Source organism: Anopheles coustani, chromosome 3 (genome assembly GCF_943734705.1).
Source record: "Anopheles coustani chromosome 3, idAnoCousDA_361_x.2, whole genome shotgun sequence".
NCBI classification, from domain to species: Eukaryota; Metazoa; Arthropoda; class Insecta; order Diptera; family Culicidae; genus Anopheles; species Anopheles coustani.
In genome coordinates, this window is record NC_071288.1 from 83530629 (window position 1) to 83601501 (window position 70873).

The 70873-nt window shown below is 40.8% G+C and overlaps 8 protein-coding genes across 16 annotated transcripts in view; 4 read left to right on the forward strand and 4 right to left on the reverse strand.

Moving 5' to 3' along the window:
* Window positions 1–16929: 16929 nt before the first annotated feature.
* LOC131272345 (calpain-7-like) lies at window positions 16930–19627 on the reverse strand. The gene is made up of 4 exons (XM_058274053.1): window positions 19223–19627; window positions 18529–19157; window positions 17575–18462; window positions 16930–17506 (listed from the first exon to the last, which is right to left on the reverse strand). The coding sequence occupies exons 1-4, from the start codon at window positions 19503–19505 to the stop codon at window positions 17132–17134; spliced, it is 2175 nt and encodes a 724-aa protein (XP_058130036.1). The 5' UTR covers window positions 19506–19627; the 3' UTR covers window positions 16930–17131.
* A 1200-nt stretch (window positions 19628–20827) lies between these two features.
* On the forward strand, window positions 20828–22019 carry LOC131271688 (DNA replication complex GINS protein PSF1-like). Its single transcript, XM_058273194.1, has 3 exons — window positions 20828–21001; window positions 21068–21132; window positions 21195–22019. The coding sequence occupies exons 1-3, from the start codon at window positions 20930–20932 to the stop codon at window positions 21640–21642; spliced, it is 585 nt and encodes a 194-aa protein (XP_058129177.1). The 5' UTR covers window positions 20828–20929; the 3' UTR covers window positions 21643–22019.
* Window positions 21620–22747, reverse strand: LOC131271687 (peroxisome biogenesis factor 2). The gene is made up of 3 exons (XM_058273193.1): window positions 22665–22747; window positions 22530–22607; window positions 21620–22461 (listed from the first exon to the last, which is right to left on the reverse strand). The coding sequence occupies exons 1-3, from the start codon at window positions 22695–22697 to the stop codon at window positions 21745–21747; spliced, it is 828 nt and encodes a 275-aa protein (XP_058129176.1). The 5' UTR covers window positions 22698–22747; the 3' UTR covers window positions 21620–21744.
* A 932-nt stretch (window positions 22748–23679) lies between these two features.
* On the forward strand, window positions 23680–24483 carry LOC131272748 (protein transport protein Sec61 subunit gamma). The gene is made up of 2 exons (XM_058274599.1): window positions 23680–23810; window positions 23890–24483. Exon 2 carries the CDS (start codon window positions 23897–23899, stop codon window positions 24101–24103), a length of 207 nt encoding a protein of 68 aa, XP_058130582.1. The 5' UTR covers window positions 23680–23810; window positions 23890–23896; the 3' UTR covers window positions 24104–24483.
* Window positions 24484–25382: 899 nt separating this feature from the next.
* Window positions 25383–29420, forward strand: LOC131267895 (relaxin receptor 1-like). Its single transcript, XM_058270780.1, has 3 exons — window positions 25383–25399; window positions 26763–27862; window positions 27953–29420. Exons 1-3 carry the CDS (start codon window positions 25383–25385, stop codon window positions 27991–27993), a joined length of 1158 nt encoding a protein of 385 aa, XP_058126763.1. The 3' UTR covers window positions 27994–29420.
* Window positions 29421–36946: 7526 nt separating this feature from the next.
* Window positions 36947–50124, reverse strand: LOC131267911 (uncharacterized). The gene is made up of 8 exons (XM_058270781.1): window positions 49779–50124; window positions 47999–48155; window positions 44415–44625; window positions 40062–40212; window positions 39687–39962; window positions 38751–39455; window positions 37617–37732; window positions 36947–36979 (listed from the first exon to the last, which is right to left on the reverse strand). The coding sequence occupies exons 1-8, from the start codon at window positions 50122–50124 to the stop codon at window positions 36947–36949; spliced, it is 1995 nt and encodes a 664-aa protein (XP_058126764.1).
* Window positions 50125–51102: 978 nt separating this feature from the next.
* Window positions 51103–52395, forward strand: LOC131267927 (mucin-5AC-like). Its single transcript, XM_058270782.1, has one exon. The coding sequence runs from the start codon at window positions 51103–51105 to the stop codon at window positions 52393–52395; it is 1293 nt and encodes a 430-aa protein (XP_058126765.1).
* Window positions 52396–61678: 9283 nt separating this feature from the next.
* The window catches only part of LOC131272321 (uncharacterized), a 21043-nt gene continuing 11848 nt past the window's right edge, over window positions 61679–70873 (reverse strand). For all 9 annotated transcript variants that reach the window (XM_058274010.1, XM_058274018.1, XM_058274011.1 and 6 more), the window contains exons 3-8: window positions 65811–66253; window positions 65127–65736; window positions 64940–65050; window positions 62983–63234; window positions 62535–62637; window positions 61679–62460 (exon numbers count right to left, since the gene is read on the reverse strand). In XM_058274010.1, the coding sequence (XP_058129993.1) occupies window positions 62141–62460; window positions 62535–62637; window positions 62983–63234; window positions 64940–65050; window positions 65127–65736; window positions 65811–66253 (1839 nt within the window). In that variant the 3' untranslated portion in view covers window positions 61679–62140. The remainder of the gene's footprint in view (window positions 62461–62534; window positions 62638–62982; window positions 63235–64939; window positions 65051–65126; window positions 65737–65810; window positions 66254–70873) is intronic.

A 70873-nucleotide genomic window follows, 5' to 3' on the forward strand; every position in this document is an offset into this window, starting at 1 on the left:
AAGGTGTTTGGGGAGGACGCGGCACGGTCGACATGGCCGTGGACATCGATGTTGGCAAAACGCTGATTTTATCGATGGTTTGATAATCGCACTGTCGTACACAGATTGTGGCCCGCACAAACCACTTACGCCGACGACCAACCCGGGGTGCACAAATCACGATGCGTGTTGTACAACATTAGTCCCACCGATTGTGTTCCATTTCCGGCGCCAGAAAACCACTCGTAACCCATTACACACCGTTTGGGAGGGGGATTAGTGGTGGCCGAGCGGGCTGGGACAATTAGCACCGGGCATGGCGTACTGTTCAAATGTTTTTTCAGACCTTGCCGGTGCTTCCCGGTGCAATAAAGGTGATGCCCTGGGGTGCCCCGAAAGCCAATTCGGGAGTCACCAACTGGAGCCGCTTTACAATTATGTGCAAATTTAACAGATTTTAAATTGATATCCACTCACTCGCACGGTATGAAGGGGGATGGGATGTGTCAACAGACGGGTCACTATCGCCATGATAGAATCGATTTTTGAACTTTGCCCCACACTTCACAAAGCACCAGGCGCCTCCATTCCCGACGCAAATCTTTTACACCGCACCAGGCGCCTCCATCTGAAGCCACAACCCGGAGGCCGCGGTGGTTGTTCCCGCGTGACTATAATTTATTTTATTTAGCGTTGAATTTAAATTAGACTCGTTAACACACTTGGTGTGTGAATCGCGTTACGCACATCGCTTCGTTCATCTTTTTCACCCTCATCTGCGCGTCATCCGGCGTACGCCTGTCCCGTTTTGGTTCGGCGACCACGTGCATTATGTTTCGGCGTCGCATTCTGCCACAACGCACTGCACACAATTGAACCATCACGATGGTGCCACACCGAACCACACCCCAAAAGTCCTACATCGGATGGGATAAATAATGCGTAATCGATAAATGGGATCGAACTGGGCGATAGTTTAATGAGTGAACAAAAGTAGTGCTTCGCCTTATACAGGCGTGCGCACGCGCTTCCGCTTCAACGCTCGATCGCGTTCCGAACAATCAGGATTATGCAAAGAACGCATAATTGATAAATTGGTCAATTTAATTCAATTCATATCTTAGATCAATTAATTCACAACACATTGGACTCGCACTGGTGTAGTGATTATGCCCGCAAAAGGCTCTGCATGTTTTGTTTCGACGTTTCAATTGAGCTTAAAATCCACAAGAAGCGGTAATGATCTTTATCAAACATTTAGATTTATTTTTCTACAATAGCATGTACTAGTAAAATTTGAATAAATGGATTTTGAAACATGGCAACGAAATTGTAGAGAGCGAACGAAATTAGAAGCCCTTCTTAATTTAATTTTACTAAAATAAATATGTAACATAGCAAAGTTGAATCCTCAATTTTATGAAAATTTGATAGTTAATTTAAACTAACTGCGATTGCGATACAATTCAATGAATATTTATAATTTTCAGGGGAGTGCAGTTTTTTTTGGTAAATTTTTCTATATTTATTACTCACTTCATAATGTAAGTAAAAGATTTTTTTAGGTACTTAATATTAAATAAATTGGAATATTTTAATAAACACATTATTAACGTAGAGCAATCATTGAAGCAACACGATAGCATCTGCAATCTTTCTCAAGTTCTTCCTGGTTTTGACCGTAAACTTTCGTACCACTCTGACCTCCAATGGCAAACATCACGTGTGCGCATAAAGCACCCAAATATGCTACCGGTGTGCTCCATTTCTCTTCGTCCGCTTTACCTTCCGGAGCCTCGGGGATGGGGATCAGAAATAAAAAATCATGAAGCATCATCATTCATCCTGCGAAAAACAGTGAGCGAAAAAGGAACACATCCCGGTGTACATATTAAAACCCTCCCCGAGCATATGACAAGGTGCGAGCATACACGTCCCAACGCTCAGGCAAACGGGTCGAACTATTTTTCATTTGCATCTGGCCAAACGGAGGGAAGGAATGAAAAAGAAACAAAAGTCGAAGAGAAGGTAGAGTGAGCGGACAGCAACAAAAAAAGAATAAAACTGCCAACCCAAGATAACTTGTCGCCGGGCGAGGCGTTTCGATGTCACGGGCCGCCACTTGGGCCACGGACTTTCGGCATCCTCTAGTACATTGAAATACACACACACACACTAACATACACACCAAGGTACCTCCACCGGAAAGGGGCCCACTATTAAGTGAGGAAATATATGAAAGCCTCATTTTTCTGTCGTAAATTCTCCCCCAGATATTAAATATAATGTATCATTTTAATAGTTTTCTTCCGTCCCCAGGGACGTGGTGGAGGTGCTCCCGGCACGTGCAGCTCCTCTAGAAGGTCCACCGGTGCCACTCGTTTCCCTCTTGCACCACCTTACCATGGTAATTCCACGCACCGCTCCCTCCGTTTCCCATGATTTACGTTACTATTTTTATTCTCACTTAACTATGGCACCTTCCCTTCCCAAGACAAATGCTGGGAAACGTTCCCGCGTTAACTTCACGCCCGGAACGGCATCGGGACCGGTGGGAATGCGGTAAGAATGCAATGCCCAACGCAAAGCGAGTGGAGGAAAAATTCTAGTAAATTGTTTCCTCATTCAGGAACTTCATTTTACCGCACCGTGCCGGAGATGATGAAGCCACCCGGCGGACGTTTATGGATCGCAGGCAAGCTTATTGTGACGGAGTGCAACGATCCATTACAAGATCTTCCATCTCTCCTTCTCCTGGTCATCCGCTTTACACATGACTCTCACTTTCTCTCCCTCACTGTCTTCTTCTCTCTCTTTATTTTGGTACCCTGTCCACGTATCCGAATCCAAATCCACCAGACGAATAAAGGGTGTCCCAGAAAGTATAGGCACGATTTCTAAATTACGTTTCTGGAAAACGGATGACGCCAAACAGTTGATTCTTCGGGTGTTTGATTGTTTGCATTCAAACCTACTGGATAATGCATCGAAACTATGTTTTTTAACCGTTTCTGTTAAAATGCGAGGCATTTCCGTCAAAAAGCGCAAAAGCGTTCTGCACAAATGGTGTTCGACTCCTTACATTTCGCTAAGGAAATTGGCGAAATCGGTAGGTGTGAGTATCGGAGCCGTACGAACCGCCATCCAAAAGTTTCGGGAGGAGTCCAGCTTTGAGGATACGCTTAAAAGTGGTCAAAAACCTGGTCCTATCGACCAACAGTTGAACCGGGAAAGAGCAAAAGCATTCAAGCAAAAATAGGAAAGTTCCATTCGCGATGTGGCTCAAAAAATGGGTACGTTAAAAAGTAACGTCCAATGAGATAAGGCAAGATTGAATTTAAAATCGTACAAAATTCAAAAGAAATCGAAACGGACTGCAAATTAGGCTGCATGCATTAAACATCGGGCCCGGAAGCTGTACGACAAGCTGCTGTGTGGTCAACCCCCATGCATCAGTTCGACGAAAAGTCGACCAAGACCAGACCAATAGAGATATTTTGGGCGCTAACGAAGGCACACTTGAGAAAACATGTTAAAGCTACGGAAAACATCAACAGTTTTCAAAAAAAGTGTAAAACCGTTCAAAAGTGTCGAAAACCGTTCACGACAAGTATGTGCTGAGCCATATCGGAGGCGACAGATCAAAAGTGCGGTCATTAGAATACGATTAAATTTTTAAAAATTTTATCTTTCGCAAATAGTCCAGAACAGAACCCAAACACAATTTATGAAACTAAAATTCAGTTTCTGGAACAGGTTTTATTTTTTACATAATTTTGAAATCGTGCTTATACTTTCTGGGACACCCTTTAATTCCACATGCGGCCATCAAAAACACGCGCACGAAGCGTCCGTAGAGAAACGCAATTTTCCAACCCACTGCTAGCAGCTAAGATTTTCATATTTACACACCCATATTGTCGATGTGATGTCGTAAAAATGATGAGTTGTAAAAATGTTAACCTCGTCTGCAAAGTCCCAATTACGTCCAGTACCTTGTTCCAGCCGGAGTTGAGCAGATTTTATTCGCTTGCATAAAAACTGCATCGCCACCAAACACAAATACACACGCACACACACAAACACAATCGTGCACTCGTTGATTGTGCATCCGTGCGCGCTGTAAAATGGACGATCAAAAACGTCTGTCCGATTATTCGTGCTGTCTGTCAAACAATCAGTCGCTTCGCATCAGGCTTCAGCTCGAAACAAACAACGTTGACACGTGTACGTGAGCTGGCTTGTGCCTGTGCCTGTGCCTGTGTGTACAGAAAGAAAAGCGCGTAACATACATACTATAAAATATGTGGCCACCAACAGTGCAGCCGGGCATGACTTGAAACCTCGGTTGAATTTGTTCAATTCGCCTCTCAAACAAGTGAAAGGTTATGTTTTTGCTCGCTTCTGTGTTCTTATCTTGTTGGCGGTTTGTTTTTTTTTTATTTTCTTCGTCGCTTCTCCAGTCATGAACAAAGAAACTCGCACTCGTTTGCCCACTTGCCGCCATATCGCCGTTTACGACGGTTTCACATGGCATCGTTAGTTAGGGTGAAGAAATCGCGTCACCTCGCCTCGTACTTTTGCTGGAATTGATATTTCATTTTTCACGGTTCCATTAAATTTGTTTCTACTGCGATGCGAGATAAATGTTACTATCTTTTTTTTTGTCCATTTTTGGGCTTTAACTCTTTTGCTGAATATAACATTTGTTTCTTTTTCGTATTTTACTCTTTTCAGCTGTGTTACTGCTTAGATTGTCCAGTGAACACCTCCACCGGTTGTAGAACTATCAACACCGGTTCAACATATAACTATGTTGAAAATAAACTTTTTGAGAAAAAGTAAAAAATATGGGTACGTAAAATACCTGGAGAATACTTGAACAAAATAAAATTATCGTAAACTTAGTAAATTTCATTTAAAATGTCATATGGTCATTTGTCGAGACATTTTTTGCTTAGTTTTGTACATTTTGTCCGTTGCCTGTCTAGACAGGCAAACGTGCTTTGTTCGACGTTTAGTTTTAAGATGCGTAATGCTACTTGAATCGTATCTCAACATCGAACTGTCCCCCAAAAAACTCTTATACGTTGATGTCATAGGCGCTTAAAGAAGTTTACTTTTGCCAAACTCCACTACTAGCAATGTGCAGCTCATTTTTCACAACAGCGCAGCAATGGAGCACAACATGCGACGTTTTTCATCAACCTTTTCTATCTTTTGTCCACCGCTCGTTAGAAGCAAAACTACTTTTTCTGTCCGCTTTCTTCGACTTGTGACTTTTGCGAATATTTGTTTACGGGAACGGAACGGACATAACAAACGTAAAGAAGAAACAGCATTCTCATCAAAAAGCGACAGCGATGCTGTTCGCGGTGCTTGTGATTCAGATCTGCAAAATACAAGCACATTTCAGGGAAATTAAAAGCAGCACCACAGAACAACGCACTGCTTTTGCTCAGCTCACAACTTCCACACTACGCTAGTGACGCTGAGGGAAAAATAATGTTTGCTTTTTATGTGTTTTATACTGCTTTCGGTAGAGTTGTTAACCAAAGTGTTGAACATGAGGTTTAGGATTCTGCAGTTGTCTTAAAGATGCACACGTCCTTAAAGAGTAGAAAGAGAAAAAATAATATTTTATTTTGACAAAAAGTTCTATGTTATTTTATGTTCTTGAATAATGTTCTGCGCTGTGAATTTACGTGGATAACTTAATTTATGGAATTAGAAACAAGAAGCTGATTTATTGAGCAAATAAAAAAGTAAATCATCAAGGTCCTAACAATAAGTTACAAAGTTAACTAGTAAAGTATAAGTTCAAATTTGAAGAATTATAAGCTAGCTAATATCATAGCAATGTATTAATTAGTCGAGAAAAGAAAAAGAGCGGGAAACTCTACCGTAAGCTGTTGATTATCTCGATTTATCATTTTTTCATCATCGACCAAACCTACTATGGTAAGCGAACTTCAATGAGTAATATCCACTAATTAAATAAAAGATAAAGAAACCTTAGAAAACCATATTTATAGAACTTATATTTAATTTATAGTAAAAACAAGTCAAAAAAGTCCAAATTTTAATTCTAAAGTGCACCTTTACTGATATATAATAAATAGACGCCATCAGTAGCGTGCTGTTAAGTGCATTTACTGAGAAAACGTTTTCTGGTTCCACTTCCTTTCTGATGCTTAACTTTCCCCTCGATTTTCGTTGCACCTAAAACCACACCAATTTTCACGACACTTGCTGCAAACACTTTTCACAGTAGCAATTCCACAAAATCCTCTATTTGGTGCATCACACGAATGCATCGGCACATCGAACTGTGATAAATGAGCATCCTTACCCACGCACGGTTCCTGATCCGTGTCACGTACGTCTGTGTGTGTAAGCGCTGCCATCTTGCAAGGGAATGTAGTCCCTGCGGAGTGAGAGGTCGCGACAGGCGACCGCAGCTGAACTAGCGAACAAGCGGAGATGTTGTTTGGTGGGCGAGATTCGTAAATAAGATGCCACCCGAAAAGTTTCGACAGCTGCCGTCTGGTGGCGCGAAACGTTGAGGCGTTTTACTGCATCCTGTGTCTTATGACACCCCACCCACCCCCCTGCCTCCGTTGCTTTGCCGATCCCGATTTCGCTCATCCGCTCGGCATTAAAGTTTAATTAATTAAGTTTACCAAAGTCAATTTACGATTATCGTGCCTCACGTGTGTCGCAGCGCAACGTGTCTAAACACACGGCGAAGACGAAGCCAAACCACGAAAAAGGCATCGCCTGCGAGGATGCGGCGTTGAAACGGAAACCGTCTGCGATGGCACTTCATAGTTTATGCATTTCGAATCGCAGAAGCCGAAGAAGACGAAACTCACTATAGTGGATGGTCCTGTGGGCTTTACGTAGATACACTAGAGGACATCCCAGCTTCCTACGGAGGAGAGCATCATGTAATGAGGCAAACAAAGTATTTAAACAAATTTTAAAAGGAACTACAGTAAATCCTTAAGTTAAGTGATGTGCCCACTCGGGGTTGAAGATGCTTCGACTAATTGTGAAGCTTCAGGTGAGAGATTCAATACCTTGAAATCATATTAATTAGGACATCGAAAATAGCGGGCTAAGTCAATCAAAGCCTCGCTGTTAACGTTGGGGAGGGAAAATCGATCAAACAATTACCAGCTCCAACATACCCGTTGGTCTCACTGGTTACACGCACACCCACATGAGATGCCCAATTTGCGGACATTCAACACTGGTTGATGCGTGGATAATTCCCTTCGGGGACTTGTCGCTTCACCACACCAACTCGGGTTGGGCCGAATCGAAGGGATTAGTTCATTAGGCTGGGTAGGACGATGGTTCCAAGTACGTGCTCGAACTTTCTAATACATTTTACCTGAGCCGTTTCAGTTCATTTTGCAAATTACGCTCCTGCTTGCGTGCGGGGCGGAATGGCAAAGTCCTTGCAGGTTGTTTTGAAAGTTACTTATGCTGTTTTTTTTACCTTCTAGTAGTTTATTGCACATTTGTTTCGTAACAACTAGCTGCGGGCTACAATTGTCAAACACTTAATTTTAATTAAATTTACAAGATTAGAGATACAGAGATTTACTAAAAATGTTAAGTTAAGTTTAGTTTTTGTTAGATGGACACGTTTGGATTTTCTTTCATTTATCTTCAGTAAATTATGAGTTAAAGGGCATATTAACATATTCCATCGAAATAGAAAGACCCCACGAGACTTTTAGCTAATCATGCTACGTATTCTACGAGCTTGTTTATTCCTCCTTCTATAAAGCCTACGAACAGTGGTTTAGCGAGCGGACATTTTATATAACCTTTCGATAGACCTTTCATTAAATATTTTATACTTTCTGAGGTCAGACATATTGTAAGGAAGATTTAAAAATTATGATTTTATGCGACATGTAATTCAATGAGCATAGAAGAAATTTTTGATAGGCAAAAAGGATTTCTTTACATCTTTTATTATTTATTTTTCTTCATTAAGTAACCACTATTTGCTCTGTACAGTTTGTCCATTTTATAAATACATTTCGGAAATCAATATAAGTCCTGCTATTTAGATGGGCCAATCAAAAATTGAAACTTGTGAAAGTTTGCGCTTTCTCCAAACATCGATAAATTTCCATTCTTAAAACTACGGATGTTTCAGTGTTCTAAAAGCGTTAAAAACCAAAATTTTGCATGTATTTGATTTTTTTTATGTTTTACCACCCATTTGGTTCATCACTGTGTTCGACGTGCTCATTGAGTGAGAAGCAAACTAATATTCTATGGCCACATTTTACGCCACAAAATGAGGGCGAGCGGTAAACGCGTATGTGTCGATTTTCGCCATGTGCGTGTATGTTTATAGAATTCTAATTTAGTAGAACTGCACATCGAAAGATGGGGAAACATAATGGAGCAGGAAAAAGTTTGACCGGCTCTTTTTACCTTTCCTTTTTGAATTTTCATCTCAATTTGCCCATTACATCAACTCGTTCATGGAAAACTCGTCTGGTACGCTTCCATTCGGCAGTTGGCTAATTTTCGACCGAACATCGGATAAAAGGTTCCGATGTTTTTAAGTCCTGTGTTTGTGCGCTGGCCGGACAGGACGGGTCGGACGCCAGAGTGGTTGCTACTGCTACGAAAACCATTAATACGGAAGGGAAAAACTCACATGCACTTGGACGGAGCGAGAATGCTGAGCAGATGGCCGGGATCTATCTGCACTTGAATGCTTTTAGTCCCGATGAGCACCGAAAAGTTGATCGAAGCTAATGTAAACCGTTAACCATCTACACCCAGCTCCAGTAACTATTGGATGGTGGCAGCTTAGGTGGATGAGCAACTTTGTATGGAAGCTGACTTTCCTCCCTCAAATACAGCTTTGCTTTCGATTAGAGGGTGAATACTCGTAGGTAATATTTTTGTTCTTGCACTTTTTTTTTCTTTGAATTTCGTGCAGGTGAAGTAGGATGGTTTTTAGATTAAAAAACTTTTCTATCAATAGCTTCAAGCATATCGTATTCTGTGAACTTTTTCTGTGGCTTAGCATTTTTTACTAACATTTTGCGAACATTGTATGTTTTCCTACTGACTCATTTGACTACAAATATGCTATTAAGGTAAAATGTTGTATTTCAATCTCTTTCAAGCCTAGTAATCTTCTTTGCTCAATTAACGTTGTGTCTTCTTAAAGTATGCAAAGTCATCTGACAACCGGCGAGAGTTCTCGATAGTCTTTCGCCCAAATCGATTGACATCTGCGACAATGGGAATGACAAACATACGCGCATAACAAAAGCCAAAGTCGCTTTCGTTTGAATGTTAATTATTAAGAAGTTCAGTTCAACTGCAATACTATGGCTTCAAGACTGAGTTAAGACCTTTGTGTGTTAAACTTCCTCTCGTTTAAGTCAAATAGCAAATATCGTCGGTAGCTTTAGAAGACACTTAAACTTATAAAAAGGTACATTTTTATGAATTGTCTAATTAAACTGTGGATGCATAATAATTACTGAAAAGCACTAAATCTCAGGTTTTATTCTATTCGTAGGTATGACCAAATGAATGATTTGAATAAGAAATACGGCAAAAGTTGAAGTATACCAAGCTAATATTAATATTTTTTTAATAAATGCTATGAAGCAACTACACAAGAAAGTAAACAAGTTTACGAGAAAATTGAAAAAAATTATAATTCTAAACAGTGTTATTAGACTTTATAAACTTATTAATCTAGAAAACTTTTTTTTATTATTTCATCCATTATTTCAACAGTGCAAGTCCGAACTTGGCAAACCTTTCAAATCGTAGATCGAATTCCATCGCTTTATTCGCTGTGTGTCAGGGCCGATATTCACTCGAAACACCACTTGCAGCTATAAATACATTCAACAATCACGAAATTGTTTTCATCGATACTATTCGAATGCAATTGAACTGTCGGAATATGAAAAAAAGTCGCCCAAAACCTACCCGGGAAAGGGACTCTAGACAAAAAGCAAAAATATTAACGGAAAACACTCCACGAAAGAGATACGGAAATGTGTGCTCACGATAACAACGAAAAACCAAGCCGGTTTTCCCCGCTTTAACAAATAACGACGCGAAAATGGATATTAAAAACGCCCTCACACATACGCGCATTCAGCACCATCAATAAAAAATAATTTGGTAACTATCGGATTCTTTTTTTTAATTATCAAAATTGCCACGTTCCAACTTCCGCCATGATATGTGGACTTTGCGCCGATCTCGCCGCGGTGAAGTCGAAATTTCAATGCAGACAAATTTCGGCCAACGATCCTTATTGCGACACCGAGCTGGATATTGAATGCCACCGCACACATTGCATATTACGTTACTCGATAGTTTTCCAATTTTATGTTTACCTTTCCTTTCGGTTTTTTTTTTTTTTGGTTTGTTTTTGTTTAAACTCATATTGAATGAGAAAAAGCCCATCTGATTGCACGTAATGTTCCGTGCGGTGGCAAACAGAATGTCCTTTATTCGGACACTCCCATCTCAGTGACACGACACGTCAATGGTTTATTGAATTCATATAACGTACGAACAAAGTTGCGCGGGACATTTTCCATCGGGGTCGGGATTGGAGTCAGTCGGAAAAATGCACTCGGAAAGCAGCAGCAACGAGCGCTGAAACGCCGGAAAGTGAAGTGGAAGTAACAAAAAACCGTATCGGAAATAATAAACGACGCACACTGCAGAGATTCGCGGTTGGTAGCATAATTGATATACATGGAAATTATGGAAATGGAAAAAAGGGGAAATAAAGGCGAGCTGCTTTTCTGTGATGGATATTTTTTAAACTTGTCTGATTTTCCTGGCATGTTTTCTTCTTTTCTTACCGGTTTTTCACTTCCTTCCTTTACACACACACACAAAGTGCAATTACGCTTTCCTTGCATCATCAAACAACGTAGTCAATATGTTTTCCATCGCGAATGGGGATTTAATAGATGCAATTCACAATAGGAAAAACCGGCACCACAACGTTCAGAGGGCGCAACGTGCATCAATGCTGTTTTGGTTTTACGAGCAATTAAGTGCATTCTCCACAGCCCGCGAGAGGGCAGCAAAGGTGAGGTTCAAAATGAAAAAGGCAGGAAGAAGATTCGGAGGCAGGCAGCAACCGACCGGCTACAAAAAGGGCACACCGACACGGGGGTGGATCGTTTACGGGGTGTAATCGATATCGGAATGGAATGAAGGACATGTGTGGGTGAAATGTGTTTGTTTTTTAATCATGCGTGAAACTTTAAGCGGCTTAAAATAAGTTGTTTTTCGGTAACTGCTTACAGGGACGGACTGGATAAAATCGCTGTTTGCTCATTATTGGTCATTACACGATGTATTTTAGCATATGCGGCATATTAACGATTCCATATACCAACATCGCTTATGTGATATATTATCTAGGTAAAGTTTAAATTAATTTATCTTAGAATAACACAAATGTTTCTTCTTTGTTGCTCTTAAACTTAAAAAAATCATTCAAACGCCATGGTCATTCGCCGATTTTCATAATAAAAGTACTAATGTTTACTAACTAATGATTGTTAAACAAGATAAAGCTTATTTTACCACTCTTCTAAGTCATGTTCAGTTCCCATTAGTAATGTTCATGTCATATTAGGTACTAGGATTGTTTTAAAATTCCGTTTTTCGCTGTTTTGTTTCAACTGTTGTTGTTTGTTGCCAACTGGTCGATAGTTGGCGTTGGACTAAAACAACGGTTTATAAAGAACCATTACGAATGACACTCATCTCTTTGATTGTTTATTCGCTTACTCTCATCGATAGAAAGAACCGCGATGCTGTGGGACAAATCCACTAAAATGTGTAACGCCAGACAAGTGTCGTGTTTTGTGCATAAACCCATCGGACAACAATTGAAGATGTTTTTCAGGCACGAATAAATACGAATACACCCACCTCAATGAAGCTATCGTAATACCGGTAACTCAACACAAGGCAATTAAAAACCCTTCAATCGGCGCTAACTCGGCATTGAAGATGGTACAATTATTTACTACAATTTATCACCCCCCGGCGGTGTGGGGGGAAGTGGGGAGTACCGGGTGGCCGGCCGGAAACGGAAACATCTTCAAACAATCGTACCGGACCACCCGGTGTGAAGCCGTCCGACGGTTCGTGACAAGCCACCCGGGGGGTTCTGGCGCAACGTCGGGGAAAGCGGTTGTTGCAGTGCGCTGAAAGCGCCCTGTCGACTATTGCCCACCAGGGAAATAGATGTCGAAAATGGAAGATGAAATGTTTTCAATCCCGAAGCTACCGATAAAATTGCAAGGAAAGTACAAGGAAAATGCGATAAACGTGGAGAAGGAGTTAAAAAAAAAAACACATTGCAACGACGACCAAGATTTGCTAGGGATACACACACGCACATCGATGGACAAATGTCTTATATGATTGTGACACGAACTTTACAAAAAACAACAACCAAAGTCCGTAGAAAAGAAAGGACGAACGAATGAGCACAAGTTATAAATCATTGCTCAAAGGCCACTTGTCCCTTTGTGCATATATGTGTGTACATAGAATATGTGTTACTGTTTTTGTATACCACTAGCTGGCATGTCTCATTGTTGCTATACTTGCCGGCTAGTAGACGATTGTTTTGCGTCGATTTTCATCAGTAGTGATTTTTCCTGACTATCCTAATGTCTTAGATCACGCTCCACGTTCTCGATGTTTAATTAAAGCTGTCTAGGTTATTTACGCATTACCGTGCGTACACACGGGCTTGCGACAACTCTGCGACCGGGGTTTCTGCGACCGATTTGTGCTCACCGGAAGTGGCAACGCAATCAAAAATAGCCCAAGTCGGCCATCTTGCATGTCAAAAGTGTCGCAGAAACTCCGGCCGGCATCGGGTCGCGGCGTTGGACGATCTGGCCAACGTTTTCGTCGCAACTTTCTGCGACATTACAAAAAGACCGTTATTCGTATGTAAAAATGGTCATTGTCGTGGTTTGTTCGAAGAGGAGGAGTTTTCATATAGGTAATAAATATACTGGCGTACTAATTCATGTTTCTATTGCGTTTTTTAATTTACCTATTGTGTTAAAATGAAAGAATGTAAATAATAATTATCATGTAAATGCATATAGCATATTTTTATTTATCTAGAAAGTCAACAATATTAATTGAATGAAATTGAATTAAAAAACGGATTCAACACATGAATTAATACGTCAGTATATTTATTTACTATAGCTTTCTTTGCTCCTTCTCGTCGAACAAACCGGCGTTACTTGTTTTTACATTAATGCTGTTGACTTTCTAGAATAATAAAAATATGCTATATGCATTTATATGCTCGTAGAACCCAATGCTAGAAACGATGACGTATTAGCCTTAATTGGCAACAGCTTCATGTCTTAGGAACAATACAATATCAACGATCACTTAAAAAAATATTACCTTCTGTAGGAATATTTCTTTAAAAGCGTGATTTATAAAAAGCCTATTTTATGGTTATGTTTATTTTTAGGCATAAAAGCATAGAAGTTTGTATAGAACCATCCGGAGCAGTAGGAAAAGAACCAGAATAAATTGTCATAAGCAGCAGTAGATAGGGATTTCGAGCTTTTTTTTTTGTTAAAATAGTTTGTTCGCATTTTGGGTCTTTTTACCAATTTAGAGAACAAAATCATACAATATTTCATTAAAGTGAAAACATTCTCATTGCTCAACGTAAAATCTTACATATGTAATAATAAAAATTACCTACTCAGCGTTATCTAAGTGCTTTTTAGTTTTTTTTTTTCTATTTTGTCCCGAGGAAGAATATTGTTGCTCCGAGAAAAGGAAGAGAAAGCATCAAAATAACAACCGAACGACGAGAATAAGTATTTATCGCAAAATTTGTACACGTACCGTCAGAAGTTACAATAAATTTCCATCAACCAGCGCTGAAATGTGCCAATTTTTTTCATTTTACTTATTTATTTCCAATGCGGTCCTTGTTCGAAGGCGCATGGCAGATGCAGCGGGGTAATTCAGCAAATGGCTCCCGGGGCTACAAATAACGTCTATTCCATTCAGGAGATGCTATAAATTATTGGATGTCGGTAGTAGCGAGGGATACAAACATCCGATGCATTGAAGGAACGGAAAATTTAGGAACGTATTGAATAAATCCTGACTTTTCATAACACTGAGCAAGGGGTGAACAAGTGAAACAAATATTCCTTAGCTATACCGGGTGCGCAAACCGCAGTTAAAAAGGGAGAAGCAAGTGACAGTGAGTCCATCGACTTTCTCCCTCGTGAACTAGGGTAAACCAGTTTGTCTGCTTGAGCAAAAATTGGTGATGACAGCGGCGAGACGAGCGAGCGTCCTGCAGTCGGACAAAGACGAGTCCTCCTAATGACCACCGTGGGACGTGCCTGAGGAATTAAGATGGATTACTCCAAACGAGCAGCGAATGGATCACCGTTTGCAATGTTTCCATGCATTAAATGGCATCAGGATGCGGTCTCAGAGTACCGACAGGACGATTAAATGCACAACTGAAGAGGAAGCTTTTTGCGAATACTGGAGAACGTGGATTCCTTCAGTGGGTTTTCTCAAATGTTAATTTAAATGCAAGCTTATTTTAATTGCAGTACAAGAACGTATTTTGTACTCGTGGGATTTTCCCAATAAATGAAAACCAATATCTCCTGTTTGTAAATTGTTACTTTCATCTCATTATTCAGCCGGGATTAAAAAACGGAATCGAATAACAACATCGTATCATTTGCAGTGAAAACATTAATTAATTGAAATTAATTGAATACAAATTGGTAAACAAAATCGAGTTTTAATTGAGTAACGAAAAGTTATGAGAACAGTACAATCGAGAAAAAATTGTGAAATGACGCCTCCACTCTAAGCAAATTTGTAGCATTCTCTGTGTGTTTGATTCATTACACAAAATCAATGTAGAATTTCAAAGAATGTTATTAAATTTAACAAATCATCTGTTCATATAATTTCTGCTTTGATTGTTCTCAAAGCAAACCCTGAGCACACGGTCCAAAGAAAATATACCAACGAACAAACAATTCACACGATGGTTCCAAGCTTTCTGCTTGATTATCGGCCCAATTGCATACACCCACCGCCGACCGGAAACCACCGGAATCGAAATGTTTTATGATGAAAGGGGTACCCCAAGTTACGAAGCGTGCCAGTAAGGTACGCAAATGAAATTACAAATCGGCATGCGATCGGGTACACCGGGGCAGCAAGCCGGATGCCGTTGCCCTGGCGACCGATATTCCAGCGCCCGATACGGCGCATCTGCTCACGGGTCAATGGGTCGCGAACTCGCGCTCCGGCCCGGGAAAAGTTGATTGTATTTCGGGGGAAAAGTGAGTCGCTGGCGAAGTCGCTAAGACATCAAAGCGTATCGCGATACGTCGAACTGGACGGATTGGAGCAGTGCGGGACCGGGTGCTGGTAGGAGTGGGATCCTTTGGAAAGCACACGGCGGCACGGTGTAGGAACTGCGAAGCTCCGAACTTCAATCATACTTTCGATGATGAAAAACCTCACCCACGTGCTCGCTCTGTTCGCCATGCCTTCGCTTCGCGAATCAATCGAGTCGGTTCACCTTGCCCCGACGTTGGTCGGAACTCCGGGCACAACGACATCGACCCATCATAAATTGCAAAGCTTCACCATCCGCCGAATCGAACCGAGTCTGGCCCAATGCCCTCCATCCATCGGCGTGGTGCATTTGTGGCTTCTAGAAAATAGTCGGCAAATAGTCAGTCAATAGCAGCTCCATCATCGTCGGCATCCTGCGGTGTCCATCCCGACCCGCCTTCGTAATGCTTCTGTGCGAAAAAGGTAAAAAAAAACTCGGCATCAAATAATGTGGGTCAATCGCATTACGGACCCCGATCGGAAGCGTGTGACGGTTGGCCATCGTCAGTTAAAAAGGAAAAAATCTAATGGACCCACAGCTGTTTGGAGCAATCAATATTTTCCTGCCAGTTAATACGATTCCACCGATGGGCTTCCGCTGATTGCGGAACATAACAAGATTACGGTTGGGCAATCCGCGCCACCTTAAGGGAGGCGTTTTTCGGTCGGAATGGTTGTTTTATTTTTGGCGGTTTCGCGGGTTCGTACAAAATTCACCAAACGCCCCCAGTCGTCGGCAGAAGGGTTCGGGAGGAAGTGGCAGAAGGTGGACATTCGATTAAACCACCAGCGATCAGGCGATTATGATGATCATCATGATGTAGCTCGGAGTAAATTAAATTCTTCGGTCTACATTACAAGAGATGACATCGCGAGCAACCGTCCAAATAACACCAATGGGACCAACCTTGATTGTCCTGATGGACCAAAGCAGGCAGAACGAACAGCATTTGCAAAATTACTAAAATATAATGTCATCATGCCCTGAACTAATAATTTGAAAAGAAAAAAAATATCTGACCGAAAAATCCTGCTTGACAAAACAATATTCAAAGCCAATCAACTACAATTTAAACCGTTACTACAATTTAAACCGGTTTTTTGGGTTTGGGAAAAATAAAGGGAAAATTAGCTTTTCTTAAGCCCAGTGGCCCAAGAACAAAATAATTCAACACGAATGCTACGAAATCTGGTATAAAGCTACAGTTTTTATAACCCGTGCAGAATGAAATGATTATGCTTTGTCTATAAATAGACCCAATACAAAGTATTTGGATTGAAACTAGAAGAAATGGTAGCTAAAATCAAAAGGAATCTCTTTAAGTTCTCTCAGAAGGAATCGTAATCAGATGTTGAGGTTTGAGCTTTTTTCACCTGTGTAAAAAGAAAGAACGTTTTACACTGGGTTACAAATGGATCCCTTACTAAATGTTTTAATTGAAACTAACGAACATTATTGCTGAATGTTAAAGCAATCTCTCTTATTTTTTAACTTTATTTTCACATTTAAAACTATTTTCATCATTATACATTCGATTGGTAGCGGTAACAGCGAGTATACGGATTATAACAAAATAAACCAAATATGGTGAACAATTAACACGTTAAAATGGTAAAGCTTTGCTTGGTAAAATGGACTTTTTAACAAAAAGCTGCGCGCTCTTGGTGATCTTCAGTTAAGCTTCTCTACCACCACGTTCGTTGTTGATTTCACCTTCAGAAAGAATGGTGATTCCTGCTCCGGTAGGAAGGTGGACGGCCGCACGTGGTACACACCGGCCGGAATGTTCGCCAGGTCGAGCACACAGAACCCCGACCGGTACACGCCCGTCTTCTCCGCCACGAACGGTGCCGTTACGGTGGAGTCCTCCAGGGAAGCCACCGTCAGCTCAAGGCCGACCTGATACACCTTGGGGCCGCGCAGTTCGATCACCAGATCGCTCATGTCGGCCGGACCAATGTGAAGCCGGTAGAGCGGATTGTTTTTGTACGTCAGCGGATGGTTAGGGCAGCCACCCGCCGTCTTTCCCTTCCATTCACCGTTCAGCTGATTGAGGGAGAGGTGAAGGAACAAATCAGTTGTAAATCGGAAGCTTTAAGAGCAGAAACACTTACATTTTCAACGGTCTGATAGCGCGGGCCCAGCTGTTTGAGTTCAAATTTTGTCCTACTGTAGGCCCGCAGCGAGTAATAGATGGTGGCCGTTTTTTCGTACTGTGAAACGACCAACGTATACCGGCGTTCCGAGTTTGGATCTAGCCGGATCTTGCACAGATAGTGCGGACTGTTGATGCGCACCCCGTCGATGTACGGTGGTGGATCGGTCGGATAGTATACCCGCTTGCCGCCACTGTTGTACACCAGCACCGTTATGTACTCGTGGTTCTCCCGGAAATCCTCAATGCTCGTGATGTGTCGGGTAAGCAGTATCCAGACCGACCCGCGGCCCGCCGGCACGGTTAAACTAAACTGCGGATTGTCACCCACGTTGTACGCATCCTTCGTCGGGCCAACGCCGGCACTCCACGACTGGTGAATGCAGTAGGTGTACTGAAACAACGACGGATCCCAGTTCAGGTAGAATACGTCGAAGAAGTTTATGATCGAAGGATAGTCGATCCAAAACACGCCGTTGTCGTATGTGGCCGCAAGCTTCGGATCATAACCGAGTGTCCGCTGGAGCTCCGATGTCCAGTGGATCACGTCCAGCTCGGAGTAATTGCCCCGCCAGCGGAGGTGCGACCAAGGGTTCTTTAGCTGCAGCAATTTCACGCCATCCACGACGCGCATATCGAGCACGGCGTACGCGTGCGTCGATACGAGCCCAGTCCGTTCGGCTTCCGCGTCCGAAAGTTCACCGGTAGCGACCGTCACCAGACACCGGCCCATACTAAGGCCCTCCTGCAGTCTGGCGAACACGGCATCGGCATTAAAATCCGGTTCGCTCGATTTCACCAATGCTCGCTCCGGAATCCATCCCGTTAGCGCGTGAAGATCGATATTCTACAAATGATGAATTCATTTTAAAAAAATAACTAATGGATTGCAGGGAAACCCCTTAAGACTTACACTATTCGAACCCGGGAAGTCGTAGCCTCCCATCAGCTTCATATACGCCTTCTCCAGCAGTGACACCCAAAACTCGTTCTTATTGCTCGAATACGAGCACAACAGCTGATTGTAGCGTCCGAGCGGGAGATAGTCGTCAATCACCACCTTCCGCGGGATGCCATTCACGTGCATGCGGATCGAATACTTCCCGCTTGGATTGTACACTGGCTCGTCCTTGCTGTTACGTGGATAAATTATCGACGTCAGTATGCGTCGTTTGAACTTTTTCTCGAACTGCGATGCGACCGCCAGCGATGCCACAAAACTGCAGTCCGAGACGACTGTCTGCCGTATGCTGTAGAAATCGGCATGGTCACCTACGATCAGCTGCGGGTTTTCGCTGAGCTCGCTCACCCGCACCCAGCTGACAAAGTCGCGCTTCTGTTTCGGGGCCAGTTCGAGGTAGCCGTCCTTGTCGGTGTACGGCATCGGGAAGTGGAACTTTTCCACCAGATCAATGTCCATGAACGGGACGTAAACCTTCGCGTTAATGTGTGACGTATGCTCGAGCACCTTCTTTTCTTCGTTCGTGTAGGCATGCTTGCTGCCACTTATCGCAAGCGTTGGTCCGGAACGAGATGGACTAGCTGAACAGCAGAATACATTGTATTTCATCAGTCAAAGTGAAGCCCAACCATTACCTCAACCTTACCCAAATTTGCACTACTACGAACGACAGGATTTGAAGCGGTCGGCGTGAGACTTGCGCCCGGAACCGGATTGTGGCCGGTGTACTTAATCCCTTTCAGCTCCTCCGCCCGGTCAAGCGCTTGTTTGGCAAACTTGCTCAACTTGTCTTTCTTTTCGCGATCATCCAGCCGCAGTATTTGCTCCACTGCCTGTCCGTACAGGTTGATGGCCTCATCTTTCCTGCCAGCCTCATCGGCATCCAAGGCACGAGTAAGGATAGCACGTATATCGGATTCACTAGCCATGGGCGGAAAAGGTTTTGCCGTACCGGTTTCAAACAAAACAAAAAACCAACGAAGATGAATCCCCCGCAGACCTCCAAAATATAGCCGTATTTTGTGGGGGATTAAAACGTCGAAATAAAGCTAACGATGGTGTTCGGAGGGTGCATGGTCTAATGTAATACTCTGGTCAAATACTGTAGAGCATTTTGACAAATCGTCAAAAGAAAAATACAAGAAACCTTTGACAGTCCGGTTAATATTGTTTGCTTTTAGAATGACCGTTGTGTTGGGGAGTACTATTGCGGTTGTGGTAATTGTGTCTGTTTTAAGTAAAATTTTGCATAATTTGAGCGCACACGAAGGCAGATTTGCAAGGATGCTGCTCACTGCCACGGTTATTTGGCCGTTGGCGATCGGGAGTACTACTTCCGGAAGGTGTTGTCTCGGTTAGGCTACTGAAGTTGACCAAGATCCCGCGTTGCATGTTGCTATTGGTCAGGTGTTTGCGTACACGTTGAAGGGTCTTCCAAAGTGCGAAACGGTCAACGGAACAGTAGGCAATGTGGACGACGGAACGTTGTCTTGCTTCTTGATCAAGCTAGTGAAGCAGGAAGCAGGTGAATGAAACCACCTGCAGGCGCAGGCCTGTCTGAAGCAGGCTTGTGCTATCTGGTTGCCGCCGAAAAGTGCAGAAAGTTGCTGCCGATACGCAGTTGTCCCAGATAGGCGTTCTCATCAAGGTATCCGATGAGTAAGGATGGGTCCTCCAGAAAAGGGAAAATTGTCGTCAGTGCTCGTCGTTTTCCCTTTGTTTATAAACAATATTTGACACTTGAGTTTAATCAATATGGTGGACATGAAATCCCCTATTCCATAACCGTAGTCATTCACCGTGGGAGGGTGACTCAGCTCCCTGGTTTGTTTATGTTTACATTATTTTTAAAAGAAATAGCGAAGAAGTTTCGATCCAAATGTCATCCTGTATCAAGGTAAATTTACCACAAGTATCAAAAGACTGTAATAACCTTGTCCGAATCACAGTCGGTCTCGGTTGGACCACGATATGTTAAAAATTACATTATTATCTCCCGGGGATATATTGGAACACTTTATATTTATAGATCAACTACAATTTGATTAATTTGTAATAAGATTCATAATTAAAGCACACAAACTAACAAAACAGTATCAAACGGATGAATTCTAAAAATAGCAGCTCCATCATGATGTGTCGCGTGGTAATCACTGTATCTTTGAACAAATCGCACCTAAATATTTAACAGTGTAAGTTCACATGTAAACAATTATTTACCGCGCTTTTAATTTTTCGATCAACATCATTTCGGATATTTAATTTTATGTGTTTATCTTCCTAAAGTAAATGCTTCATTCATTGGAAAGTGTCTTCGTGCTATAAAGCCTTATTCGTCTCGCAAGTGAAGACTATGACTTCCGATAAAGGGTTCGAATTGATAAGAGAGTTTGAAAGGTCAACCGACCCTATCCCCGCATTTAATGTAAGTTTTCAAACAGCTCATACTTTTTCATTCATAACAGTAGTAACATTGTCTACCCTTGTGTAGGATGATGGCGTTCGATCGGTTCTGGAGGATATTTCAAAGATCTACCAAGAAAACTATGCTCATGCGTAAGACCATACCATAGCGCGATTGGAGACTGTTCAATAACCTTCCGTTCCGTGTTCTGTAGCATAACCTTCAATGAAACTCGTGACCGCAAGTTCCTTCCACTGGTCCTGTACCGGCACAAGCTGATTCAACGCCAAAAACGGTGCGTCCTGGCATATCTTGCGAACCGGCTGTTTCGACTGAAAGCCCTCCGGTGGCATGTCGGTGCTACGCTTCCTCCAGAGATTAAGGCGTGCATTAACGAACCGGAATCTTTGTGGTTCAACAAGTACTCGAAAATACTCGCCGAATACATGGCCTCTATCCACGACGGGTATGGATTAAACCTCACAAATGACATCAAACCACCGAAATCGCTGTACATCGAGGTTCGCTGCCTGACTGATTATGGAAAGTTCGAGCTCGAGAATGGCGAAATCATTTTGTTGAAGAAGAACAGCCAGCATTACTTACCGAAGCTGCAGTGCGAACAATTGATTCGGCAGGGAATTTTGCAACACATTACTTAATCATAGTGAACTTTGTAATTATTTTCCGTAAACTTTTAACCCGTACATCGTACTAATGTGTAACCTCATCCAATAACAAGCAGAAAAACAAAAATCACTTTACTACAAAACTAAAACTTTCTTAAACGAATCGCTCCGGTAGTCACAGACGTTACATTCGAATCCCTCGTCAGCTAATTGATTGCCCTTAAGGCAATAGTAACAGAACACATGACTGCAACCCATGTGGTGAGGAAGGATAACACGTTCGTTGCAGTAAGCGCATTTGCTTTCCGAGGTCAGTTCAACCCGCTCGACAGGCTGCTGGTACGGGTCAAGCCGTAGGGCGTTTCTTAACTTTCGCTTCAACGAATGGTAGTTGATAAACGGTATGGTGAATCCCAGCAACTCCATAAACCCGGCCCAAACCAACTCGCGCGTCATGTAGGAGTATCCGATAGTTCGACGCTTTGCGCCGTCCAGAGAACGGTGGTTGATGCGCAGCAAACAGTCCACCAGCGATGGTTGTTTGCCTGATTTAAGGAACTTGAAGAAATTCAACAGATTGAACAAAACGAGCGCATTTTCCACTACAGAAAGAACTCGTTGCAGCAGCGACCAACTGGTTAGACGGAATTGGCAACTTTCCTTAATATAGGGAAGCAACGTCGTTAGCAGGTAGTGAAGACCCAGCTTTGCCGAGGGTAATTGGTCTTTTTCGTATGCTATCGACAACATTTGCTGGCCGAACGTTGCATACGACTTGGGAAGAGAAAAGTTCCATAGCGCCGAGTTGAGCACAAAGTTTATCTCCGGTTGAAGGTGACTTAAAAGGCCTGGCTGTAAACAAACGTTAATATAAAAGCTATTATAAAAATCGGTGCTTGCAGTATTTGATTGTAGTTCACCGGTAGACACTGGAGGATGTTTTGAATTTGTTGCCGCAGCAGGTTCTGTATTTCGCTGTCCAGTTGAATGGAGTCCAACTAAAACAAGAGCACTCGATAAATGTTGGTTTGTTTACGAAAAAACTCTATTCATACCTGATTAACGCGAGGCACAAAGTTAGTTTTCATTGTTACTCTGGTTTTATCTACAAATTATAGGTTGTGAAGTCATGTTTTGGTTATTCAGCTAAGGATTATAAACATGTCACTATAACAGCATTCGGTTAGACAAAACGTTCTGTCAACTTTTGATAAAATTGATCAATAATGATAGTTTAAACATCAATAATCGTTGCATTACACATTTAATAATGTACCAACCAGTAGAAAAATCAAGTTTCTATTTTAAACATCCTGCTGCTATCATATCATTTAAAATCGTGAAACCTAGTGAAAATAAATCACGATGCATTACTTTCGACGTCTGTTGTCATGTAACATGCGTTACAGCTGTTATTTGACTACTTGCCACAGTAGTGGTGGGAAAATCATATTTCTTACGAGACTCGAATGTTTCGAATCAATCCTAGTGTGAGATCCGGTTCTCCAGTTCCAAATCCTACTCAGCCATATCATGCGTGCACATACAACTTGCCGATTATTTCATGAGTTGAATTCATTGAATGATTTAGGAACAAAAATCAGAAGTTATAAAGCTTCTTTTTAACACAATACGTCGTCGAGGAGCTCAGCGAGCTCGGTAGAGCAAAATCCCCATGAATGTGACCGGGGATGAAGAGGTGCAGCCATGGATTGTGCTCCCTGGAGAGCGATTGGTTACCAGGCCATGTCAGCACGACGTGCTCAAATGTGAGCGGGCAAGAAAAGAAGAAGAATAAGAACACAATACGATACTTCAATCATCTCTTATCCATCTTGACAAAAATAAGGAAATTAGCTGATTCAATCAATTTAATTTATAAAGAGTAGCAGGATTTTTCTGAAAAAATCGTGTGCAATCCAATTCAAATCTCAAACAAATTAAACCTAATTCAAATTCGTCGGGATCTACTCCTTCAGATTCCGTCAAGGGATTGAGTCGTCGAATCTTCCGAATCTAGATTCTGCCAACACTACACGACCCCGGGTGACGTTGAAGTATTTTGCGTTCGACGTGGAATCCAAAACGGACACAAACTTGTGAACCGTAGTCGTGGTTAGTACGTCGCTTTCATTCCATCTCCAAGTTTTGCTTAATTCAGACCGTGTATTGCTGGATACGATCTCCAAGAACTGTTGACGGTAAGTGTAACGCATGGTGAAAGTTTTAATCATAATAAGTGAAACAAAGTTTCTACAATATCTGTTTTCTGGTGCGTAGCGTTAACATGGATCAATTCGCAAAGTTCTACGAACCAGGCCGCTCGTTCGCCAAGGATTCCATCCGACTAATTAAGCGCTGCACTAAACCCGACCGTCGCGAGTTCCAGAAGATCGCTATTGCCACCGCTATCGGATTCTGCATCATGGGATTCATCGGTTTCTTCGTGAAACTGATACACATCCCGATCAACAACATCATCGTCGGTTCATAAGTTAGGCGATCGCCCCCTTCATCGTTTCCCTGCAAAAGCTTAAGAAAAAACATCCCCTTTAAACTTGGACGACTGATACCCGTACACATAACCCTTCTGCTCCGTTTTTCGCATCCCACAACCCTTCACATCCACAATCGGTCACGAAGACGATTGGCAAGTTTCACTGCTATCAAAGGAACAGCTTACCGTCGCGGTCCTACTCGGTCGATGGCGTACCGAAGTCGTTTTCCTGGCACTTGCATATATTATAAGAGTATGATTCTGTTCTCGAGCGTTATAAGTTGTAATTAATCGTGTAACCCGTTACTTGTAGTAGCGAGAGTTGCATAGTTTAGTGAAATGAAATAAATAATTTATTGTTTCACTAGAGACCTAGACTCAATCTTTTGTTACTCGCGTAATTGGAGTGAAAGAATTAATTAGTTCGTGGCAGAGCCACAAAAGAACATGAAACACTAAAATAAAGCAAGAACATAAAATATTTACACGACTAGCAAGACAGATATCCTTACTTTCCTGTTGGATTGATAATTTTCTGAACATCAATATTATTTTCAATTTTTTTCGGATTGCAACATTTGCTAAGTTCTCTTTTTCTGTTTCTTATCTACAAAAAATCTTATGGTGGAACAATATATTGATGGGGTATTTATTGAGCACGGGATAACAGGTGCTATTACTATTACTTTGCTACCCACCCTCTCCGATAATACAGTTCCCAAGGGTGTTTTCGTACAGTTGCATCTTTCAAGTTAAAGCCTTTTTTGTCCGTTGGTTATTTGAGCCAACATAAAACATCTAAACGAATGTTGAACAGAAAGATACCTTTTCATCATAATTAAGTAGGTACCGCCTAAACAAAGAGAGAGAAGAATCGTATTTCTGAAACTGTGGGAAAGTTAAAATACGACATGTGATAGAGTATCACTTGCCGCATGTATCATTTTTAAGGCACAGGATGCCTAAATAAATAAAACCTGTAATGTTGAAAATTGTGACTGAGCGGATACTTTAGTGAGCAACCGTAGACAAAATTAACGTATACTTCCGGAGTCGCCAAAGTACGACCCAACAACTGATTTCATGCTGCACGTCGGATATCTTGTATACTCTAGCCCCTGAACATCGAAAAACGTGTGCCAACCCCTGCCATAGTGTATCGCTCTTGGATCGATGCGCTCTCTCGCAGTTCAGTCAGTATTTCGTGAACCTTTGGTCGAGAACGTTGCCGTTATCGAGTACTGTGCGGAGACGTCCAGATAGAACCCTTTTTAAAATGCAGCCTCCAATCAGGTAAGTTATTGTGGACTCAACCGTATGGTACCGATTGCAGAAGGTACACGTGTTACTAGTTTGAACAAAAATCTAGCGCCCATAAGGCCTGTTTAAATAGTATTTTTCATCACACTCAACATGGAATCTACTTTTTCCGTCGCCCATCGCGTCATCGCTAGACAAATTGCAGCCGATTGCAGTTGGAGCGAGGGATGGGAATGTGGTTCGATTTGAGTATGGAGGGCAAGTTCAAGAGACAGACAGAGAGAGAGAGAATGTTAAATTGAAATAAAACCAACGTTCGTTTGCCGGCTAGCTAGACAGAATTTGGCGCATGCGGTTAAGACCTGTGGCCCCGCTGTCTTGTTCCGGTGGCGTGTTTTGGTTTTCGCACGGTCTCCACCTGCCGGTCACCGTGTTGCACATATCAACGTGTCTCGAACACATCAATGTCTCGGTGGAAAAGGAAGGAAAGGTTGTGTTCAAGTCTGGAAATAACAAGTAGCACGGTAGCCATTGATTTGTTGAAGTATATTCGTGTTTTCTTCTCATTGGCACTCGCAAGGTGAAGTTCGTTAACGAATTATGAACAAACTTCGCGACAAGAAGAGATTTTTTTCCACCCCACCTCCATACACGTGGTGTCAGTTACGTGAAATAATAAATGGATTATTACTGTGATGCGAAAGTTGCACGTAAACGTTAACCATCACTTTATTTATTCTCAGTAACAAAATGGTATGTGTGTTTCTGAACTAGTACCAGTAGTGTTTTCACGGCCAATATTAAAAGGTTGAACAAATTGACCTAACAACTATGTTTTGAATAATTAATTACGACAGTAACCAATTTTAGGAATTTACACTTGCATCCAGATAGTCTCTGTTGGTGCGAATAGTTGATAAATCAAAGTACCATGGAACATTTCTTATACCCAAATTAAAACTCCTCTGTTATGCAGGTAGAACTTTGGTTTGCTTTGGGAGAGATCCAAGAAGAGAAAAATAGCAGTAAATAAACAGCTTCGAACTTCCTGCCATGTTTATTTTATCACTGCCGTTGGCTGAGTAAACAAACTGATACAAGTGTTCAGTATGCTAACGAGAAAAATACTCTACAATCCGACTCCGACAATCAACAGTAGGCCGATAAATCAAAACCACAGGAGCATCTCCGTGGTCTACCATTGATCCTCGAGAAAAACAAACTCGAAAATACGTTCATTTTGTTGAAAAATTGTAGAGGCTTCAGAGTGTCTGGATATTCGTTTGTTATATTTTTTATTTATTTATTAGAAACACTTTGCACTGTTACGGCAACAATGGTCTTTTGGAAATTATTATGTTCTTTGTTAATTTAAACTTTATTATTATTTTTTCAGCTTCACTGCTTTGCTAGCGATCGTATGCAGCCTGGTTTGTATTGCTTTGGCTAACACCATCCATGAATGCACCGTGGAAAAGCGGCAGGATGAGCATGTTTGTGTGTTCCGTAGCGTGGTTTACCGTGCGAACGATACGAACTTTGTCTTCAAAGCACCGGCGTCGCCCAAGGTAGAGCACATTGTATTCGAAGACAGCACGCTGAATCACATTCCGACGGAGTTTCTTACGGCTTTCCCCACACTGAAAGCGCTCACCGTGGTCCAGGCGAACTTGAGCTCTGTAGTGATCCCGTCCAAGCTGGAGCGCCTGTATGCGTCAAATAACCGTATCTCGAAAGTGATAGTGCATCAGACTAAGGATAGTACAACGATGACCGAATTAATACTTGATTCGAACCATCTTTCGGATATCTCAAACCTAACACGCTTGGCAAAGCTGGAGATATTGATGCTTAGCGGCAACAAGGAACTGCCATTCGAGGACACGGTCGATCTTGGTCGCTTCAAGGGACTAGATAGTCTCCGCTCGCTGGTGCTGTCCGATGTAGGTATGATGTACGTCGAGAACAAGGACAATGTCGCCCTACCATCGTTGGAGCTGCTCGATCTTTCCAACAACAATCTCATCACCACAAACCTGGAAATGAAGGTGCTCGCGCCTATGAAAAAGCTGGAGATTCTCCGACTCACACATACGCTTATCTCCGACCTGGAGGCGTTGCAGCTGACGCAAAACAATGGTAATCTGAGAAAGGTATACTTGGAGGGTAACAATTTCCAGTGCGACCGACAGAAGCAGATAGTGGATCATTTCAATCTCTCGGGAGTTGAAACGCCGGTTGACAACAAGAACGCTAACTGCATACATGGCTTCCAGAAGCAGAACGATATATGCTGCCAAACTGCTGCTTTGGGAAAGCTGCACCAGGCACTAGAACCGACCACGAAAATAGCCACGTCACCCGAAGTTCAAACGACTACACCAAGCACCTCAACTATGCCTTCTAGGATGGAAAAGAACAAAGAAAGCGCAGCCACTCTGATCATGTTGGGAAATGGGCTGTTGGTCCTGACGTTTGTCGCCATCCTCAAGTCAGGTTGGTTCTAATCCGTCTACAGGGCGCACGTTCCTTTATGGAGTGGTCGGACTATTGATTTCGTCAAATTTTTTTTTGTTCTATTCTTAGTGGGTGGAAAAACAGTAGATGATGAAAGGCCTCGGTGGTAATCTAACAGTACTGATTGCAAACTAATTACAGTTTGGGAACGATTACCTCGTTCTACATTTATTCCACATTCGATGTCTTACCTTTTTTTTGCGAGGAATTCATATCTTCACATGAAACTGTGGCCAAAACGACACACGATACCATTTTATCATGTCATGGCTAGGAAATACTGTGGAAAAGAGATATGAATGCCCGCTTATGATGTGTTTGAAATTGTTCGATTAGAAGGAATAGGAGGAGACCGATAAAATATCATTCTTAAATGAGGCTGAGAGCGTAAATAGGTTGCATGGCGATGTGAAACAGCAGATTGGCTATTTGGAGGACTACGATTAATTGTGATTTTGCAAAACGAAATCGGGTAGTTCTAGAATTACAGTATATAAGAATTATGAATTGTCTGCATGCGGTATTGTTTCCATTTGGCCATTACAGTAAAAGTTTGTTTTTAATCTTTATTCTGTACGTTTATTTCTTTGCCACAAGCTTTCGATGTTCATACATGTCAGGTTTTAGGCGATTTTAGCTGCCAAATAGTTGGGATTGGGTTTAATGCTGAAAGTAATAGGGTATCATCGGATAATCTTGGTAGTCAACGTAAATAAATAAAAATAGATGTAGCTTTAAGCATTCATGGTAACATTTACGGAAAACAGATTTGTCTCAAGTAATCCTATCCATTTGATAAAACATACACACACACTTTAGCTTGCAAAATGAGCAATGAATGGCTGCAACCACATGTATTACAATAATCTTTTATATAACAGTTTTTGAAAGGATGAGTCCGTCTGGTGTAAACGAGTGATAGAAGTATGGCAAGTGCTCTTACTGAGAGGAAGTAATTGTAACCGAGTTAAAAAGGGTCAGGAACATTCATTTGCCAGCAGCAGTAGAAGAACAAAACCAAATGAAGGTCCGAGAAGGTGATTGATAAAGAAGTAGGAGGAAAATCGTCCTGTAAAAACTCTTCTTTTGTAGCTTGAAGCACTTGAAACAATTATCGTCCACGCATGCCATAGCAAACACCTATTATCTTCATTTCAAAATTAAATTTCCGTCGTCCTTCTACCTTAAATTAATACTTAACAATATTGAAAATATCGTTTTTTTACCCATGCACATTTCCGGTCTGTTTTTCGAGCCAATTTGATATGGTGCTAGTGACAAAAAGAAACCCGCAAACCACAAATTAGAACAAAAGTCTCCTTACCCGAAGCTTTCATCTAACATGCGCGTCACACTGCACATTATTCATCGTATTCACGCTGTATTATGGTAGAAGTAAACAGGTTTAGAATCTCACAACTTACCACCCTGAAGTTATTGCTTTTGAAGGAAAATATGAGAAAACTTAACATTATTTTATTTTTCTTATGATAGTCATGTGAATGACGAGGTATTGATTTATTTCATTATAATAGTTGAACTTTTTGAGCAATTTAAACAAGTTTTCCCAGAATAGCAAAAACAATATTATAATATAAGTAATTAAAATCATCATAACATGTTTTACAAATGGCAATTGTTATCAATTTAACTAAACAGATCAATTATTGTATGTAAGTTCACCTAGGTTTTCCGCGTGTCTGAGAACAAGGCAAATGTAATGAGCATCGATTGTCATGGAGCGTGTGGCTCCTCGAGATGCTATTTTTTGTAATTTCGTTCTTGGTGTTCGAGCAACTTCCCAGAGTCGATTGCAGAGATGCTTCAAAGGACGGTGGGACTTTCCACGAATGTGAAATTTCTCTAAATTTATGAAAATTGGTACATGCTGTGTATCACCTGGAAAGTGGTCTTTAATTAATGGGGGTTTGGTTAAGTTGGGAGGTGCGTCCTCAAGCACTAAGCAGAAAGAGGGAATGATCGAAGGGGATTTTGAATATAGAGAGGAAACGATTTCATACGGGGTCGCTTCGTAGGCAACACGTCCGACTCTTACAGGGTTTTCCATTTGATAGCACAAAATAATCAGATGATTCCACAAACGCAGTAGATGATTCCACAAACGTGACAGATGACAAGCCAAATGAGGCATGTACACAACAATCGTGGCACATGATATCACAATTGTGGGAGATGATAGCACAAGCCAGTACGGTGGTGTCAGTGAAGTACAAAATCGCGCGTATAAACGAAAGTCAACGCGGGTCTACAAGTCTGCCGAATCGCTGTGGATTCGTTTATACGCGCGATTGACAGACCATCCGTACCGGCTTGTGCTATCATCTCCTACAATTGTGATATCATGTGCCACGATTGTTGTGTACATGCCACACTTGGCTTGTCATCTGTCACGTTTGTGGAATCATCTACTGCGTTTGTGGAATCATCTGATTATTTTGTGCTATCAAATGGAAAACCCTGTATTGACGATCTTAAGATTCTTACGATCTTATGCCAGAGTAAACTTCATAAGTATGGCACAACACACGCAGAAACGATCTATTTCCGCTGGCGTTTCTGCAGCTGTTTGCCTTCTCGAGACTTCAGCTCTTGCTGGATCAATGTCACTGATCTTGCCTTCCTTTTATCTTCCCTTTTAGGGTTCGTTGCCAACTGGTATGCAGATAGGTATCTGTAATACTGCTGTTTACATTGTTACATTTACTGTTGCTGCTAGTGATGCTTCGGTGTCAGCGATTTTATTCTGTATTTAGTGGCACAGATTTGTCCCGTGATACCTCTGACAATATTGCTTTGAATCTCGTACACGATGCGACCCTCACTCTTACGAAAGGACGTGCCGTAAGCTTGTGAAGTTGGCTTAGAAACAAAAACTGGTTTATTTAAGGCCCGACTTACCTGTATGCGAAATAAGTCAATCCAATTTCACGAAGGCTCCTTTCGAATATTTATTGTTTTTTATTCGTTGTAATGTACATTTTTTTTATGTGAACCTTATCTTAAGTTCATTTACAAGGTTACTTCATTATTTATTTAAGAATAATATTATCAATAACTAGCTTAAAAACAAACATATTAACTTTACAATTATTTTATATTATTTTGATAAACTTCATACGACAAGTGTTTACATAAATCCGTGAATATTCTTCTTCTTTGCGTAACGACCTCTTGGTCATACCAACCCGTTAAGGGCTTACGAGACTTGTTTCCCTGTTGTACGTGGATAGTCAGTCCTCTCGTACAGGGGAGGGTCCGGTCTCGGTTGGGATTCGAACCCACGCCGTCGAGGTGGTGACCCCCGGCGCTCATGGGCCTATTTTCTAACCGGCGCTACCGCTTGGCTGTCGCGGATCCGTGAATATTACTAACTCTGTTATTGCCATCCCCTAGTTTTCAACGATCGAAATACAAATTATGTAAATCTTCTCAAAGATTATCAATAAATCAACCGCATAGATATATCTTAGACTTATAATTACACTGTTGAAAGATGATGTTTCCTCAATCTAACTATTCTCTTTGGTATATGCAACCATATGATTGCCTTTCCATATACAGTTAATTTTTTTCTAATTTTGATTCACTCCACCGTTTCGAAAATTTGGAAACCCTTTCCTCAACTAATCTTTTGCATTGAACTTACTTGCAACTTGCTAATATGCTCAGAAACAAGTATATTATTAAACACCGCATGATAATAAAAAAAACCCTCAAACCGTCGCAATCGAATACACCAAGGTAGTTACGATTGAAAAATGAATGATTAATTTTATTAAGCCATCCTCAATTATGCTCACGTAATAGAACAAAGCGTTTAAGATATCATATTGATCATTCAGTTCCTTCGCATCTAAACCGTAATAATCAATGAGACATTTCAGCATTTTGATAATAAACCCCTGGCGGATTTGGCCAAGCAACAAAAACTTTCTTACCCGTTTCTTTGACTCCCGAGTTCAGCTTTCCAGTTGATTTTAAGAAATTTCATAAGATATCCATCAATCAAACGACTTTTTTATAATACTTACACTTCTAGTTCAATTTTTTTGCCCATTCCAACAGAGGTTTGTGCAATTAGAGAAGAAATTGTTCCTGCAATTTTTGTTCTCGCTTTTTTATCTCTCTATGAATTTTGCTGTTATTGAACGACGCATACCAGAAGACGCTCTTTCCCATCGAATCCGGTTGATCAATGCAGTCAAAAGGGTCTTTGTCCATCAAATAAGTGAATATTTCCACTTTCTGTGCAACATTCCTACTGTCGCCAACGCAGTAGAAGAACGCATTCCTGTTTTCATCTTTTTCATTGATTTCCTTTGCATCAAAACCATGTTGCTCAATGAGACATTTCGCCAAAGTTAACCAACCCTCCATACAAACAATATGCAGAAGATTCCTGCCCGTGCTTTCGTATCTGTAGTCCAGTTCTCCATTTCTTTTCAAGTAATCGCAAATGATCTTTACCGACTTTTCATCAACCAACATATTGTCTTCTAAATATTCTAACTTTCCTTTAAGATTTAAGGTTGAACTTTGTAATTTGACCATCAAAAGAGGGATTCGTTCTTCGATAGGAAGATGTTCCTGTCGCATACCAAAAAACGCTCCTTCCCATCGAATTCAGTTGACTGAAGCAGTCGAAAGGATCTTTCTCTATCATATAAGTGAATATTTCCACTTTCTGTGCAACATTCCTACTGTCGCCAACGCAGTAGAAGAACGCATTCCTGTTTTCATCTTTTTCATTGATTTCCTTTGCATCAAAACCATGTTGATCAATGAGACATTTCACCAAAGTTAACCAACCCTCCATGCAAGCGAAATGCAGAAGATTAATGCCCGATTTTTCGTATCTGTAGTCCAGTTCTCCATTTGTTTTCAAGTAATCGCAAATGATCTTTACCGACTTTTCATCAACCAACATATTGTCTTCTAAATATTCTAACTTTCCTTTAGGATTTAAGTTTGAACTTTGTAATTTGACCATCAAAACAGGGATTCGTTCTTCGATCGAAAGATGTTCCTGCAATTTACACTCTCGTTTGAAAATATCCTTACGAATCTCATTATTATACGTCGCATACCAAAATAAACTCCTTCCCATCGAATCCAGTTGACTGAAGCAGTAGAAAGGGTCTTTCTCTATCATATAAGTGAATATTTCCACTTTCTTTGAAGGATTTTCACTGTTGCCAACGCAGTAGAAGAACGCGTTCCTGTTTTCATCTTCTTCATTGATTTCCTTTGCATCAAAACCATGTTGTTCAATGAGACATTTCGCCAAAGTTAACCAACCCTCCATGCAAGCGATATGCAGAAGATTCCTGCCCGTGCTTTCGTATCTGTAGTCCAGTTCTCCATTTCTTTTCAAGTAATCGCAAATGATCTTTACCGACTTTTCATCAACCAACATATTGTCTTCTAAATATTCTAACTTTCCTTTAAGATTTAAGGTTGAACTTTGTAATTTGACCATCAAAACAGGGATTCGTTCTTCGATAGGAAGATGTTCCTGCAATTTACACTCTCGTTTGAAAATGGCCTTACCAATTTGTTCATTAATAACTGTCGCATACCAAAAGAAGCTCCTTTCCTTCGAATCGAGTTGACTGAAGCAGTCGAAAGGGTCTTTCTCTATCAAATAAGTGAATATTTCCACTTTCTGTGCAACATTCCTACTGTCGCCAACGCAGTAGAAGAACGCATTCCTGTTTTCATCTTTTTCATTGATTTCCTTTGCATCAAAACCATGTTGCTCAATGAGACATTTCGCCAACGTCAACCAACCCTCCATGCAAGCGATATGCAGAAGATTCATGCCCGATTTTTCGTATCTGTAGTCCAGTTCTCCATTTGTTTTCAAGTAATCGCAAATGATCTTTACCGACTTTTCATCAACCAAAATATTGTCTTCTAAATATTCTAACTTTCCTACCAGATTTAAGTTTGAACTTTGTAATTTGACCATCAAAACAGGGATTCGTTCTTCGATAGGAAGATGTTCCTGCAATTTACACTCTCGTTTGAAAATGGCCTTACCAATTTCATCATTATTATCCGTCGCATACCAAAAGACGCTCCTTTCCTTCGAATCCAGTTGACTGAAGCAGTCAAAAGGGTCTTTCTCCATTAAATAAGTGAATATTTCCACTTTCTTTGAAGGATTTTCACTGTTGCCAACGCAGTAGAAGAACGCATTCCTGTTTTCATCTTTTTCATTGATTTCCTTTGCATCAAAACCATGTTGTTCAATGAGACATTTCGCCAAAGTTAACCAACCCTCCATGCAAGCGATATGCAGAAGATTCCTGCCCGTTTCTTCGTTTCGGTAGTCCAGTTCTCCATTTGTTTTCAAGTAATCGCAAATGATCTTTACCGACTTTTCATCAACCAGATGATTGTCTTCTAAATATTCTAACTTTCCTATAAGATTTAAGTTTGAACTTTGTAATTTGACCATCAAAAGAGGGATTCGTTCTTCGATAGGAAGATGTTCCTGCAATTTACACTCTCGTTTGAAAATATCCTTACCAATTTCTTCATTACTACCCGTCGCATACCAAAAAACGCTTCTTCCCATCGAATTCAGTTGACTGAAGCAGTAGAATGGGTCTTTCTCTATCATATAAGTGAATATTTCCACTTTCTTTGAAGGATTTTCACTGTTGCCAACGCAGTAGAAGAACGCGTTCCTGTTTTCATCTTCTTCATTGATTTCCTTTGCATCAAAACCATGTTGTTCAATGAGACATTTCGCCAAAGTTAACCAACCCTCCACGCAAGCGATATGCAGAAGATTCCTGCCCGTGCTTTCGTATCTGTAGTCCAGTTCTCCATTTCTTTTCAAGTAATCGCAAATGATCTTTACCGACTTTTCATCAACCAACATATTGTCTTCTAAATATTCTAACTTTCCTTTAAGATTTAAGGTTGAACTTTGTAATTTGACCATCAAAAGAGGGATTCGTTCTTCGATAGGAAGATGTTCCTGCAATTTACACTCTCGTTTGAAAATATCCTTACCAATTTCTTCATTACTACCCGTCGCATACCAAAAAACGCTTCTTCCCATCGAATTCAGTTGACTGAAGCAGTAGAATGGGTCTTTCTCTATCATATAAGTGAATATTTCCACTTTCTTTGAAGGATTTTCACTGTTGCCAACGCAGTAGAAGAACGCGTTCCTGTTTTCATCTTCTTCATTGATTTCCTTTGCATCAAAACCATGTTGTTCAATGAGACATTTCGCCAAAGTTAACCAACCCTCCACGCAAGCGATATGCAGAAGATTCCTGCCCGTGCTTTCGTATCTGTAGTCCAGTTCTCCATTTCTTTTCAAGTAATCGCAAATGATCTTTACCGACTTTTCATCAACCAACATATTGTCTTCTAAATATTCTAACTTTCCTTTAAGATTTAAGGTTGAACTTTGTAATTTGACCATCAAAAGAGGGATTCGTTCTTCGATAGGAAGATGTTCCTGCAATTTACACTCTCGTTTGAAAATATCCTTACCAATTTCTTCATTACTACCCGTCGCATACCAAAAAACGCTCCTTCCCATCGAATTCAGTTGACTGAAGCAGTCGAAAGGATCTTTCTCTATCATATAAGTGAATATTTCCACTTTCTGTGCAACATTCCTACTGTCGCCAACGCAGTAGAAGAACGCATTCCTGTTTTCATCTTTTTCATTGATTTCCTTTGCATCAAAACCATGTTGTTCAATGAGACATTTCACCAAAGTTAACCAACCCTCCATGCAAGCGAAATGCAGAAGATTAATGCCCGTGCTTTCGTATCTGTAATTCAGTTCTCCATTTGTTTTCAAGTAATCGCAAATGATCTTTACCGACATTTTATCAACCAACATATTGTCTTCTAAATATCTTAACTTTCCCATAAGACTTAAGGTTGAACTTTGTAATTTGACCATCAAAACGGGGATTCGTTCTTCGATAGGAAGATGCTCCTGCAATTTACACTCTCGTTTGAAAAGATTCTTACGAATTTCTTCATTATTCGTCGCATACAAAAAGACGCTTCTACCCTTCGAATCCAGTTGACTGAAACAGTCGAAAGGATCTTTCTCTATCAAATAAGTGAATATTTCCACTTTCTTTGCAGCATTTTCACTGTTGCCAACGCAGTAGAAGAACGCATTCCTGTTTTCATCTTTTTCATTGATTTCCTTTGCATCAAAACCATGTTGTTCAATGAGACATTTCACCAAAGTTAACCAACCCTCCATGCAAGCGATATGCAGAAGACTCCTGCCCGATTTTTCGTATCTGTAGTCCAGTTCTCCATTTGTTTTCAAGTAATCGCAAATGATCTTTACCGACTTTTCATCAACCAACATATTGTCTTCTAAATATTCTAACTTTCCTTTAGGATTTAAGTTTGAACTTTGTAATTTGACCATCAAAACAGGGATTCGTTCTTCGATCGAAAGATGTTCCTGCAATTTACACTCTCGTTTGAAAATATCCTTACGAATCTCATTATTATACGTCGCATACCAAAATAAACTCCTTCCCATCGAATCCAGTTGACTGAAGCAGTAGAAAGGGTCTTTCTCTATCAAATAAGTGAATATTTCCACTTTCTTTGCAGCATTTTGACTGTTGCCAACGCAGTAGAAGAACGCGTTCCAGTTACCGTCTTTTTTATTGATTTCCTTTGCATCAAAACCATGTTGTTCAATGAGACATTTCGCCAAAGTTAACCAACTCTCCATGCAAGCGAAATGCAGAAGATTCCTGCCCGTTTCTTCGTCTCTGTAGTCCAGTTCTCTATTTGTTTTCAAGTAATCGCATATGATCTTTACCGACTTTTCATCTACCAACATATTGTCTTCTAAATATTCTAACTTTCCTTTAGGATTTAAGTTTGAACTTTGTAATTTGACCATCAAAACGGGGATTCGTTCTTCGATAGGAAGATGCTCCTGCAATGTACACTCTCTTTTAAATAGTTGTATGGAAATGTTGACATGATTTTTTAAGAAATAGTGAAATACACTGTTTCCATTCGAATCTAGTTGAGCAAAACAATCAAAAGATTCTCTTGCTAACATATAAAAGAAGAAATTCGACAATCCTTGTCCAGAATCTATGTGCGTCTCACTCGAAGCACAATAGAAGAATGCGTTCCAGTTAGCATCTTTTTCATTCATGTTGGTTATGTCAAACTCAAAATGCTCAATTAAACATTTTCCCAAAGCAAACCACTGATTCCGAATGGCGGTATGTAAAAGATTCCTACCCATTTCATCAGTGTATTGAAGTTCGTTGACTGCTTTTAGAGCCTCACAAATCGTTTTACATTTCATTGGAAAACCTAAATGTGTGAATTTAACATATTCTAACATATCCTTTGCATCGAAGTTCATTCTTTTCAATTGCTTGAACAAAAGAGAAAGAAGCTCTGAATTGAAATCTTCTAACTTCGTACGAAACTTTCTTTCAACAATGTATTCCGACATCGGGCGGTTGTTCTTGACTGCATAGTAAAAAACATTTTTATCCTTCAAATCTAGCTTATCAAAACATTCCATTGCATCTTTTTCCATCATATAAGTGCATATATTTTCTCTGTTGGCATATGTCGATTGACGCGATTTCTTGATTGATGCGTAATAAAAAAAAGCATTCCAGTTGTTTTCCAATTTGTTGATTTCCGTTGGTTTGAAATCATAATCTTTTACCAGACATTTCACGAAATTTAAATCACCGTATTTTGCCGCTAAATGTAACAGATTTCTACCTTCTTTATCAGTGCCCTTAGTGTCTACTGTTTTATTGAGAAGATAATGAAAAGAGTCTTGGCAAAACCATTCAATTTTACAGTTTGTAATAATGTGTGTTATGAAGTGATTGTTTACTGTGGTTTTTGTTTTAAGTAATAAATATTCAATTATTGATGTATGATCTATCAGCAATGCCTTTGAGAGCAAAAACTGTGTACCTATGTCAATACAGGTATCGTCGCTTGGTTCAAATGTTGTAGGAAAATATCTGTAAAGATCGCGTTGGGATAAAAACACCTTATTTGCTTGTTTTTTATTATATGGCGTTGTTTGCTTTTGTTCTTGTATCTCATTTTCTTCCAAACAAGTTATTTCGTGCCGAGAGCAGTAATTGTGGAAAAGAGATTTAAACTCCAGTTCATTACTTTGCATGTACAAAAGCAACATCAACAACTCTTTTTCAAAATTATCCATCACTGGCAATGGGAAGCTATGATCGATGATCATATACCGTAGAACGTTAATCGAACGACACTTGGCTGCCAATGCTATCATATTAGATGCGTTTGATTGTAAGAAATCAGATTTTTTCGATTTTTCTACCAGTATTTCAAACATTATTGAATCAGTCATGATGCAAAGGTCCAGAAGAGGTAATTCTTTTGTTTCGTTTTTCTTGTATATGATTTTAAATTGATGTTCTTGATCTTTGATTATATTTTTTAAAAAATCGTTCGGAATATGCAACTGCAAATTCAGTTGATTCTTATCAACCAAGTTTGCCACTAACTTATCAAAAAAAAGGTTCAAAGATTGCTTTGCGATTTCCTTCTGTGCAGAATTCAATGTATAATGCTTCTTCAAACATTTTGGAAGGTTCTTTTGAACAATATCTATTTAACATTTCAGGAGTATCGATAGAAGTTCCTTTATCTAATAATTTTATCAAGTTATTGAATGTTTCCAATGTTTGCTGGTTCACGCAATAGGCATAATCCATAGTAAACCACTCAAAATATGTATCTTTTGATCCTATGCTGCTTTGGTTGGGGTGATCTAATAAAAACTCAATAATATTTGGTGTTTTTTCACAATCTTTGAAAATTTGTGATCGATAGTTGAAAACTGCCAATTGCAATGGGGTTCTTCCCCATGGATCCTTTTTATTTATTGAATTTGGGGTTTCATTAAGAATGTGTTTTATTTTAGAATTTGAACAATCTAGAATTGCAGTATGAAGAAGAAGGTTTTTACAAATCATTCTATCCAAAAACTGCGTTATTTCTACTCTTTCATCTGCGTCATATACTTTGCGTTTCAAGAAGTCTTTCACAATCGCATCATTTGTATGACTATGGAACCAAAGAGACGCAAAGTATTCCGCAAACAATCGGTGGTTGAAGATCGGTGCGCCATTCACTATTCCTTCGATAAAACCAGATTTTTCTGATCCTTCATGAACATTTTCCATGCACTTGCGAGCCTTTTCTATTTGTGTATTTGATAGTAGCATCTTTATTGCATGTTCGTCAAAAACAGCATACAAAGCCAACAGTGTGTGGTTATTTACAAAGTCTTGTTTGAAGGCCTTTTCTCTTTCTCTCGCGGCAGGGGTTTTAGCTGAATTATAAGTTGAGCCTGTTTTCTCAATGTTGAAAATGTTCAGCTTCTTATCGACAACACTTTCCATCATTGTTAGAAGGTCAAAGGCTTTCTCACACTCATCAATAATTCGCTTTGAAATTGATTCTTCTTCCAAATTAATGTACTTTTCGAGCATAGGTATTATTAGCATAACTGCCATATTTAAGAATAGAGGGTTTGCAATCATGTTTTGCATAGATGTTTTTAATATTTTACAAACAATAAGACAAGTTTTTGTTTGTTTTTTACCGTCGAATGATGTGTACCCGCTAAAGTTATTCAACAACTGTCGATGTATATAAGTGATTTGATCGTTATCATCAAATTCCACTAAACGGTAGCAAGCACAACCCTTTAACCATTTCTCTATTTCGTTTCTCAAACCGTACGGTCGACTAGATAAATACAGCTTACAAATTCCGTCAAAATCTGTAAGAGTGAATAATAATTCACATACCAGAAGCTTGTAATCTGGTGCGATTTCGTCAAACCCGTCCATCAAAATTACGAGTTGTTTGTCGTTGGACTTGCGTTCAAATAATTTTAGTAACAATAACTCATTCGGCAACCAGTTTTTGACGAGGGATTCATTTAGTTTCACATAGCCATATGATAATTCAAGTGCATTCGCTAGTTTTTGGGCAGTTTTTCGCCTTTGTTCTGTTTCTGAATCAAATTTGTAGCCAGGTTGTACAGCTACATAAATAAGCTTAAATAGAATTTTGATTGCAGATAATTTGTTCCCAATGCAGAATTTACCCTCAGTTTTTAACTGTTCAAAGTCCGTGGAATATTCATACAGATTTATCTTAATAATCCACCACGAAGGACAGATCTCCTGTAAATAGTTTGCTAGCCAAGTGATGTAGAATGACTTCCCGGACCCAGCTTCATTAAAAATTACGTGCACCTTTAATTTGGAATTGTTTTTAGCACAATCAACGGAATTTAATTCAGTTTCTACAGAATTAGAATTAATATTTACTAGATTGAGTTCAGTTTTCTCCATGGCGTTTCTATCAACACCAGGTGGTTGTATGTCTAGTGTGTTGCCCTCCAAACGAGTACTATTGAACTCTATGTTACGATTCCAATTGGGTTCCAAAAATGTTTCAAAATCCAGTTTGTCTTCTGTCCCAAACATCGATAATAATTCTGACAGTGTCCCTCCATCTTCCTTCCTAGCATACCAAATGGCACGACTGGAAGGCTCATTTAATTCATTTTTGTTACTATTTTCCCATTTTCTATGAATGTATATGCCTTTAATTTTTTCGAAATTATTTTTGTTTATGTTATTCTTAATTCCTGCTCGATCAGAAAACTGTTGGACTTCCGAGACAAAATCGATGCTATCATTTTCAAGCAAAAGTTCATTTACCGAAATTTTGGTTCCAAAACAATGTGTGTTCTTTGGTTGATCGATTATTTTGCCTCGACTTTCGTGTGTAAGATCTCGAATACGAAGATATCGTTCAGTTTCTAAAACATCAAAGCTTTGATGGGTTATTATAATTTTTTTCAGAAATTCCGTTGATTTTCCCTTAGCCAACAATTTTGAAAACTTTTCTATTCCAGGGATCTGCTTGCAGTCAATCGCCAAAATAACTGGAAAGGGCACCTCAAAAAAGGTTTCTATTATGGTCTTTTCATGTTTTTCAACTTGTTCATCTGTCAAAACCAAATAATTCAGTTCAGATTTGAAGGATTGCAAAATTGCACGAACATGCGACGGAGCAATGTTGTATCTTTCAATTTCTTCTTTGAAATCATTATTTTCGTTATTTTGTTTCTCATATAACCACCGCTTGACGTTTTTGTATAATTTATTTTGGTGCAATATTTCCGGTTTACATTGGATTTCTAAGTTTTCGATTTTACTACAGTTAGAGTAAGATATACCATCCAACTGCAAAAATTGTAATAATGCCCTAAAATGCACAAAAAACTTAATAATATCTTGTTTTTCGAAAGGTTTGCTCGCTTTATCTGTCATCCACTCCAATAGCCACTTCGAAAGTTTATCGTAAGCTAACTCGGCTACAACAGATGGTTGAATATGATAAGGTAACAGTGTAAAATTGGCATTTTTGAGCATATTAATAATGACTTCAGGTAGTATTTTCTCGTTCGCTGTATTGCAAGCAACAATGAATGATGTGAAAAATGTTTCCATATGAAACACTTCCGTTTTGATTGGTAGATTGGGTTTCGTTTCCTTTTGTTGAGAAGTAGTTTTTTTTTCTTTTGTCAACTTAATGCCCTTTGCATTAATATCTGACCAAATATCTTGCGAGGGACCAAGCAGTCCCTGATACTCCTTTTCGAATTCTATTCTAAAATTTTCAGCGTCAGGTGCATCGGAAAACTTTTCGTTAACTTCGTAAATATTCGTCTTAATATTCCGTGCAATTTGGGATGCAATCCTGTTTTGTATAAAATCACGGTACCGATTAAAAAGAGAAATACGAAAATCAACAGTAAGTTGTTTAAAAATGTATTCAGCTAATTGCTTTGCAAGCTGCTTAAAATCTGAACCTTCATCCAAGAGTTTAAAATTTTGGAATCTATAAAGGTCACTTTTTAGTGAATCAAAAAAAGAAGCAAAAATATTTACGTCAAATGAACTACGGTTAACTACTTCCATTAATTTAGTATCTTCTTCATCTAGTCGTGCGTTTGTACAAAGAACAAGCTCAGTTGGTGTCGAATCGTCCAAATGTTGGTGCAAAAAGGAATTGAAGTACTCACTCAGCGAAAATGGCCCACTCGGGGATTCAAAGTCCTTCAAAGTGATGGTCGCGGGATCATCTACTTTATGCTTAGCTTGGATGCAAAGGCGGTGCGGCGATTGATTACCCTTTTTAAAACGGAAAACGATGTCATCAAATTTTCCGCCTGTGGGATCCTCGCTGGTGATGGAGAACTCAAACTTATCGTCGGCTTTCATTTCTTTCGCTGCGTGGCACAGCAACAGTATCAGGAGCTTTTGCTGGTAGGTTATGCCGTGAAGAAATTTTGTCAATCCATGATGTTGCCCAGGCGTCTCTGTATCCGAAGTTTTTGTACGTTTTGCTGGAAATTTGCTGGGTCCGCTGTCTGTACTCTTTCTTTTTACCTTATTTCCTGTATCCTGAAAGTTGGATGCCATTGTTGGATTGCTTGATATATTTAGCAGTACGCTATCGGTATCAGAGGCTACACCACACATCGAATCTCGCATTGACGCATCAATTGTTTCTGCGGATAATTCATGCACAACTTCATTCGAATCGATTGTCAACGACGCCATTTCAAACTCGAACTTCTTGGAGTTTTTCATATGTTGATCTGGTTGATTGTTGCTGCCGCGATTAAGCGTTTCATGAACCGCATCGTTCAAATTATTCAGTTTTCGTATTTTGGGCGATGAAGCCCCTTTGTCATCAGGGTTGCATTTAATTTTCTCCATTTGCTGTGTTTGAAAAAAACTTTGAAATCTGAAATAATACAAAAAGTCTTGGCTTAGCAGCGGAATTAGCTAGATGTCGCAGAAATTTGATGATTATTTTCATAAAACGACCGGAGATATATTCAATATCATCAGAGGTCAAAAAGAAATCAATTCGGTTTTAATACAAAGCACAACTGTTCAAAGAACTTCGGGGGACTTCAAACCTTAAATTTTCTTCCGAGGGTCGTCATCGGCCCAACAAACACGCCCGCGCCCAAAACTCGCAGTCTGATTTTGTGTCACCCTACTATCATTTTTGAATGAACTCAGGCCTATCCTCGTGGATCAGAGCGAGACGCAGCGACTGACTTATGCTCCGTCGCATTCGCGCTGAAGCGCCGACATTTTTCAACGCGCTCTTGAGTGAAACTTTGCATGAAGAATGAAACAAAGCGACGGATGGAAAGCATAAACCGTTACAGTTTGAACGGAAAGCTTATTTATGAACTTTGGAAGGCACCGGCGCTGCCACCAACGCGATCATTGTAGTGATGTGCAATCAGTGACGTATTGAATTGATGCTCATCATTTTTTTTTTCACACCTCATTTTATCATAAATTTCTCGGTGGTATGGAAAAAATAGTCATGTATCAATATGGCACAAGTAAATTGAGTTGGTAAGCTAGTAGGTGAGCATCAAGTGTAGTGGAAATTTTGATCACTGAAAATGCCTACGATAGGTTTTAGAAAAATCGTCATACACAACATGACTCAGGGCAAAAGTGTCCGAGAAATTAATGAATTAACGAATATAAATTGGTCAACAGTGCATGATATTATTAAGATATACAAAGCTTACCGTAGAGTTCAAAATAAAACTAATAATAGAGAAAAAATATGTAAAACACAGTTCCTCTCCGAGACTCGTTGCGATCGGACGCACTTTTACCAAAACAGAGTGTTAAAAAAAAAAAAGTGCAAAAGCAAGCCACATCATGGCTGCTTCGAGAAGCACCCTGCGGGTGGATTTCTCGAAGCTCCCCAAAAGGCCGTCCTTGATGGAGGCCACAACCCTCGCCATGACCAAGCTGGGTCTAAGCAGCTCTTCAATCGTTTCAATCGAACGACGAAAGCCGGCATCCCACTTCCTTCACATCCGAGTGAAGGACCAGAGCCTTGCTCTAAGAACCGTCGAGGAGAACGACGGCAAGCATTCTCTCGAATGCGACGGGAAGAAATTCCCGATCCCGATCGTAATGGTCGACAATTCCGTGGTCATCAAAATCCACGACCTGTCCGAGGACATCACGGACAGATGCATTACGGATTTCTTTGCTCGCTACGGAGAAGTCCGGTCAATCCGAGCCGGAGTATGGGCGAAGCCATACCCGTGTGCCGGAATCCCTGACGGATACCGCTACGTCACAGCGGTCTTGTCTAAGCCGGTGCCGTCATACGTCTCGATTGGAGGGGAAGAGACGCTGGTAACATACCGGGGACAGCAGCAAACGTGTCGAACATGCCGTCTTGCTGCACACCATGGGATGACCTGCACCCAAGGCAGGAAACTGGTGGCTCAGAAGACGAGCGTCAACGAGAGGCTGTCGTATGCCTCAGCGGTGCAGAATGGCACCGAAAACCCTGCTCCAGCAACAGTCCCCCGGGCGAGCACACAAACCGTCCGTGCACCGACCGACCCGGTGAGCACACCGACCGTTCCGGCAAGCACAATGCTCATCCCATCGAGCACACCGATCATCCCGGCGCCCGCATCGACCGTCCCGGAGAGCGCACCGGCCGTCCGCGCACCGACAGTCCCGACGAGCACATCGACCGTCGCGGCGAGCACATCGACCGTCGCGGCGAGCGCACCGGCCGGTGCTTCGAGCCTGACAATAGGCGCACCAGCAACGATCATCCCGATGCAGGCCACTAGTGTTGCGGCTAGTACACGGACCGTCCCGGCAGTAGCATCTTTCATCCGGGCAAGTGCGTTGACCATACCGGCAGCATCGACCAGCACCAAGATGGACAACGCCGGACTTCAGGTGGACGCCGATGCCTCATCGACGTTCAAAGCCCCTCGTGTCCCTTCACCTTCCGCTACACCTTCATCCCTTTCCTGGCAAACAGTGGCAGGTAAGAGAAAGACGGACGAACAGACGGACAGCGACGTGTCGTGCAAGTCTGGGGAGGAACCGATCAAGCGTAAGCCAGGTCGTCCTCCCAAAAAGACCAATGCCACGGCAGCGAAACCGACTGGGGTAATGGAAGTGGACGCACAGTAGTTTGGTGGAAATGGATGAGTTGATGACATCAGTGACGATCGCATCGATAAACATCAATGCGATATTCAATTCCACCAAACTAGATGCACTACGAACTTTCATACGCACTCTTGACACAGACATAATCTTCCTACAAGAAGTTTCTGTCAAAGACTTAGTGCTCCCTGGGTACAATGTTGTAACAAACATTGACCACACAAGGAGAGGTACAGCGATCGCCTTGCGGGTGAACCTAAAATTTTCTCACGTCGAGCGTAGCTTGGACTCACGACTAATCTGCGTCCGGCTTGAGAATTCTTCCACGCTATGCAACATTTACGCTCCTTCGGGAAGTCAAAACAGAGCTGAGCGGGAACTCTTTTTCAACCGCTCGTTGGCGTACTACCTGCGGAATGCACCGGGACCGGTCATCCTTGCAGGGGATTTCAACTGCGTGCTGAAGTCCAAGGACGCCACGGGTATGGGGAATACGAGTCTCACTTTGCAAAACTTTGTTGACAGTATGCAGTTGTGTGACAGCTGGGAGGCTCTCAAAGGAAACTTTGTAGAGTTCTCTCACATCACACGTGGTTCGGGCTCTCGCATCGATCGCTGCTACGTCTCTAAGGACATGAAGGATCAACTGCGTGCAACAGACATGCACGTATTGTCTTTCTCGGACCATAAGGCGCTCACGGTGCCTGCCTTCCAAACATACCTCGCATGCGGCAAAATGGATACTGGCAACTTCGGCCACATATCTTGACAGCCGAAAACATGGAGGAGTTTAGATGTAAGTGGAACTATTGGACAAAACAGCGAAGGAGCTTTGGCTCCTGGATGGAATGGTGGATTCATTTCGCCAAACCAAAAATAAAATCGTTCTTCCGATGGAAAACGAATGAAAAATACTCCATGTTCCGCTTGCAGCATAACATTATCTATGCGAAGTTAGAGTCCTCATACGGTCGGTATCTTTCCAATCCGATCGAGTTGGTCAATATCAACCGTATAAAAGGAGAAATGCTACTCCTTCAGAGGCGTTTCTCCGAGGACTTTACAAGGATTAACGAAACAAGGGTGTGTGGGGAAAACCTCTCCACCTTTCAGCTTGAGAAACGAAGGCGGGAGCGCACCGTGATCACCAGACTTACGTGTGACAACAACGTTGTTTTGGACTCTCCAAAACAACTGGCAGACTATATACATACGTACTACAGGGAGTTATACACCGACGAGACAACAAACGTTGACGATACTTTCGCCTGTCATCGTGTAATCCCCGAAGATTGCGAAATCAACAACGATTGCATGGATGAGATCACCTACGGTGATGTCCTTCATGCAATTGAAAAATCGAAACCTCGAAAGTCTCCTGGGCCGGATGGAATTCCGATTGAATTTTATCAGCGAACGTTTGGGATAATTTGGAGAGAAATCATATTGATTCTCAACGATGCTCTCAGATTTTTCTGATCCTTCATGAACATTTTCCATGCACTTGCGAGCCTTTTCTATTTGTGTATTTGATAGTAGCATCTTTATTGCATGTTCGTCAAAAACAGCATACAAAGCCAACAGTGTGTGGTTATTTACAAAGTCTTGTTTGAAGGCCTTTTCTCTTTCTCTCGCGGCAGGGGTTTTAGCTGAATTATAAGTTGAGCCTGTTTTCTCAATGTTGAAAATGTTCAGCTTCTTATCGACAACACTTTCCATCATTGTTAGAAGGTCAAAGGCTTTCTCACACTCATCAATAATTCGCTTTGAAATTGATTCTTCTTCCAAATTAATGTACTTTTCGAGCATAGGTATTATTAGCATAACTGCCATATTTAAGAATAGAGGGTTTGCAATCATGTTTTGCATAGATGTTTTTAATATTTTACAAACAATAAGACAAGTTTTTGTTTGTTTTTTACCGTCGAATGATGTGTACCCGCTAAAGTTATTCAACAACTGTCGATGTATATAAGTGATTTGATCGTTATCATCAAATTCCACTAAACGGTAGCAAGCACAACCCTTTAACCATTTCTCTATTTCGTTTCTCAAACCGTACGGTCGACTAGATAAATACAGCTTACAAATTCCGTCAAAATCTGTAAGAGTGAATAATAATTCACATACCAGAAGCTTGTAATCTGGTGCGATTTCGTCAAACCCGTCCATCAAAATTACGAGTTGTTTGTCGTTGGACTTGCGTTCAAATAATTTTAGTAACAATAACTCATTCGGCAACCAGTTTTTGACGAGGGATTCATTTAGTTTCACATAGCCATATGATAATTCAAGTGCATTCGCTAGTTTTTGGGCAGTTTTTCGCCTTTGTTCTGTTTCTGAATCAAATTTGTAGCCAGGTTGTACAGCTACATAAATAAGCTTAAATAGAATTTTGATTGCAGATAATTTGTTCCCAATGCAGAATTTACCCTCAGTTTTTAACTGTTCAAAGTCCGTGGAATATTCATACAGATTTATCTTAATAATCCACCACGAAGGACAGATCTCCTGTAAATAGTTTGCTAGCCAAGTGATGTAGAATGACTTCCCGGACCCAGCTTCATTAAAAATTACGTGCACCTTTAATTTGGAATTGTTTTTAGCACAATCAACGGAATTTAATTCAGTTTCTACAGAATTAGAATTAATATTTACTAGATTGAGTTCAGTTTTCTCCATGGCGTTTCTATCAACACCAGGTGGTTGTATGTCTAGTGTGTTGCCCTCCAAACGAGTACTATTGAACTCTATGTTACGATTCCAATTGGGTTCCAAAAATGTTTCAAAATCCAGTTTGTCTTCTGTCCCAAACATCGATAATAATTCTGACAGTGTCCCTCCATCTTCCTTCCTAGCATACCAAATGGCACGACTGGAAGGCTCATTTAATTCATTTTTGTTACTATTTTCCCATTTTCTATGAATGTATATGCCTTTAATTTTTTCGAAATTATTTTTGTTTATGTTATTCTTAATTCCTGCTCGATCAGAAAACTGTTGGACTTCCGAGACAAAATCGATGCTATCATTTTCAAGCAAAAGTTCATTTACCGAAATTTTGGTTCCAAAACAATGTGTGTTCTTTGGTTGATCGATTATTTTGCCTCGACTTTCGTGTGTAAGATCTCGAATACGAAGATATCGTTCAGTTTCTAAAACATCAAAGCTTTGATGGGTTATTATAATTTTTTTCAGAAATTCCGTTGATTTTCCCTTAGCCAACAATTTTGAAAACTTTTCTATTCCAGGGATCTGCTTGCAGTCAATCGCCAAAATAACTGGAAAGGGCACCTCAAAAAAGGTTTCTATTATGGTCTTTTCATGTTTTTCAACTTGTTCATCTGTCAAAACCAAATAATTCAGTTCAGATTTGAAGGATTGCAAAATTGCACGAACATGCGACGGAGCAATGTTGTATCTTTCAATTTCTTCTTTGAAATCATTATTTTCGTTATTTTGTTTCTCATATAACCACCGCTTGACGTTTTTGTATAATTTATTTTGGTGCAATATTTCCGGTTTACATTGGATTTCTAAGTTTTCGATTTTACTACAGTTAGAGTAAGATATACCATCCAACTGCAAAAATTGTAATAATGCCCTAAAATGCACAAAAAACTTAATAATATCTTGTTTTTCGAAAGGTTTGCTCGCTTTATCTGTCATCCACTCCAATAGCCACTTCGAAAGTTTATCGTAAGCTAACTCGGCTACAACAGATGGTTGAATATGATAAGGTAACAGTGTAAAATTGGCATTTTTGAGCATATTAATAATGACTTCAGGTAGTATTTTCTCGTTCGCTGTATTGCAAGCAACAATGAATGATGTGAAAAATGTTTCCATATGAAACTCTTCCGTTTTGATTGGTAGATTGGGTTTCGTTTCCTTTTGTTGAGAAGTAGTTTTTTTTTCTTTTGTCAACTTAATGCCCTTTGCATTAATATCTGACCAAATATCTTGCGAGGGACCAAGCAGTCCCTGATACTCCTTTTCGAATTCTATTCTAAAATTTTCAGCGTCAGGTGCATCGGAAAACTTTTCGTTAACTTCGTAAATATTCGTCTTAATATTCCGTGCAATTTGGGATGCAATCCTGTTTTGTATAAAATCACGGTACCGATTAAAAAGAGAAATACGAAAATCAACAGTAAGTTGTTTAAAAATGTATTCAGCTAATTGCTTTGCAAGCTGCTTAAAATCTGAACCTTCATCCAAGAGTTTAAAATTTTGGAATCTATAAAGGTCACTTTTTAGTGAATCAAAAAAAGAAGCAAAAATATTTACGTCAAATGAACTACGGTTAACTACTTCCATTAATTTAGTATCTTCTTCATCTAGTCGTGCGTTTGTACAAAGAACAAGCTCAGTTGGTGTCGAATCGTCCAAATGTTGGTGCAAAAAGGAATTGAAGTACTCACTCAGCGAAAATGGCCCACTCGGGGATTCAAAGTCCTTCAAAGTGATGGTCGCGGGATCATCTACTTTATGCTTAGCTTGGATGCAAAGGCGGTGCGGCGATTGATTACCCTTTTTAAAACGGAAAACGATGTCATCAAATTTTCCGCCTGTGGGATCCTCGCTGGTGATGGAGAACTCAAACTTATCGTCGGCTTTCATTTCTTTCGCTGCGTGGCACAGCAACAGTATCAGGAGCTTTTGCTGGTAGGTTATGCCGTGAAGAAATTTTGTCAATCCATGATGTTGCCCAGGCGTCTCTGTATCCGAAGTTTTTGTACGTTTTGCTGGAAATTTGCTGGGTCCGCTGTCTGTACTCTTTCTTTTTACCTTATTTCCTGTATCCTGAAAGTTGGATGCCATTGTTGGATTGCTTGATATATTTAGCAGTACGCTATCGGTATCAGAGGCTACACCACACATCGAATCTCGCATTGACGCATCAATTGTTTCTGCGGAAGATTCATGCACAACTTCATTCGAATCGATTGTCAACGACGCCATTTCAAACTCGAACTTCTTGGAGTTTTTCATATGTTGATCTGGTTGATTGTTGCTGCCGCGATTAAGCGTTTCATGAACCGCATCGTTCAAATTATTCAGTTTTCGTATTTTGGGCGATGAAGCCCCTTTGTCATCAGGGTTGCATTTAATTTTCTCCATTTGCTGTGTTTGAAAAAAACTTTGAAATCTGAAATAATACAAAAAGTCTTGGCTTAGCAGCGGAATTAGCTAGATGTCGCAGAAATTTGATGATTATTTTCATAAAACGACCGGAGATATATTCAATATCATCAGAGGTCAAAAAGAAATCAATTCGGTTTTAATACAAAGCACAACTGTTCAAAGAACTTCGGGGGACTTCAAACCTTAAATTTTCTTCCGAGGGTCGTCATCGGCCCAACAAACACGCCCGCGCCCAAAACTCGCAGTCTGATTTTGTGTCACCCTACTATCATTTTTGAATGAACTCAGGCCTATCCTCGTGGATCAGAGCGAGACGCAGCGACTGACTTATGCTCCGTCGCATTCGCGCTGAAGCGCCGACATTTTTCAACGCGCTCTTGAGTGAAACTTTGCATGAAGAATGAAACAAAGCGACGGATGGAAAGCATAAACCGTTACAGTTTGAACGGAAAGCTTATTTATGAACTTTGGAAGGCACCGGCGCTGCCACCAACGCGATCATTGTAGTGATGTGCAATCAGTGACGTATTGAATTGATGCTCGTCATTTTTTTTTTCACACCTCATTTTATCATAAATTTCTCGGTGGTATGGAAAAAATAGTCATGTATCAATATGGCACAAGTAAATTGAGTTGGTAAGCTAGTAGGTGAGCATCAAGTGTAGTGGAAATTTTGATCACTGAAAATGCCTACGATAGGTTTTAGAAAAATCGTCATACACAACATGACTCAGGGCAAAAGTGTCCGAGAAATTAATGAATTAACGAATATAAATTGGTCAACAGTGCATGATATTATTAAGATATACAAAGCTTACCGTAGAGTTCAAAATAAAACTAATAATAGAGAAAAAATATGTAAAACACAGTTCCTCTCCGAGACTCGTTGCGATCGGACGCACTTTTACCAAAACAGAGTGTTAAAAAAAAAAAAGTGCAAAAGCAAGCCACATCATGGCTGCTTCGAGAAGCACCCTGCGGGTGGATTTCTCGAAGCTCCCCAAAAGGCCGTCCTTGATGGAGGCCACAACCCTCGCCATGACCAAGCTGGGTCTAAGCAGCTCTTCAATCGTTTCAATCGAACGACGAAAGCCGGCATCCCACTTCCTTCACATCCGAGTGAAGGACCAGAGCCTTGCTCTAAGAACCGTCGAGGAGAACGACGGCAAGCATTCTCTCGAATGCGACGGGAAGAAATTCCCGATCCCGATCGTAATGGTCGACAATTCCGTGGTCATCAAAATCCACGACCTGTCCGAGGACATCACGGACAGATGCATTACGGATTTCTTTGCTCGCTACGGAGAAGTCCGGTCAATCCGAGCCGGAGTATGGGCGAAGCCATACCCGTGTGCCGGAATCCCTGACGGATACCGCTACGTCACAGCGGTCTTGTCTAAGCCGGTGCCGTCATACGTCTCGATTGGAGGGGAAGAGACGCTGGTAACATACCGGGGACAGCAGCAAACGTGTCGAACATGCCGTCTTGCTGCACACCATGGGATGACCTGCACCCAAGGCAGGAAACTGGTGGCTCAGAAGACGAGCGTCAACGAGAGGCTGTCGTATGCCTCAGCGGTGCAGAATGGCACCGAAAACCCTGCTCCAGCAACAGTCCCCCGGGCGAGCACACAAACCGTCCGTGCAACGACCGACCCGGTGAGCACACCGACCGTTCCGGCAAGCACAATGCTCATCCCATCGAGCACACCGATCATCCCGGCGCCCGCATCGACCGTCCCGGAGAGCGCACCGGCCGTCCGCGCACCGACAGTCCCGACGAGCACATCGACCGTCGCGGCGAGCACATCGACCGTCGCGGCGAGCGCACCGGCCGGTGCTTCGAGCCTGACAATAGGCGCACCAGCAACGATCATCCCGATGCAGGCCACTAGTGTTGCGGCTAGTACACGGACCGTCCCGGCAGTAGCATCTTTCATCCGGGCAAGTGCGTTGACCATACCGGCAGCATCGACCAGCACCAAGATGGACAACGCCGGACTTCAGGTGGACGCCGATGCCTCATCGACGTTCAAAGCCCCTCGTGTCCCTTCACCTTCCGCTACACCTTCATCCCTTTCCTGGCAAACAGTGGCAGGTAAGAGAAAGACGGACGAACAGACGGACAGCGACGTGTCGTGCAAGTCTGGGGAGGAACCGATCAAGCGTAAGCCAGGTCGTCCTCCCAAAAAGACCAATGCCACGGCAGCGAAACCGACTGGGGTAATGGAAGTGGACGCACAGTAGTTTGGTGGAAATGGATGAGTTGATGACATCAGTGACGATCGCATCGATAAACATCAATGCGATATTCAATTCCACCAAACTAGATGCACTACGAACTTTCATACGCACTCTTGACACAGACATAATCTTCCTACAAGAAGTTTCTGTCAAAGACTTAGTGCTCCCTGGGTACAATGTTGTAACAAACATTGACCACACAAGGAGAGGTACAGCGATCGCCTTGCGGGTGAACCTAAAATTTTCTCACGTCGAGCGTAGCTTGGACTCACGACTAATCTGCGTCCGGCTTGAGAATTCTTCCACGCTATGCAACATTTACGCTCCTTCGGGAAGTCAAAACAGAGCTGAGCGGGAACTCTTTTTCAACCGCTCGTTGGCGTACTACCTGCGGAATGCACCGGGACCGGTCATCCTTGCAGGGGATTTCAACTGCGTGCTGAAGTCCAAGGACGCCACGGGTATGGGGAATACGAGTCTCACTTTGCAAAACTTTGTTGACAGTATGCAGTTGTGTGACAGCTGGGAGGCTCTCAAAGGAAACTTTGTAGAGTTCTCTCACATCACACGTGGTTTGGGCTCTCGCATCGATCGCTGCTACGTCTCTAAGGACATGAAGGATCAACTGCGTGCAACAGACATGCACGTATTGTCTTTCTCGGACCATAAGGCGCTCACGGTGCCTGCCTTCCAAACATACCTCGCATGCGGCAAAATGAATACTGGCAACTTCGGCCACATATCTTGACAGCCGAAAACATGGAGGAGTTTAGATGTAAGTGGAACTATTGGACAAAACAGCGAAGGAGCTTTGGCTCCTGGATGGAATGGTGGATTCATTTCGCCAAACCAAAAATAAAATCGTTCTTCCGATGGAAAACGAATGAAAAATACTCCATGTTCCGCTTGCAGCATAACATTCTCTATGCGAAGTTAGAGTCCTCATACGGTCGGTATCTTTCCAATCCGATCGAGTTGGTCAATATCAACCGTATAAAAGGAGAAATGCTACTCCTTCAGAGGCGTTTCTCCGAGGACTTTACAAGGATTAACGAAACAAGGGTGTGTGGGGAAAACCTCTCCACCTTTCAGCTTGAGAAACGAAGGCGGGAGCGCACCGTGATCACCAGACTTACGTGTGACAACAACGTTGTTTTGGACTCTCCAAAACAACTGGCAGACTATATACATACGTACTACAGGGAGTTATACACCGACGAGACAACAAACGTTGACGATACTTTCGCCTGTCATCGTGTAATCCCCGAAGATTGCGAAATCAACAACGATTGCATGGATGAGATCACCTACGGTGATGTCCTTCATGCAATTGAAAAATCGAAACCTCGAAAGTCTCCTGGGCCGGATGGAATTCCGATTGAATTTTATCAGCGAACGTTTGGGATAATTTGGAGAGAAATCATATTGATTCTCAACGATGCTCTCAACGGTCGTTTCCCGGCGGCCTTTGTCGATGGGGTCATAGTGCTTGCGAGGAAAAGGGGAGATGGGTGCACACTATCTTCGTACCGTCCGATCTCTCTGCTTAACACTGACTACAAGCTGCTTTCCAGAATTCTGAAGCAGCGGCTCGAGAAGATTATTGCTAGGTGGCAAATCATTTCACCGTCGCAGAAGTGTAGCAATAAACCCTGCAATATCTTCCAAGCTGTGCTCTCTGTTAAGGAGAGAATATTCGAACTCAAACGGAAGAAGAAGTGTGCAAAACTCGTCTCTTTCGATCTCTCGCAGGCGTTTGACCGTGTTGACAGGGGCTTCCTGTTTGGAACGATGGATTCGTTAGGGTTTAATCCCGCACTAGTGCGGCTTTTGAGGAAAATTGGTGAGCAATCTTCGTCCCGTGTCATTGTAAATGGATCCCTATCACCTGCCTTTCCCATCCAACGTTCCGTGCGACAAGGAGATCCCTTGTCAATGCACCTGTTCATCCTCTACCTTCACCCCCTCATCAAGAGACTCGAAGATATATGCTGCGATCAGGACGACCTGATCAACGCGTATGCTGACGACGTCTCCGTGGTGAGTACTTCCCCTTCCACAATCGAGCGGGTGAGAGCAGCAATTGAGGCCTTTGGAGTCACTTCTGGAGCGAGGTTAAACGTCCTTAAAACCACGGCTCTGGACATCGGAATGGTGACAACCGAGAACAGAATCAACCTGCCATGGCTGCACACCGTAGAACGGCTCCGTTTACTTGGAATTCTGTTCTCTAACAGTATCCGGGAAACAGCGGGCCACAATTGGGATACTGTTATCAATCACTTTCGTCAGTTGGTATGGCTGCACAGGGTGAGAGATCTAAACCTGCTGCAAAAGGTAACGCTGCTCAACTCATTCTTGCTCCCTAAGCTATGGTTTGTTGCGTCAGTCTGTGGCCCTCGCGCAATGGACATAGCCAAGGTGACAAGTTTGATCGGGTCTCTCCTCTGGAACGGATCTGGGGGTATACGTGTCTCGCTCCAGCAGCTGGCCCTGCCACGAGACCGTGGTGGCTTAAACCTACACATCCCAGCCGTGATGACAGCAGCCCTACTCACAAACCGCTATGTTGCAGAACATCAGAGCCTCTCATTTGGAGCCCAACACATCTTGTGTGCGGGAAACCCCCCAGATATTACATTGATACCGTCTACGTATCCGTGCCTTCGCAGTGTTGTCCAGCAACTGGCGTACACTCCATGTACGGTAAAAACACAGCTATCCACCAAGGCCCTCCGCAGGTTGCAAGTGAACAGACTACCCCCAGCCAAGATTCAGTCCCATCCGAAGGCAACCTGGAAAAAGGTGTGGAACAACATCCACCGAAGCAAACTAACAGCGGAGCAAAGATCCACCTTATATTTGCTTGCGAATGGCAAGATCCCGCACGGAGAGCTGCTTATGCGTATGGGACGCACGCCTTCGGCTTCCTGCATGTTCTGTGTTGAGTGTGACACCCTGGAACACATGTTCACCTCCTGCACTCGCGTTATTGCCGCCTGGGACCTGCTGCAGCAGTGCATCAGGAATGAAGCTCCAGGGTGTCAGTCGTCCTTCGAGTGTCTCCGATTCCCAGTGCTTGGGAATATAAGCATTGCGCAGCGGAAGGTTGTCCTTCGTTTGTTTGCAAACTACATCATCCACATCATTGGAAACAATGATGCTGCGATCGATGTAAATGTCCTTAAGTGTGCACTGTATTTGTGATTATAGAGTATAAGAAAGTTTTGTTTGTACACCTTATCTATTTATAAAATAAATAGTTTATATTTTACAAAAAAAAACTAGCGATCAAGACGGACGGGACGTTATTAGACAACTTCGATCAAACCCATTTACAAGTGCTGTTGAGCTTCGAAAAAGAATGCGTGACATGCGTGGATTGATGATTGATGAGGATGACATTTTGATGATTTAACTGTACGGCGTTTTCTAAGAAAACCCCATTTGTTCGGAAGAATGGCTGAAAAACAACTAATCACATCCGAAAAAAACGTTAACTACGGCTTGATTTCGCAAAATACTGCATGGATAAAGATGCAGAATTCTGATCCAAGGTATCACTCAAAACTTCTCAAACAACCATGTTGTAGCTAGATTTAATTATTTTGACAGGTTTTGTTTAGAAACGAAACAAAAATCAACCTTTATGCATCAGATGACTGCCAATATGTAAGGAGGAAAGCTGGTGAATCTTACGATGAAAAGTTCACCATAAAGACTGCGAATCAAGAAGAGTGGACCCATAATGATTTGGGGTTGTTTGGCTGCCCAGGGGTTAGGAAAACTGCATGTCATTCGAGGAAACATGGATGCAATTTATTACATCAACATTCTTAACGAAAATGTGCATACGAGTGTTGAAGAACTAGGCATCACGAACAATTTTGGATTTTATCTGGACAACGATCTTAACATACAGCTTTTATGACGAAGATCTGGTTGCTCTACAACTGTCCATTTGTTTTCTTAACCCCCCACAGTCTGCAGACTTAAATGTAATTAAACATGTTTGACATTCGTGAATGAAAAATGTTGCTAAACATTAGCCGTCCAACTTATCAATATTGAAATCATTAGTGAAAGAAGAATTGGAAAAAATTGACCAAAAAATTTGTCTAAAGTTAGTTGAAAGTGTACCCAAAAGATTACAAGCAGTAATAATTGCCAATGGTAATGCTACCAAAGATTAAAACAATGATTTCTGTGTGATGTGTAAGGTGTCCGACTTTTAGTGCCTGGCTCGTATTCAAGCCTTTTTTCATTCGTGTCCCATTATTTCCGCAGTTGGAGTTTTTTTGTTTCTTTTTTTTTTGTATATGCAGTTTCGTGTCGCTACCTGCTTCGAAGAAGAAGATAACTTAACTCAAAGTAAAAAGATTGTTCAATTTTCAAGTGCCCGACTTTGAATGGCTGGTACTGTACATGACAGCAGCAGAAAATTGGAATTAGAAATTATGGTAGCCATGAAGCATAAAAGTTGAACCATGGAAACGCATGACGATTTTTATACAAACCTGTGTCTGGTGATTATAGCCGCACTTTACTACGGTCTTGATGTGCGTTCCGCCAACTGTCCACTATATTTCGCCACGCTGACGAGAGGATGCTTCACGGAAAATTACTTCGAAATGCACGTTCTTTTGGCAACTAGTTTCATAACGTAATCCTAATTTTCGAGACGAGTCCTCTTTTTGCGTGTCACGTGGTATTTCACTTGGTGACTACACTTTGTGTTTGTTTCATCTAAATTTCACTTCAAGTTATAGTTGTAGCATGTGTTATTTGTTCTAGCTCTTCTATTAGCTCCTCAAAAATGAAGGGAACATTAGTCGCACATGCGGTTCCACAAGTATTTTCTTGACATCACTACGGACCGCTACAGGGTGTGGCTCTCGCACACATACGCACCATTAAACGGTCGTTGCTGCTTGCTCGATCAAACTTAGCGCTGTTATTTTCGTTTTTTCTCTTTATTCCACGATCGTATAAAGCACTCGTTGTTTGAAACTGTACAGCAACACTTTTATACCACTTTTCGTGAAAAATTTAACCAATTACAACCGAATTAATCCATCGACGGGTAGTGCACGTACGGCGGAATACTTAACAGTTGCGTTGCAAGACGTTGTGCTGTTGATTTGACGATGGCTTCGTTTATATATAACAGAAACTGAACCTAATTTTTTACCACGCTCACGTATTGACACGCAATTTTTTTTCTTTTTTCCCTTTTCGCGCTGATTATGTAGATATCTTATCACTTTCTACGCCTTTGTGTGTATAGTTGGGCTTCAGTTTTCTCAGAAATTTAATCAAACTGATAACCTTAAGGAGGTGTCAGTGCTCTGATACGTTAGATCAGGGGTCGGCAAAGTCCAGCCCTCGGCCCAAATCCGGCCTGCCAACTGATTTTAACCGGCCGGGTTATATGTTGAATGTTGAACATACATACAACCGAAAATAAGTATTAAAAGAAAATGCTTGAAAAAATTCAAGGTTAAAATTTTAAATATTAACATTTGCATTATTTTTTTTTAAATTGTTTTTAAATTACCGGGGCCTCATTTACTCTTTTACCAATTGTTATCTTTTAAAATTTGGGTAAAAGAGTAAATGAGGCCCGGGCTAGATTCTCCTCTTCCTGCTAGTTCACATTAAGCGCCTGAAGCTATGCAAAGCGCGACACATGCATTCGTTTCGAATTTTTGAACGCTAACGGTTCGCTTAAAAGAACATAACGGTTTAAACTAATCATCCAGTGGAGGTTTAATGCGGGTCAATATACTTTTACATGTTAAGTTACTAGTAAGTAAACTATACCACACACAGCATGAAACAATGAGTTTAGCCGAAGAAATGATTTGGAAACGGCGGCGCGCCTGCAGCGAGCGAAGCGAGCGGACTGCGCTAGGTCTACCGAAAAAGAGAGTTTGTTATAGTTTTAAGAAATAAGGGGGGCCCGTGGGCCCCCCTCATACCGCACCCCTAGGTTGATTGCGTAGCCGAAATTAACGGTACACACTACGGTTCAAATACTCGTAGGTTGAATTTAACGAATTAATGTATCACCAATTGCATACATTCAGTTTAAACGTCCACAAGAGGTGTAGCCACGATCGAAAACATGGCGGCCGGGGCCTCATTTACTCTTTTACCAAAATTTGTTTATGTAAATTTACTATTTAGAAAGTTGATACTCCATTTAAAAGGATACTATTTGGCAAACATTACATCATCGTTTAACCGTCACCCGTTCAACCAAACCTACATACGTAGACGTTCAACCGGACTACCCGGGTAGTCCATACATTTTGTATGGGAGACTCCGTTTTCCTGTACTTAAGACTTAATAACTTTTTTTCTAGACGTCGGATCGATTTGAAATTTTTAGTGAAGATACTTGAAGGTGTTTCTCAAAATATTGTATAACATTTATAATTTTAAAAATTCATTAACTATGTTAATTTGAGGTTCCAAAAAATTTCACCCTTCACATCTATGACCCAAACCTGTGTAGCTTCAACATTTTATATAGGAGTTTGCATTTTCTGTATTTCAGTATACATATCTTTGATCATTGAAGCTGAATTACTTGAAATTTTCAGAAAATTATTCAATTTTTTTTCCAAAAGTGTTTTAGAAATGTTCAATGTTCAAGTAGGATTGTTTCATTCGAAAACACGAATTCGATAACTTAAATATTTATGCCTTACGTTTAGGTATAAAAATCTTAATCTAATATTAAATACAAGTATGCTTCACATCATTTTGTTCAGAAAATGTACGCCACAAACACGTATATTAATCCGCTTCTAATCGCCTATGTGTATGATTCAAAGTACAACAAAAGCTGAGTAAAAGTGAGCGTTATGGAAAAACTCAATCCTTAGAATAGATAAAACCGAACAGACTTATAGAAGAATTACTAGGAACAGCATTTCTGACGAAAATAGAATTAAATAACGGACAAAACTCTGTTCCCAGTTGAAGCATGAAGATAGCATGAAGCGACTGTGAGTTTATTAATTTTTACGATATTTTATGCAATTTTCCAAAAAATTTAAAGTAGTTAAGTATCTACGAGCAAATACATTAGTACTAAAATACAGAAAAAGCAATCTTCTATGTCAAATATATGAACTACACAGATAAATGGTTGTAAATGTGTATGGTGAAATTTTTTGGAACCTCAAATTAACATACTTAATGAATTTTTAAAATTATAAATAATATACAATATTTTTGAAAACACTCTCAAGTACCTTCACTGAAAATTTCAAATCGATCCGACGTCTAGATAAAAAGTTATTAAGTCTTAAGTACAGGAAAACGGAGTCTCCCATACAAAATGTATGGACTACCCGGGTAGTCCGGTTGAACGTTTGAGGGGTATCAACCGAAAAACGCAAATAAAAATTATTTAAATTCCTTGGAAAAATTTGTTTCTTTAGCAAAACGATAGAAAATGAGTTTTTCTAGGCATTCTAAAAATTTCATGCCGATACGTCAATCCAATCAAAAGTTAGAACAAAGCAAAACTCCAAAAACTACCCGGGTAGGCGGTTGAACGGGTGACGGTTAACGTATCTGGCCCGCGCTTTCGGTTTCATTTTATTCATCTGCCCCTTTTAAGGAAATGTATGCCGAACCCTGCGTTAGATTATAACGGATGGCCGTACCCGATTTTATGCAACAACGTCTGATGTTTGATAAAATATCGTGAGGCAAGACACTCACACCAGCCTAAGAACAAATTGTTATACCTCACAACCACTCGCTACAATGGTCCGGCAGACAACATTCACGTAAAGCTCAATATTGCTATTTTCATCATTTAAGAGTACTAGGACCGGTGTACATGGCGCAGTGGAATCGCCAGTACATACCATGCAAAAGACGAGGGGTGGAATTTGGAGTGTGGCACCTCCTGGTATTACGAACGCTTGACCACCGATCGCAATAATATACCGCCGGATACCTAATCCTATTAAGGGACGTTGTGCCACTTAAGAAAACTATAAGGCATTTCATGGATAAATGAAGTTCAACACGTCCCTAAGCTGCGAAAATTCATGAATGTGTCAAACTGTTTCACGCATGAAGTTCGATGAGTCATGACAAACGAATTCTCTTTAACGTTCAAACAAGACTATACTTGTATCTCTTGTTTATTCGTTCTAGAAACTTGAAAAATTTTACCTGAAGATTCACGAATTGGCAGAAAACTACACTACAGTACACTGCAGTACACATGTATGTTTATTCACAAAGTCATACCGGCCTTGTCGAGGGATTGATTGCCGCTGCAGAATGCTATATTCTTATTTTACATTTACATGGTTGCCGTGCTGAGGCAGTGTTTTTTCATCGTTAGTGACGCATGAATTTTGTCGAATCATACCAAACGTGTTCTCCGTTACCGTTCGAACAAGATTGCACATGTTCCCACTTGTTTCTTCAACTACACGTAAATTCAATTTAAAAAACAATATACCTGAAAAAACTCCGAGTTACATTAAATAGAATCAGAGATGAATTAGTTGGGTCTTTTAGTTTTCGCAGTATGTTCGAAGCGAAGAATAATAGTATTGTCTCGCGAAATGTGATCAAATCTTCCGTGAAGCTCCCACCAAAGCTCCGATCCTGTTTTAGAATTTTGAAACTATGCGGTCTTCTTCTTCTTCTTCTTCTTCTTCTTCTTCTTCTTGGCGTAACGATCTAGTTGACCTGCCCCGTTAGGGGCTTATGAGCCTTGTTACCCTACGTGTACGTGGATAATCAGTCTTCTCGTACAGGGGACGGTCCGGTGTCGGTTGGGATTCGAACCCACGCTGTCGAGGTGGTGAGCCCCGGCGCTCATGAGCAGATTTTCTAACCGGCGCTACCGCTCGGCTCTCGTGGACCCCCAATGCGGTATGTGGACATATAACACCGTGAATTGAACAGGATCACACAGCATCCGTTGAAATTACTTAGCTTAGCTAGATAGGCTTGGATACAGGACTCCCATTGATTTGAAAATTCACATTTACCGGATGATTTTTATTTCATTTTTTCACGATAATGCCGAAAAGAACCCTTTATAGGGGGTTTCTTTGTTTATTTTAATGTTTTCACGTTGAATTTTAAAAATGAGCTCAACTGGTGGGAACTGGCGTTTTCCTTTGGATACGTCAAGATGTCAAACCAAGTCTACTATGATTATGACAACATGTTTTAACGAACCAAGCCTACTGTGTTTCTCACCTTTTAATTCAATAAAGTGCTATAAATACATTTTGAATTCCATATATGGAAGGATACTTGTACGGCATTTATTTATTGACCTCTTTTTAATTACAATTTTCGTTCGCGAACTTTACATATCGCTCATTTGAAATTATTTTCTCTAACACAACACATAAGTTATTTACATTTATTGCCCTTTTTCAACTACGCATTTAGAGCAATGCGCCCGATTTCACATTCAATGGCCATTCTAGTACAACGGATATTATTTATTTAAAAAACGGGCCAACCATTTTATCTTACATAATTATTACTACAAACCATCCTTACTATGGGAAATTGCCTTCGATAATAGTGATGACCTATTTTGTTCATTTTATTTTATTTTACAGAAACCTTTCAAAGACGGACAACGTATAAGCTTGTACTCTGCGATAGAATTCATAAACGTATTCTTCATTCTTTTGACAAACAACGTTTTTCCTATTTACATTGAACAGAACGACTCATTCTCAAACTAAGGAATCTCTTCAACATAGGTTGCCGGGAAGATTCCGATTTGGCCCCGCAGCGCCCCAAGCCACCAGCCGTCCTCCTGCTTGATGTGCACCTCCAGAATATCGCCGGGTTGCAGCTCCAGCTCGTCGTAAAGCTTTGGTGTGTAGCTGAACAGTGCCTTGCAGTGACCTAGGACGATCGATTGTTTGGATGACGCAGTTCCCGAGCATCCAATTTCGGTGCCATTTGCATTTAGACCATTACCGGTTGTCGGGTGACACCCATTTTCCTTGGCCGTCAGTTTCGGATCGTCATCTTCGTCCTGGGAGGAGAATTCATCTGCAATAAATTGATCAGCAAGTTTTGAAAATGAATATGATGCTCTTCTAAATGGCCATTATGCGATTACAAACCAAAATCGGAATCGGGCTGGTTCGATACGCCATCGGCCACGCCTCGGTCCCAGACGGGACTGCTTTCGTCCTGCACCGTTGCCTTTCCCACTTTAGTGACCGTCTAAAGGAAAGAAAATTTAAAACATTACAAAGTTGTCACAACACAAACGTAAGCGAAACCGTAATATGTGATGAAGACAATTTAGCTAAAAGCAGGGCAATGGATTCAAACCAAAAATGTAGGTTACAAAAGAGCAAAGTAGAAAAATTAACACAACTATGGAATTTGTAATTTGAGAAGATAAAATTACAAACCATTCGCTTCAATGGATTTCCACCGTGTTTGTATTTGATTGCGTTGAAAAATGATTGAAAAAATAAAAACTTCAAGGTTTTGTTTGAAATCCGTTTGTCCGTTAGTGGAACGAAATGTTTTTGAATATCAATGGACTGGTCAAACACTTACATAGTGGCCTTGCTCTCCGTTGCATCCACTTCGGGCGTACTTGTGCACGATGTGTTTGATAAGCGTATCGTTTTTGATGTCCAAACAATTCTGCTCTCTCGACTCGTCCGTTTCACAGCTTTGCGCGCTATAGTCACGACCGTTGTTCGTACCACCCGAAGATTCCAGGTTGCCTTCATCATCCTGGTCGTGTTTCAGCCACAGAGGCACCTTCAGCACACTCGTCTGCAGACCAGTTCGATCGCGTGTTATCTAAAATAGAAGGAGATTGTAAAAGAATATGAATATGAATTCCTGGATTGAACTGGGCCGTCTAACCAGTCCAAGCATCAGACTAATTGTTCATCATCAATGGAATCGATAGAACGAAACTACTTTTAAATCAAGAACTATGTTTGTATGTTTTAATTGAACACTGTGACACCAGAATGTCTGTTCCATTTTTAATAATCACTTTTTGATTGTTGTAAAAACAAGCGATTGAAGTTGAAATTTTTCTGCATATTTGAAATTCTACATATTTGAATCAATTATGATCGAAACATGACTTTTCTTCTGAAAAACATCTATTTTCGCCGTAAACCGTACAAAATACACGAAAAAAAGCGTATTTTTCTTCCTAGTCGGTTGCTCCTATTATGGTGGTATGGTTCCTATAGTTGTGGTATCGTGTTCCTATAGTGGTAGTAGTACGAAAAACTTGAATATATTTTGACTATTACTTATTTTTGAAGCATATTTCAAACAGAACGGTAAAATACTACTTGACCAATGCGTTGTCATTGAAAATACTGTATTGTTTTACCGAAATATGTCCAATTTTAATTCATAAAAAAAACTTTGAATATTACAGCTAAAACTATAGTATATGCTTTCTCTTTTCTTTCTTCTGTTTCTTCTGCTGAGCCTCCTCCTGTTTTCGTCGTCTAAGTCTTGCTTTTTCGATTCTCTCCAGTTCCGCTTTGTTTATTTTGTAGAAACAGAATAAAATCACTAAATTTACCTGATTATATTGACCAAAAACGGAATAACACCAAAATATACTCGTTCCTTTCTTCTGTGTGTTACTTGTGAAAAAATCTATGGCTACTATAGGAACAACTTGGGTTTTTGTGCCTATAGTGGCACTATAGTAAAAACTATGAAAATATAATAAAATTATGCTAAAATGCACTAAGTTCGTATAAATCAATTATATTGTAGTATTTAAGAAGCGAAATCATATGGTTTTAATGATTTTGTAATGATTTATAGCCTTAAGGAAATCATGATATTCGTTATAGATTCTTAAGGAATGCAGCATGTTGAGACAACCTGTTTAGAAAATATGAATTTTGGAGCTTATATATTACGGAATTAGATGGTTCATATTTTTAACACTCCGCAGAAGATCAAAGAACATTTCATAGAAGAACAAATAACTCCATTGTATATATATCGGCGTAGAGCTAGGATTTTATTCGACTACAACCACTATTGGTACTAGCTCCACTATGGGTGCACTTACCCTACTTCTTACAAATTTTCTATTAATCATATCTAACTTTTCATTCTCACGCCGATGTATAAGGATATAAGGATTTTACCCAGATTTTTAGAGACAAGCAAATAAATCATTTTCATGAAGAACAAAGCTGACGATCTACAAGCGCATTCTAATTTAACTTTTAGATGTTCAGCAATCAGTTGGATATAATGATTATGCACTTTCACTTATCTTAACCCTCTACCAAAAAGCACACCCTACCAGCCATAGCTTCGGGTGGAGATAGGGAATTCAATGGACCAGAGTGAGATGGTGATTTGACACCTCTGGTGTAAGGTATTAGCAAAAATAGGCCGCCTTTCTTTTAAATGCGTTTTTTTCGATTTTCGTAGTTACTCCATTAATCTTACTTATCATGCATAAACTCAACAAAACTCATAGATGCGGTGAACAGAGAAAGAAACAACTAACCTGGATGTGTTGGGCAAGTGGATGGCTTGACCGCGGTTTATGGTCCAATTCCAAAAGTGCCGATTGCAGCTTATAACGAGCACCCTCAAGGTATGTGAGCATCGATCTTATCTAAAAAAAGATACACAAAGAGTAGTCAATTGGTCTAGCCAAAGCATGCGCTATCTCCCATCAACGGGACACCTACATGATATAGTTTGTCCGCAATGTTCTGGTTGCTTTCACCGTTTTTATCCAGCGTCTGCGAGAATCCCTTCAAACCATTGCGTGACCTCCGCTCCCGGTCCAGATCCTGGCGGATGAGCTGCAACAACTTAACCAGCGATTGCTTCCGCCGTTCCCGGTTCATGGCGAGCGTCGTGTGTTCGCAGTAAAAGTCCGGCAGCAACTGCTCGCTGGGGCCCTCGGTAGCCCGCCGTATGTTCTTCAGCACGTCCAGATCCTTGGCCACGCTGCACATGGCCACCTGGGGGCTCAGTCGGTCGATCGTCTTCGTCAGCAGTGGGCTCATCTCGGCCGAAAGTTTGAGGTAGTCGGAGACATGCGTTTTGAATTGCGCCAACCGCTGGCTCTCGAGGGTTTGCAGCATGGAAGAGCCGCGTAGGACGGACATTTCCCAATCCACGCGCGCACGTTCCGCCCGAATGCAGAGCGTGTAGTACTCCACGTCCGCCTTCTTCACGGCCTCTTCGGCCTTCTTCCGTTTGCCCTCGAGTTTGCTGCTATCCTTCTCCGACACCTTCGTGTCCTTTTCGTTCGTTTTGTGCAGCAGGCCGATCGAGGGCGTACGTTGTAGTCTGAAAATGGGTGGTAAATCGAGTTTATTAGCTTTACATTCCACTACGCAACCTAAGGAGAACGAAATACTTACTTTACGTCAAGCATGGCATCCTGCAGCTTCTCGTTTTCCCGGGCCGCTCCGTGCGAGTTCTTTTTCGCCTTCGTCTCCGCCGTCCGCCACTCGGCAAGGATGCGGGCGGACTTGTCCACGTTCGTCTCGATCGTCTTGCGTGCCTTGTGCTGGTTCTCGATGACCGCCTTCAGCGGCTTCACAACCTCCTCGGCCAGCGAGTTCGAGAACTGGCGGTGTACCTCGCTGCGGCCCTCCAGCTCGGCCGAAACGGAGCGCCACGATTCCGCGATCGTACCCGGCAGGTCCCGGCACGCCTTGTTTAGCTTGTTGGCGATCTTGGACAGTGATTTGGCGTACAGTTGTTCGATTTCCGTTCGCTCGTGCAGGATCGCGACCAGGTCCTTACCGAAGTCTCCGCCCTGTTTAACGAAACGGCGAACCTCTTCGAAGCCATTCTGGCCCTGCGAAAGAGAAAAGAGCGCAGGGAGATAGCGATTAATTTGCGAGTTTATTGCACATGGTATGATTTTAATTATTTCCAACACATTATAAAGTTCCTACTTTTATAAGGAATGTTCCAAATTGACACTATTATGATTGTATTTAAAATTCAAATTGACTATCAATTGATTGACGGTTATGTAAATGTTATGGATTTGTCTTAAATGATAAGGTATTTCGTAGAAAACATATAATTTGGGCACAAACCGTACACAACATTTATTTAAGAATTCCGCTGTGAATTTAAGAATTACATGGAAAAAAGTTACTTGAAACCATAAAATGTTGCAATAATACAACATTTAAAATAAAATTCTGAAGCTCAGATAAAAAAAATGTAGTAGTAGATTATTCCTTTTTATAAAGCAAATACTTTTCTCTTTTAAACAGGTTTAGCTTGAGATAAACTTTAACCCTTTCACGACCGTAAGCTATTCAAGACTAAAATTGGCAAAACAACACAATATTTTGGCTATTTGGAGTGCATAATAAGAGAATATCACCAGAAAAACCTAGCAGTATGTGTAGGTTTTTAATAATTTCGTGGGAAATATTTTTTTTATGAACCATAAAAGTCAATAAATGACCAGTATAGTTGTGATATCGGAATTTATTTTATTTGCTTTCTACTACAAATTACATAGTCAAAATTCTAAAAAAAAGAGTTTAGCCATTAGATTCTATGAGAAAAATTGTGAATTCATCAACTTGCCAAATACTAAGTTTTTGTTGTTGCTTGCACGCACAAATGGTTTGGTTTTGGAGCAATTAATTTTGATAGTTCTTTTTTGTTTATTCGTTCAGAAAGACATTTTCTGCCTTTGACATAATGTCTTTGATGTTTCGTTTCAAAAGTATCATTTTGATAATAGTTGAACAAACAGTAAAGAGTTTTGTAGATGGGAAAAATGTTTCCCTTGGTCGTGAAAGGGTTAAAAAATAAATTTTATAACTGTTGTTCATGTACCCAAGATGAATTCAGGTAAAAAAATCAAATATTCAGATAAATATTGGGCATATACCTTTTCTGACAACGCATTGGAAAAATATGAAAAACATGTGACGAAGTACAGCATCAGATATAGCAGCATATTAGAATTCCTGGTTCCACGAGGAGGATACAGGAAAATCCCATTGCGCTGATTGAACTACCTGCGAGCGGTGTAATCGGTCATGTAGGGTACAATTGTCAACCATTCCCTCCATCAATGATTACTTCCGGTTTGGTGGCAAAATCTCGACAGGTTGGATGATTCCTTTTCATTGCAACCCCCTTTCAGTAGCCGGCCCAGCTCCAGATTCATTTTGCACCGACCGAGAGGGCCCTTTTATCTTGCCCCAGCGTAGTATTTATGGCTATTAATAAGTAGCGACAACCCATTGCCAATTCCATTCCCTTTCGAAACGGAGTGCTCTCGAGTGAGTGATATCTAATCAAAACACACCACCTCCATTGCTGACGGCAGGGGTGTTAAGTCCACTCCGGTTTCCCTTTAGCAGCAAAATAAATCTCACACTAAATGAGGAAGAGATCAGACCACAGCGAAGGAAAATTATTCGCATCTCTATGTTGTGCGTAAAACAAGTTCGAACAAATATCTTTCAATATGAGGAGCGCCACTGTTTGAAATGGTTCTTCAATGACCTTTTTTCTGAAAGAATAACTAGTCGTGATTAAAGTGATTGAAAAAAGGCTCATCTTTTTTCGATAGTGCTTCCAGCTGTTGGTTTTGAAATTCACATTCAATTGAACGGAACCAATAGATCCATCGAAGTTAAACTTGCCCGAAACAACCACACAACAATCGATGTAAGTAGTTGTCTCACGTAGTGATAATCGTCTCGTAAAGGGAAAGCCGGCTGATATGTAGTATTCATTCTTTCAGCCAAATGAAACGGAACGGTCCGTACGTCGATTGGAACAGGTTAGAATTAATTTTTGGACTTCCTGTCGTACGCAAGTTATTCGCGGGTGGTTTTGTGCGTCGTTGCTTATCACATAAACTGAAAAACCATCAAAACAAGGGAAGAGGAAAACGAATTTAATTTCCACTACGCAATGACGATCCAGAGTCAATAGGATACTGATATTCTGTGCGTCTTTCTTAAGTCTTTGCAATGATCGATGTCGCATTACCTTTTTGTAAACCTACAGGAAAGTAAAACCTTTGCCTATCGATGCAAATGAGATTGAAACACAATACAACAATCGCGTTGAGATACACTACTTTGCTTACTTTTTTTTTGTAATTACTTTGCTCCTGGTTTTACGGCGCGTGGCAGGATCTTCTGTGCGAAAATGGTTTAAAAGATGTCCAAAAAGCTTGTGACGGTTGGAATCAAGAATAATATAACGTGCACTCGACCCCATTTGTAAAGGAAATTTGAAAATTTCTGTTTGTGTATAAAATATTCATGAAAAGGTTTAGGTACCAAATAAATGGGTGCTGCATTTAACACTAGTTTTGTTTAATCTACTTGATTTCCGCTTCCTATAGTTTAAATTTCAAATGTTGCTTATATAAGCATATGCTTGTTGCATGTTGCACAGTACTAAAAATCTAAGCTTCTTTGCAATGGCTATCATTTTTGAATAGGTCTAAAAAGTTATCTCCACATAAATAAATAAAAATACAACAACCAATAGTTATTATAACATATTATTTGGAAAGCTTTGCTTTTGCTTTGTTTCAAAACCGGCCTTTGAAATCAAGTTTATATACAAATTTTATAAAAAGATTTGTACTATTGTTATCTTGCTAAAAAAGTGTGCTCAAAAAGCTTGGCAGTGAAAGTGTTAAATGTTTGAACCCTTGAAAACAATAATATATTTATTTATTCATATTTATAAATTTATTTACATTATACGGCACTACCAACAGGCCTAATATGGACAATAACTCAGCAAATCGTTTTGTTTTAGTACTTAACTTAAAGAAATTTGCTGTTTGTTTGTATTTAAGATGTTGGTTAGGTGTTGCTCAAAGAGATCATTCCTTGTCATTTTTTACCGTTTGCTTAAGCCAATATGCACCAAGGAATACCCTTTATCCAACGCTGTTACCAAAGATCGAAATTGGCCTTGCGAGAAAATGTCATCTGAGAGGCCAACAGGTGCTCGTATCATATCGTATCCCATTTGCAATTTACAAACATCTTTTTCATGAACCTTTTTTCGTTTTTCGTTCATTGTTAAACGCCTTGGTGAACCGGTGCGCAATTCTAGGTCGGTGAAATTTCACTTCCAAACGCTGGGAGTACCAACTTCAGTACGTTCCCTCTCAGTGAGGGACATTTGCGACACGTAAATCCCTGTAGCCACAATCTTGCCCTTTCGTCCAACCAAGGCAAAGAAACTCACTGAATCTCGCGCAACAAAACGCTGCACAGACGTCTGGTGTGGCCTTGATTGACGTTCGCTTAACTGTTTGCTCAGTTTTATTTCTCAGCCCTGTCAGGTTTTGTGAAAGAAAGTTGTCCACGCACTCGATGAGGTGGAATGAGGGGGAGGAATAGCTGCTTTATATTCAACGGGTGTGTTAATCGCGAGCTCATAACCTGCTCCACAACGACACGCGGAAAGAAGCAAACCGGTAATCGCATGATTTTGGCGTATCGGTTTCAAGGACGCCGATCTTCCCCAAACGAGAACACGTTTTGGAGGGGATGGATTTCTGGTTTTCACGACGAATTCGGATTGAAATGTCTTCTAAAAGGGGACATTGTGTAATCAAAGAAATTGGAACTGAAGCTTAGATGATACGGAGCGAAGATCGAGAATGGTTTATTCCACTTAAACCAAATGTATAATAATAGCTTTGTGTCGAAATAAAAATATTCCAAATAAATCGAAAATATATCAATTCTTTCCAAATGCAAGTGGGACATATTTGTCTTCTAATATTGTCTATATTTTTGTAAAGAAAAAACCCCCGATTGATACCAGGTTGACAAAACCCGACTCATATTGAAAAGCAGGAAATAATTGAAATTATCTGTCCATTTTCTCACTCATTCACTCACATCTAATTGGCAGCATGCTGCGTTTTTGTGAGGATTTTCACCACTTGACCAAGGTGTCCCTCTGGGAAACTAGTTTTTCATCGAACATCATTAATCTCCCCCGTTCAAGGAAGCGAGGTACCTTAGAGCGAGGTACCTTAGATGATGCCCTAACCGGCCTTTTGTGTGTGTCTTTGAACGTCCGACAACAACCGAACCAAATTGATTTGATTTGTTAAGTTAAATGGTATGACGTTGTGACGGAAATCGAAGCCACTGCAAAGGTTTTGAGAAAAAGGTGCAATTTCTTCCCATGTTCGAACCACCTTTAATCATGGCGAAAAAGAAGCATCAAACAAGGCTGTCTGTTGATTTCGGGAAAGAAAAACCAACGACGATGTTGCGAAATGAAAACCACTTTTGCTTTCATTTAGAGGCGCTTGTTTGGTGGCGTGCGAAATAAAATTAGATACGGAGCATGGCGTTTCACGTCATACCCAATGGTTCAATGCTTCTTGAAATGATTTCAAATCGCCAGTGACAAGGAGTGCATGCCCCGAAATGGGACAATAGTTGTT

Bases quoted from the DNA above. Each gene is read 5' to 3' on its own strand.
- LOC131272345 (XM_058274053.1), bottom strand. From the start codon at position 19,505: ATGGCTAGTGAATCCGATATACGTGCTATCCTTACTCGTGCCTTGGAT. The intron at 19,158-19,222 runs GTAAGGTTGAGG...TCTGCTGTTCAG, and splicing joins TCGTAGTAGTGCAAATTTGG to CTAGTCCATCTCGTTCCGGA. The intron at 18,463-18,528 runs GTAAGTCTTAAG...CATCATTTGTAG, and splicing joins ACTTCCCGGGTTCGAATAGT to AATATCGATCTTCACGCGCT.
- LOC131272748 (XM_058274599.1), top strand. From the start codon at position 23,897: ATGGATCAATTCGCAAAGTTCTACGAACCAGGCCGCTCGTTCGCCAAG.
- LOC131267927 (XM_058270782.1), top strand. From the start codon at position 51,103: ATGGCTGCTTCGAGAAGCACCCTGCGGGTGGATTTCTCGAAGCTCCCC.
- LOC131267895 (XM_058270780.1), top strand. The intron at 27,863-27,952 runs GTTGGTTCTAAT...TTCTATTCTTAG, and splicing joins TGTCGCCATCCTCAAGTCAG to TGGGTGGAAAAACAGTAGAT.
- LOC131271688 (XM_058273194.1), top strand. From the start codon at position 20,930: ATGACTTCCGATAAAGGGTTCGAATTGATAAGAGAGTTTGAAAGGTCA. The intron at 21,002-21,067 runs GTAAGTTTTCAA...ACCCTTGTGTAG, and splicing joins ACCCTATCCCCGCATTTAAT to GATGATGGCGTTCGATCGGT. The intron at 21,133-21,194 runs GTAAGACCATAC...CGTGTTCTGTAG, and splicing joins CAAGAAAACTATGCTCATGC to CATAACCTTCAATGAAACTC.
- LOC131267911 (XM_058270781.1), bottom strand. From the start codon at position 50,124: ATGGAGAAAATTAAATGCAACCCTGATGACAAAGGGGCTTCATCGCCC. The intron at 48,156-49,778 runs GTACAGACAGCG...TTGATGTTTTAG, and splicing joins AAATAAGGTAAAAAGAAAGA to AAACTGAACGATATCTTCGT. The intron at 36,980-37,616 runs GTAAAAGATTAT...TTTATATGTTAG, and splicing joins TAAATTTCGTGAAATGTCTG to CAAGAGAATCTTTTGATTGT.
- LOC131271687 (XM_058273193.1), bottom strand. From the start codon at position 22,697: ATGAAAACTAACTTTGTGCCTCGCGTTAATCAG. The intron at 22,608-22,664 runs GTATGAATAGAG...CTCTTGTTTTAG, and splicing joins TTGTGCCTCGCGTTAATCAG to TTGGACTCCATTCAACTGGA. The intron at 22,462-22,529 runs GTGAACTACAAT...GTTTGTTTACAG, and splicing joins ACATCCTCCAGTGTCTACCG to CCAGGCCTTTTAAGTCACCT.